Source organism: Mus caroli, unplaced genomic scaffold (assembly GCF_978045245.1).
Source record: "Mus caroli unplaced genomic scaffold, Mus_caroli_1 scaffold_6, whole genome shotgun sequence".
Lineage (NCBI taxonomy): Eukaryota > Metazoa > Chordata > Mammalia > Rodentia > Muridae > Mus > Mus caroli.
Window position 1 is genome coordinate 94,371,542 of NW_028227261.1, and position 72,089 is coordinate 94,443,630.

The 72,089-nt window shown below is 44.0% G+C and overlaps 1 pseudogene; it reads left to right on the forward strand.

The window, feature by feature from the left end:
* The first annotated feature begins 29,804 nt into the window (after nt 1-29,804).
* Nucleotides 29,805-39,490, forward strand: LOC110293326 (uncharacterized; annotated as a pseudogene).
* Nucleotides 39,491-72,089: the final 32,599 nt, after the last annotated feature.

Sequence of the window (72,089 nt, forward strand, 5' to 3'; positions counted from 1 at the left end):
AGCGCAGTTGGGGCTTTGATAGCAGCAGTGGCGCTGAGGTTCTGGCTTCTGCGGGCACGGCAGCAGCAGAGGCTGTCTGTGCCCCGCAAGCGAGTTGTGAGATGCTGGTGGTGAGTGCGGCGGCCTGCCGGCCCCGCCTGCCAGTCCCGAAGTGGCCGTGAAGCCTGCCACAGCTGGGGAGGGGCCGACTACAGCCGCCGTCCCTCCTTTGGTCCCCCCCCCCAGAGTCTACCCGCACTCCCTTGTGCCTGCCTGGCTGCGTGCTCCCTCCCCAAAGACAGTGCAGAGAGCACCGGGTGTCTATCAGGTAGTTAAATAGTTAAATTGCTGCCTCTGCCTGCCTGTGTTTGTTTGCCACTCCCAAGAGTTTACGCCGCATTCCGGCGCACTGCTGGGCTCTTCACATCAAAGGATCTGTTTTCAGCCTTTGCCTGCCTCCTGGGTGGGAGAAAGGCTCATTCTCCTGCCCCCTGTATCCTGTCTCTTGTTAACAGAGAAAAAAATTGTGTTCATTTTAAAATATCAGTGGTCTGGTGCAGCCAGATGTGAGAGCTGCACTCCCTTCTCTGCCCCGTGTGTTTTCTCTTCTCAGGCATCGCCCTGAGCTGCTAGCAGTGAATCTGTTCTAAGCTCCGGTGAGGGAGACCACTCACTTGGGGCTTCGTCTGTCCAAGGTAAGGAACACCTGCGAGTCTAACTGCCAGGCTCTGATAAAGGTCTCGTCTCTGTGGGACTAGAAAGTGCCCCAACAATCTGACCTAGGTAAAAGGATAGAGGTCTGAAAAAAAAAAAAAAAAAAAAAAAGCTAAGAGCAAAGCTTCAGCAGACTCAGAAGGGATAGGTTAACAGTGAAAAGAGGTAAACTATAAAAAAGTTAAGTGACAGAATATAGATGTAATAATTAGATAACATTCAAAGTAAGCAAAGACAAGGAAGAGACACAAAAAGATATATATATATATAGATAGATAGAGAGAGAGACATTATATGAGATCTCCATTGCAGTTAAGAAACAGGAGCAAAGAGAGATAAATGACAAAGACTAGAACCTAGCAAAGTGACACTTGCTAATAATACTAGCACTTAGAGATGATCTGTAAGAAATAAGGAGCCAGAAAATTTTCAAAAAAAGATAAGAGAAATGAAATGCTGGTCACAAAAGTCAGGGAGACTAGAAAACTTAGTACCTGGCAACAAAAGAAAGCCTTTGGCTAAAGATCAAAGTGTTTACTGTCCTAATAAAAAGAAGAGGAGCCCCCCCTCAAGACCAAACCCTTCACCTGTTCGTGGCTAAAAGTAAAGAGATAGCATAAGGGGTGCTAACACAGAAGCTGAGTCCTTAAAAGAGACCGGTAGCCTACCTGTTGATGCAGCTAAAAAGAGACTGTGTTTTCATATTCCTCCACTGACCAATGCAAAGCAAGTTTAAAAGGTCCCTGGACACTACAGGTCTTTGCAAACTGTGGATTCCAGGTTTTGCTGAATTAAAAAGATAAACAGCCCTTCGTATAAGAAATAAAGAACAACCTTGGATGGCCTTAGATGCTATTGAGACTGCCCTAATGTTGTCCCCAACTTTGGGACTCCTAAATGTGACTGAGAACAAAGGTATTGCCAAAGAGGTTCTTACTCAGAAATTGGGACCCTAAAAGACCAGTGGCACTTGAAAAATTAGACCTGGTGACTGAGGGATGGCCTGCTTGTCTGCACATAATGGCTTTTGGTCAAGGACACATGATCCAATTGTTTCCCTGACTGATGGACACATTATCAGAGTTTTTTGTTGACAGAACAAGTGACCTTCACTTCCCCTGCTAACCTGCTGAGTCTTCACCTACTCATCACTGCTCTGACATTCTGGCAGAAGGAACTTCGGCTCAGAAGGCTGAACTCTTGGCGCTAACCCAAGCCCTGCGGTTGGCTGGGGGCAGAGAAAAAATTCTGGCCCTCCTAGAAGCTCCTGAATGAACTGGGTGAGTTGGGGTACCGGATATCGGCTAAGAAAGCTCAGCTCTGAGACGAAAAGCGGTGGCTCACTGAGGCCAGAAAAAAGACTGTGATGCTGATCCCAACCCCCACCACCCCGCGCCAAGTACGTGAGTTTCTGGGGACGGCGGGCTTTTGCAGAAAAAAAAAAAAAGTTCCATTCACCTGGACTGAGGAACACCAAAAAGCCTTTGACAGCATAAAGGCAGCCTTGCTTGCAGCCCCCGCTCTGGCTTTGCCAGATCTGACTAAGCCTTTTACCCTATATGCTGATGAGCGGGCAGGAGTAGCCCGTGGGGTTTTGAAAGTTTAAACTGGTACACGGATGGCAGTAGCCTCATGGTTAAAGGTAAGCGGAAGGCGGGGACAGCAGTGCAGTGGTGGACAAAAAGCAAGTGATCTAGGCCAGAAGCCTCCCTAAAGGGACTTCAGCCCAGAAAGTTGACAACAAGAAAAGTCTACACTGACAGCAGGTATGCTTTTGCCACTATATGGAACAATATACAGACAATGAAAGCTGTTGACATTTGCAGAAAAAGACCTAAGATGCTGTGAACAGAAGAAATCAGATGGCAGATCTAACCGCCAAACAGGCATCCCAAAGAACAATAATCCTGTTGCCCAGGTAAGTCAGGGTGTGGCCAAGTATTCAGAGGTCAAAAATTACATTGTGTATAGACCTCAGAGCTCAAGACAGATAAAAAAATTAGTCTAAAACTCTAAGACAGACCTTGACAAAATTAATCGTGGAGACTGGCATGGACTTGGTGTTCCTTCCCTATGCCCTATTTCTTGATTCAGTTTTACTCTTTTTAAGATCCTTTATAAAACTCCTATGCCCTCATAGTCTTAAATGATGTATTTAAACCTATGTTGTGATAATAATGATCTGTATGTTAAGTTAAAAGGCTTGCAGGTGGTCTGGTCACAACTGAAAAGGATCGGACTAAGTACGCGGACGACATCGCGCCAGAGATCCCAACAGCCGAGACAGTGAACGAGCTGGGTACCCCAAGGACATCTCACCAGTTCCAGCCAGAGATCTGATCTACATGCACCTGCATCATGCCCAGACCCTCAAGCCTCGCTAAAAGGGCCTCTGCCTAGTTCTGTTTACTAATGCTTCTTATTCTGTTTTTGTTCCCATGTTAAAAATAGAGTAAATGCAGTATCTGAAATTCTAAGATTAGAATTATTTACTAGAAGAAGGGGGGAATGAAAGAGGAAAAACTGAACTTTTCCTGAACTCTCTTACCCCTCCCATCCAGAGACTGTTCCCGGAGCACTCCTGAACTTTTTACCCCAAGGTACCCCCTCCCAATTGGAAACTGCTCCAGGAACATTTTTTAGATAAGGGTCTCCTGGAACAAACCTAGTCCTACCCCTCCTAACTGAGGACTGTTCCAAGAACATTTTTGAGATAGGGGCCTCCTGGTACTACCCCAGAATGTTCCAATAGATCGAGTACATTGCCAAAATATAGGACACGACCCCTTGGTTATGTAAAGCCCCTTGGCAAAGCCCCTTGGTGACGTAAAACTTGTACTTTTCCCCTGGCTATTTCCTATAAAAGCCTGTGAAAATTTGGGCTAGTCGCCGAATCTCCTCTGCACCTTGCTGGCTGCATGAGTTTCGACCCCAGATATCTGGTATATGTGCTTTTTTATGTGCTTTCTTGTCGTTGCTGTATTAAATCTTGCTCTCTATACATCTTAAGTTCGGTCTCAGTGTCTTCTTGGGTGCGCGGCTGTCCCGAGGCTTGAGTGAGTGCCTCCCTTTGGGAGTCTTAGAGTCTTTTAGAGTCTTTCAATCTGATCCTTCAGATCATTTCAAGTATCAGTTTCTTCTGCCAGAATGTCAGCACAGTGATGAGTAGGTGAAGTCTCAGGCAGAGGCAGTAAAGTAGTGAAGGTCACTCATTCAGTCAACAAAAAAGCTCTAATAATGTTCATTGGTCAGGGGAACAGTTGGAAAATGTTTTCAAGAGCGTTAGTCAGCCATCAGTCAGGGGGGCTGAACCACACTTTCTAGGGCATGTGCCAAGTTTTGTCTCAGAGTCAATTTATCTGCGTCCTTGACCAGAAGCCACTATGTGCAGACAAGCAGGCCATCCTACAGCCACCAGATCTAATTTCTTACAAGTATGCCACAGGTCTTTTCCAGGGTCCCAATCTCTGAGTAAGAACCTCTTTGGCAATACCTTTGTTCTCAGTCACATCTAGGAGTCCCAAAGCTGGGGACGACATTAGGGCAGTCTTAATAGCATGAAAGGCCTGTCATTCTTTATTTCTCTATATGAAGGGCTGTTTATCCCTTTAATTCAGCAAAACCTGAAATCCACAATCTGCAAAAGCCCGCAGTGGCCAGAAACTTTTCTAACTTGTTTTGCACTGGTTGGTGGGGAAATATGAAACACAGTTTCTTTTCTAGCTTCTTCCACAGGTAGGCCACTGGCCTCTTCTAAGGACTCAGCTTCTGTGTTAGCACCCCTTTTGCTATCTCTTTACTTTTAGCCACGAACAGGTGAAGGGTTTGGTCATGAGGGGGGGGGCTCCTCTTCTTTTTCTCTGGGGCAGTCTCTCACCCAGAACCCTTTTTCTTTACAGTAAACTCATTGATCTTTAGCCAAAAGCTTTCTTTTGTTGCCAGGTACTATCAAAGTTTTCTAGTTTTCCTGACTTTTGTGGCCAGCATTTTATTTCTTTTATCTCTTTTTGATTTTCTGACTTCCTATTTCTTACAGATCATTTCTAAGTGCTAGCATTATTAACATGTGCCACTTTGCTAGGTTCTAGTCTTTGTCATTTACCTCTCTTTCCTCCTGTTTCCTAACTGTAATGAAGATCTCATATAATGTCCTCTCTATATACATATATATCTTTTGTTCCTCCTCCTTGTCTTTGCTTCCTTTGGATGTTATCTAATTATCACATCTATATTCTGTCACTTATCTTCTCTCATAGTTTGCCTCCACCCTGGTTTATCTTTCTTTCTCACTGCACATCTCTGATTCTGACTCTGGTCTCTGTCTTTGTCAGCCTCATTTTACTTGTTCCTCTTCTAAATATTTCTCATTCAGAGGATCTCTCTCATCTCAGACCTCTCTAATCTCCTTCATCTCTATTTTTACTTCTCCTCACTGTTAACCTCTCTATTTGCCACTGTCATCTAGCTCTCCTGAGTCTGCTGAAGCTTTGCAGACCTCTATCCTTCCTTTGTTTCTCCTCCTCTGCACTTTCTTACCAACTTACCCTGTCCTTCTCTTAACTTCTGTAGCTTTCTGTTACTTCGGTCAGATTGTTGGGGCACTTTCTAGTCCCACAGAGATGAGACCCCCATCAGAGCCTGGCAGAGACTCACAGGTGCTCCTTACCTTGGACAGAAGCCCCAAGTGGGCAGATGCCTCCCTCACTTGAGCTTGGAACAGACTCACTGCCAGCAGCTCAGGGTGGGGTCACCTGAGAAGAGAAAACTCATGGGGCAGAGAAGAAAGTGCAGCTCTCACAGCTGGCTGCACCGGGCCACTGATTATCTCAAAGTGAAAGCACTTTTTCTGTTAACAAGAGACGGGATGCAGGGAACAGGGGAATGAGAAGCAACCAGGGAACCCGCGGTGCAGGCTCCTGGGAACAGGAGGAACTAGCAGCCCCCCCCCCGAGGGGGGGCAGACACTGGCAGAGAGTGGAGAAGGCTGCGGAGGCAGCGACTCAACCACTTGACAGACGCCCAGTGCTCGCTGCACTGTCTGCCTGCCGGATCGTGCCCCAGGCGGCGGCGGTGAGGGAGTGAGCAACCAGGCAGGCACAGGGGATTCGTGGGTGTGCACCCGTGCATGGACCCTCGTCGGTCCCTCCCCAGCTGTGGCAGGCATTGTGGCCACCCTAGGGAGCCAGGCGTGGATGGCACAGGGCCCCAGCGGGCCTCTGCTGCTGCAGTGCCTGCAGAACCCAGAAGTGAACAGCAGGCTTCCAGAAGATTTGTGTGCTGTTCTGCACCCAGCTCTAGTCATGCTCTGAAGCTGGAAATCCCCAGTCCAGCCTTGCAGCTGTGTCTAAGAGCTCCTTGGAGCAGTCAGGGACACACGCAGGGAAGCAGCACCAAGTTGTTTTATGTTTCTTTTAACTGTTCCAAAACCTCCCTTCTTACTGTTTCAAGAGCCTTGAGCTGGGCTGAGAGGTGAGAAGAGGGGATGAAGGATACATCTGGGCAAGTTTTACTCTCTACTGTCACATAAATGGGTGGAAGTGCCCCATACATTAGTTCAAAAGGTGTTAGACCAAAAGTTCTGGGAGTGTTCCGGGCCCTAAATAAAGCATAAGGGAGGAGGGCTGTCCAATTATTCCCACCGGTCTCTGAGGCTATTTTTGTTAAGGCTTCCTTGGCCCTTGCCGTTTTTCATCTCTCAGGTCCCCTGGTTGCCTAGCCTTACCCCTTCCTTTTTCTACTGTGGCAGCCAGTATCTGAGTCAAAACTTTCTCTTGCCTCTTTTCTCTCCTATCCTCCTCTTCTCTTCTCTCTTTCCTCTCCCTTTCCTGCTTTTCATCTTCCATCTCCCTCTTGTGATACACTTTCTCAGCCACTCTAACCACATCCCTTAAAGTATAATCCTGCAACCCTTCAATCCGCTGTAACTTTTTCTTAGTGTCAGGAGCTGATTGACCAATGAAAGCCATAAGTACTGAGGCCTGCTGCCCCTCAGACGTAGGGTCAAATGGGGTGTACCACCTATAAGCTTCCATGAGTCTTTCTAAAAAGACTGAAGTAGGCTCAGTTACCCTCTGCATAACTGACCTTACCTTAGTCAAATTGGTGGGCCTGCGAGCGGCACCTCTGAGCCCCAGCACTAGGGCCTGACGATAATTGGACAGCCGTTCCCTACCCTTTGCTGTGTTATAATCCAACTGGGGCCGGGACAGGGGAAATCCTTCATCTATCTCAACCGGAGTCTGGACCGGCTGTCTGGTCTCATCTCAGACATTCTTCCGTGCCTCGAGGAGAATTCTCTCCCTCTCCTCGGTGGTAAACAGGGTCTGCAGAAGCTGCTGGCAATCGTCCCAGGTAGGCTGGTGGGACATCAGAGACTCTATCAGCCCTGTGAGCCCTGCAGGATTTTCTGAGAAAGGGGGGTGATTGACCTTCCAGTTATAGAGATCAGAAGAGAAAAAAGGCCAATACTGCAGAAGTTGTAGACCATTCTGGTCAGACGGGGGAGCCCCCACAGCCCTGAGAGGAAATGTTATGGTTGAGTCAGCTGGTCCCTCTGAAGTGACTCCCCACAGACCTCTCGTTCTGGTCCCCTCAGGCTGTAGTTTTGATTTCTCCTTCTCAGCACTCTCTCGGACTGCTAGGATCTTAGTACATGGGTGTAAGGGGGGGGGGAAGAAATGGGCGAACCCATGCGGGTGGATACCTCGCCAAATCCTCCCACACTGTGATGTATGGTTGCTGGTCCAGGTGAGATCCTGGTCCTTCCTGAAAAACAATGGCCTTTACAACCCTAATGGTGGGAAGGTCAAATATCCCTCAGCTGGCAGGCCTACTCCAAAGGTGGGCCACTCCCAGGAACAGAAAGTTAGCCAAGGCTTTTTCTTAACCATTACTAACAGATTCCTTCCTCTTGCCCTAACGTCCGTCCAATGGTCCTTAGTCAAAAACAAAGGGGTAGACACAGTCTGTTCCATAATGAAAACCACAAACCAAAACAAGATAGCAACAGAGAAAAAGATACCAGCATATCTAAGCACACTCGTCTGAGCCTGGACTTATACAACCAGCCAAATGCTACTTCCTGACCGGTCGGAGTCCACATAGACCTCTTTCCTGACGGGGGTCGGAATCCACATCAACTCCCTTCCTGACGGGGTGGGATTCCACATCCACTCCTGCTCTGGCAGAGAGAGGACCTGATTTCCCTCACACTGCCAGAGGACAGCCAGTCCTTTCTGACTGTCCCTCACCCTGGGCACTTCCTCCAGGGTCACCCTTGGAATGTCTGCCAAGGTCGCAGCCTATGGGGCCATAGACTGTCGTCCTCCCACAGCCACTAGGGTCCTTATGGTCCACAGTATCAGCTGCCAGAATACAGAATACCAGCACTGGGAACCCAGACACAAGGTGGGACTCAAACACACAATCTCAGAACTGAAAAACCATGACACAAATTCAGTGGTGCCACATTTAGACACTTAGACAACAGACAACATACAAGACTCACACAAAGAAATGTACCTCCAAGGGGTCCTTCGGGGTTCCTGGGTGTCACGCAGATTTCGGTGGGACCTCCAAATGTTAGACCTAGACTCAATTCCCGATTTGGCGTGCACCCAAAATATCATGAAGGACAATCTTGATGTAATTACATGAGGACGTCTAATTACAGAGCTCTGAACCAACATGCATCCCACACAGGAGATAATGGATGTCGGCCACGAGGCTTGAAAGCTAGGGGTTTTTATGGGGTAAGGGGCTCAGGGGTGTGGAATTCAGCATAGCAACACACTATTGGCTTATTCAAACATCAGCAGAAAAATTACATGTACGTGCAGGGTGTCAGAGTTCTGTGAGTTGTTGACTCAGTTTAGATAGCCCTGTTATGTCTTCACATTCCCCTTTATCTTGTGGTCAAGATGTTCCCAGGAATATTTTAACTACGGGACATGACCAGGTTTGTTCTTCTTTTTTCTCAGCCCCAGGCAGCCTCTAGGCTCACAAACAACCAGCAGTTTCTGAGTACTTTACATGATTTACAGGTCTTGAGATTTCATCTTTCTTTCAATAAATGCCCGGATGACCCACTACCAGAGTCTGTTGCTGACTGAATGGGTCATTTTTGCTCCTCCTTCTATCCTCAATCCTGCTACCTTCCTGCCTGAAACGGATGACTCCTCACCCGTTTACTGCTGTGGGGACATCCTTGCAGAAGAAACTGGGATCCATAGTGATCCACGCGACCAGCCATGGCCAGATGTTCCAAACTGGTACACAGACGGAAGCAGCTTCCTAGTAAAAGGCCCTTTGGATGATTGGGGGCAGCCCATCAACATCTACACCGATAGCAGTTTATATAGATACCTTTTCAAGATAGGTAGAGGCCTTCCCAATGAAAAAAGAAACTGCCAATGTTGTGGTTAAGAAGATCCTAGAAGAAATTTTTCCACGGAATACCTAAGGTAATAGGGTCTGACAACAGACCCACCTTTTTTGCCCAGGTAAGACAGGGACTGGCCATCCAACTGGGGATTAATTGAATTTTACATTGTGTTTATAGACCCCAGAGTTCAGGATAGGTAGAAAGGATAAATAGAACTCTAAAAGAAACCTTGACTAAATTGACCTTAGAGACCAGCAGCAATGACTGGACAACCCTCCTTCCCTTTGCCTTCTTCCGCATCAGGAACAGACCGGGAAAATTTAAGCTCACTCCTTATGAAGTCCTGTAATGGGGGGGGTCTCCCCCGCTCATTGAAGTGGGGAGAATGTTAGATCCTCTAGAATTTAACCCTGGTCCTTCATTGTTTACACACATTAAAACCCTAAAAATGGTCAGAAACACCACCTGGGAGCAGCTCAAGGAGGCCTACGAACCAGGAGATTTAATGGTACCATACCAGTTCCGGGTGAGAGAGGCAGTCCTTGTCCAATGACACCGAGTTGGGAATCTAGAACCTCGTTATAAAGGCCTTTACTTTGTGCTGCTGACCATCCCCACTGCTGTCAAAGTAGAAGACATCTCTGCTTAGATTCATGCCTCTCACAAAAAGCAAACTCCTGAAAAATAAATCCCCTTGGTTGACCACCCTCATTTCTACTCTGATGGGCCCTCTAATAATTTTTGCTCTTACTGCTAATTCTTAATAAATTGGTGACCTTTATTAGAGAAAGGATTGGTGCCATCCAGCTGTTAGTACTAAGACAATAGCAGTCTCTGCAGAACCTTGAAAACAAGATTGCAGTTTAGTTCTAAGATTAGAACTAGTAACTAGAAGAAGTGGGGAATGAAAGATCCTGACAGAATGTAAAAGGTCACAGAAGCCCTGAAATTGGTAAAATAGATTTCACTGTTAGCAGAACTAGCTTCACTGATTTAGAAAAATAGAGGTGTACGATGCTCTGGCCGCTCCTAGAACCCTTGTGTCTGCCAATGTTCTGACAGTTCCTTGAACCCAGGTGTGTGTTCACTGCTGCACCTCACTACCAGGTATTTGTGACATTGGTTGCTAGGATAGAGTTGGAAAATCTCCTCAGCAACCACAGCTGGGGCCAATCTGGAGTTGTTGCACCTGCAACAGACTGTTTCCTTATACCCCTCCCATACCCATTTCTTGAGAATAGACATTGTTTAGATCTGGAAATTCCCCTATTCTCCCCTTCTCCTTTCCCCCCTGAGGGCCTATAAAAACTGAGACCCCTTTCCCCTTGGGTTCAACTCCTCTACCCCTGCATGGGATATGAGTCGTCCCCAGAGCTCTGGCTTTCCCCGAATAAAGCCTCATGTGGTTTGCATTATGTTGAGTTCTTGGGGGTCCGCTATTATCCTGAGGCTTGAACGAGGGGCTCCTCTTGAGGTCTTTCAGGATGATCAAGACACTGAAACAAGAAGCTGTAACATTGTAGTTGTCTTGGAGACTCAAAGTTGTTAAAGATGCCAGCACCATGAGATACATGCTGAGGAAAGCTGCTAACAGGGAGTGAAACTAGCCCAGGAGAAAGCAGTTTCTTGCAGTCAATGAAGATGAAAAAGGAATGGAGATCTAAAGACTGCTTTGACATCAGCCATGGAGATGCAGAGTTTGGAGTTTGCTCAGCTGGTTTCCTGCCTTGCTTTGGAGATTATAGTTAATTAGTTGGATGAATCTCAGAAGAGCCCTTGACCTTTGGAGTTTTAACATTGTTGAGACTGCTATGGACTCTGAGGACTTTGAAAGTTGGGCTAAATACATTTGCATTATGCTATGTTTAAGTATGGCCCCCCTAGACTCATGTTTTTGAACAAGTCTATGAGGGCCAGTGAGTGGAATGGGATGGTTTGTATATTCTTGGACCAGGGAGTGGCACCATTTGGAGGTATGGCCTTTTTGGAATAGGTGTGACCTGGTTGGAGTAAGTGTGTCACTGTGGATCTGGGATTAAGACTTTCACCCCAGTTGCCTGGAAGTCAGTCTTCCACTAAAAGCTTTTGGATGAAGATGTAGAAATCTCAGATCTGCCTGTTCCATGACAGCCTGGATGCTGCCATGCTCCCACCATGATGATAATGGACTGAACCTCTGAACCTATAAGCCATCCCCAATTAAATGTTGTTTTTTTTTTTTTTTTTTAAGACTTGCCTTGGTCACGGTCTCTTTTCACAGCAGTAAAACCCTAACTAAGACAACACCTTTTTACCATTCAGACCAAAGCCATAATATGCGCTCAATGCATCTCTTCATAGCAATGAATAACTGTCATTTCTAAGGTGAGACTATGGAAATAACCAACCTGCTTAAAATACAAAGTCAAAAGTTAAAAGGAACAGGATTAAAATTATATGTAGGGATGTCCCAGGCACTCAATTCAGTTGTAAATTAGCAAAGATCAGTCACAGGGTCTGGCCTCCTAGTGTGGGGGAGGTGGCTTTGAGAATCAAAAGAAAAAAATGTTACTTCTCAGGTAAATAGTGGTAAGAGTCAGGTAAGCTGAATGATAAAGTTTTTTTGTTTGTTTGTTTGTTTGTTTGTTTGTTTTTAGCTATTTTTATATTTTTCTAGACCAGTCAGTCCTTCATTGCATCAGAATAACTGGTCACATTAAAGGAAAGAGAAAAATCATTATAACTCCTCATTTTGATTAATTTTTCTAAGTCAGTTTCGACAGTCTCTATGTTCTTTGTCCCACAAGGTATAAAAGCTTGAAGCAAAGCACCTTGTGTATTCTGGAACATACGTAAGCAAAGGTTGGTCAAGAACATACACCCATTACAGCTTTCCTGTTACATTGTCACGGCACTCAGCAAGCTCAAAGGTCAGCATTATCCTTTTGTGTCCTCATGTCACACCAATCACTCTTGCAGTAAGCATGATCCTAAAGCATTCTGCAGAATAAACACAAACATGCCCTCTTGCTCATATTAAATATCTGATCAGGATCATGCCATATACCAATAAGGTGATCTTTCCATCTCACTGAGGCATGAGTATGCCTAGCTGTAGGATGCTGTAGACACTCAGCAAAGAGTTCCTTGGCATCCAAATTTTAAATTTTTAAAAATAAAATGCAGGATTTAAATAATGTTCATGGGGATATAATTCCCCCCTTTCTTTTTTGTTTGATTGTTTGTTTGTTTGTTTGTTTGCTTGCTTGTTTTCTGAGACAGTGTTTCTCTGTTTAGCCCTGGCTGTCCTGGAACTCACTTTGTACACCAGGCTGAACTCAAACAAAGAAATCTGCCTGCCTCTGCCTCCCAAGTGCTGGGATTAAGGGTGTGTGCCACCAAACCAGGCCACAACTATCCCCCCATTTTTTTCTTTTAAGAAGATATTGTTTGAATGCTCAACAATGCCTTGTCCTTGAGAATTATATAAAATCCCAGTAACAAGGCTAACATTAAATTGTTAACAAAACATCTCAAATGTTTGACTGTAATAGCCAGTTCCATTTTCTGTTTTAATATGATTTGGAACACCAAGCATTAAAAAACTAATGTAGGCAATGACTAATTACATTAATATTTGCTTCTCTTACAATATTTTATTAACACCACGAGAGCTTCATAACAGGATGTTAAAACATTACTTAGAAATAAAGAAAGATGATTTCACATTAATACTTCCTTTACCAAAGAATTGCTGTGGGCTCTTTGAGTAACAATAACTAAAATAAGCAGTTACCATTTGACTACCATTGATTACAGTTGATAACAATTGATTACAGAAGCTTCCTCTATTTTCTGAATAGCTTTTTTTCTCACCAGTTAATTTGCATCTCCCTTGGTAACATCCAACAAAAGCTTAAGTCCTCCTGTGCTAAGCCTAAGGTGATGTCTTCACCAATTAACATCTCCTGGAACATTTTGAAAATAATTTGAAGGAAGCAAATAATCTTTTCTTTCTTGAATTTTCTGTACTATATTTTTCTAGGATATAACTGAGGGCCCAAATATTGGAAAAGATATTGCCTTTTGAATCTTTTCTGGAGTGACAACTACTCCAAAATTTTTCAAGTTCCTTGTATAAGAGCAAAGGTTTATGGTAAATTTCCCTTAACAGGGAATAGTTAATAAAATGCTCTCCATATAATAAACAATATACACTGAAAGATTTAAAGTCCTAGCTTCTTGTATTGAAGCAGAGAGAAAAAAATTTATTATTTTTAGTTTACATAATGTAAGACTATTAGACATACCTAGAGGCAAAGATTTCCAATGATCACAAGCTCACTAGAAGCAAACCCTTTACAAAGGAAAATGCAAACTTCCAAATCCATACTTGTATATGGAGTAGGCAATGAAGATTGTAACGCCCTTAGGAGTTCCACAGCCTCACCTTTCATAAATGTTAAGTTTAAACTTTATTTTGAACAACACCTGCATAGGCCTGTAATAATGCCGTTTAGGCTTAAAAATCATTCCCTAAAGGCAAGGAGAGGTGAGGCTTCAACAACTTCCCTGGGCAGGGTTTGAAAAAAAAATAAAAAAAGAATAGAAAAGAAAAAAAAATGCCACACACACCTTGCTACGGCTGCTCTGAGCTTTTCATTAACTCAAATAAAAATATTTCTTAATCTGGGCCTTTTTTCTAAGGTCTGGTGAAAGAGTTAAAATTACTGGACACCTGAACTCTCCATGAACTCTTCAGCTCAGAGTTCTCTTACCCCTCCCATCCAGAGATAGTTCCCGGAGCACTCCTGAACTTTTTACCCCAAGGTACCCCCTCCCAATTGGAAACTGCTCCAGGAACATTTTTTAGATAAGGGGTCTCCTGGAAAAAACCTAGTCCTACCCCTCCCAACTGAAGACTATGCCAAGAACATTTTTGAGATAGGGGCCTCCTGGTACTGTCCCAGAATGTTCCAATAGATCGAGTACATTGCCAAAATATAGGACACGACCCCTTGGTTATGTAAAGCCCCTTGGCAGAACACCTTGGTGACGTAAAACTTGTACTTTTTACCTGGCTATTTCCTATAAAAGCTTGTGAAAAGTTTGGGCTAATCGCCGAATCCCCTCTGCACCTTGCAGGCTGCATGAGATTCGACCCCAGATATCTGGTATATGTGCTTTTATGTGCTTTCTTGTCGTTGCTATATTAAATCTTACTCTCTATACATCTTAAGTACCGGTCTCAGTGTCTTCTTGGGTGCGCGGCTGACCCGAGGCTTGAGTAAGTGCCTCCCTTTGGGAGTTTTGGAGTTTTGGAGTCTTTCATTTGGTGCGTTGGCCGGGAATCAGCGCGTCTACCCAGAAGTCCTGGACCCACTCAGAAGTAAGATTTACTGTTCTGCTTTGGTCTGGTGTCTGTGTTCTGTTAATTTCTGAGAGGCCAGGAAGGCCATTCTGTATGAGCGATCGCTGTTCTGGTTTTGCGTGACGCTCTGTGCTCAGTAGGAGCACCAGAGATCGCACTCCGGGAGGGAATGCGAAGTGGGTAAGGAGCAGACGTGCCCCAGGTGCCCACCGTCCGATCTGCCCCTGGGAGACGTCCCAGGTGAGATAGGGGAGGACCAAGGACGCTTGGTGGACCCCACTGGAGACCGGGAAGGTCTCAATCTGTCGGCCTTGGAGAGGCCATCTGATTCTGTAAGTTGCCTGTAGTGTCTCAAGTCTTGTGTCTGCTTTTGTCGTGTCTGCTATTATTCTAGAAATGGGACAATCTGCTGGGTGTGTAGGTGTGGAACTGCTGCATTTGTGTATTCTGAGATTGTGGGTTTATTCTGGCAGTGGCTGTGAGAGGACTGTCTATGGCCTCACGGTCCGCACCCCAAAAGAGATGTTCCAAGGGAGACCCTGGAAGGAGTGCCCAGGGTACAGAACAGTCAAAAAGACCTGGCTGTTGCCTGGCAGAGTGAAGGAGAGAGAGAGTGTTCTCTCTGCCAGAGCGGGAGTGGATGTGGAATCCCACCCCTATCAGGAAAAAGAGTCAATGTGAAATCCGACCCCGTCAAAAAGTGGCGTTTGGCTGGTTGTGTTTGTGTCACGTGACAAGACTGTGTGTGTGTGTGTGTGTGTGTTAACCCTTTGTCGACTGTAGACTTGGACTGACGTCAGGACAAAATTTGTCAGCAATAGTTTTAAAAAAGAAAAAAAAAAAGGGAAAAAAACTCAGTGCTGGTGAGTCCCAGACTGCTCAAAAGAGCTCTGAGATCCAGAGCTGCCGCAGTGGTGCTGAGGTTCTGAGTTCTGCGGACACAGCAGCAACGGAGGCTGTCTGTGCCCTGCGAATGAGTTGTAAAATGCTGATAGTGAGTGCAGCGGCCTGCCGGCCCCCGCCTGCCAGTCCCGGAGTGGCCGTGAAGCCTGCCACAGCTGGGGAGGGGCCGACTACAGCGTCCCTCTTTTGGTCCCCCCCCCCAGAGTCTACCCGCACTCCCTTGTGCCGGCCCGGCTGCGTGCTCCCTCCCCGAAGACAGTGCAGAGAGCACCAGGCGTCTATCAGGTAGTTAAATAGTTAAATTGCTGCCTCTGCCTGCCAGCGTTTGTTTGCCACTCCCAGGAGTTTACGCCGCATTCATTCCAGCACACAGCGGAGACTCGGCGCTGGGCTCTTCACATCAAAGGATCTGTTTTCAGCCTTTGCCTGCCTCTTGGGTGGGAGAAAGGCTCATTCTCCTGCCCCCTGTATCCTGTCTCTTGTTAACTGTTAACAGAAAAAAATTGTGTTCATTTTGAAATATCAGTGGTTTGGTATAGCCAGATGTGAAAACTGCACTCCCTTCTCTGCCCCATGTGTTTTCTCTTCTCAGGCACTGCCCTGAGTTGTTGGCAGTGAGTCTGTTCTGGGCTCCGGTGAGGGAGACATACAAGGTAAGGAGCACCTACGGGTCTAGTTGCCAGGCTCTGATGAGGTCTCGTCTCTGTGGGACTAGTGCCCCGACAATCTGACCTAACAGTAAAAAGAGGTAAACTATGAAAAAAGTTAAGTGACAGAATATAGATGTAATAATTAGATAACATTCAAAGTAAGCAAAGACAAGAAAGAGATATATATAGATAGAAAGAGAGATATTATATGAGATCTCCATTGCAGTTAAGAAATAGGAGTAAAGAGAGATAACTGACAAAGACTAGAACCTAGCAAAGTGACACTTGCTAATAATACTAGCACTTAGAGATGATCTGTAAGAAATAGGGAGCCAGAAAATTTTCAAAAAAGATAAGAGAAATGAAATGCTGGTCACAAACGTCAGGGAGACTAGAAAACTTAGTACCCGGCAACAAAAGCAAGCTTTTGGCTGAAGATCAAAGTGTTTACTGTTATCTGTTAAAAAAAAAGAGCACTGAGTGAGAGGCTGCCCTAACAAAAAGAAGAGGAGCCCCCCCTCATGACCAAACCCTTCACCTGTTCGTGGCTAAAAATAAAGAGATAGAAGAAGGGGTGCTAACACAGAAGCTGAGTCCTTAAAAGAGACCGGTGGTCTACCTGTTAAAAGCAGCTAAAAAGAGACTGTGTTTTCATATTCCTCCACTAACCAATGCAAAGCAAGTTTAAAAGGTTCCTGGACACTGCAGGCCTTTGCAGACTGTGGATTCCAGGTTTTGCTGAATTAAAAAGATGAACAGCCCTTCGTATAAGAAATAAAGAACAACCTTGGATGGCCTTGGATGCTATTGAGACTGCCCTAATGTTGTCCCCAACTTTGGGACTCCTAAATGTGACTGAGAACAAAAGTATTGCCAAAGAGGTTCTTACTCAGAAATTGGGACCCTAAAAGACCAGTGGCACTTGAAAAATTAGACCTGGTGACTGAGGGATGGCCTGCTTGTCTGCACATAGTGGCTTCTGGTCAGAGACACATGATTCAATTGTTTCCCTGGCTGATGGACACATTATTAGAGCTTTTTGTTGACAGAATAAGACCTACTCATCACTCTGACATTCTGGCAGAAGGAACTTTGGCTCAGAAGGCTGAACTCCTGGCGCTAACCCAAGCCCTGCGGTTGGCTGAAGGCAGAGACATCAAAGACAAAGAAAAATTCTGGCCCTCCTAGAAGTTCCTGAATGAACTGGGTGAGTTGGGATATCGGGTATCGGCTAAGAAAGCTCAGCTATGTCGTACCGAGGTGCCGACGACGGAAAGCGGTGGCTCACCGAAGCCAAGGAAAAGGCTGTGATGCTGATCCCAACCCCCACCACCCCGCGCCACGTGAGTTTCTGGGAATGGTGGGCTTTTGCAGATTCTGGACTAAAGAAAAAGTCCCATTCACCTGGACTGAGGAACACCAAAAAGCCTTTGACAGCATAAAGGCAGCCTTGCTTGCAGCCCCCGCTCTGGCTTTGCCAGATCTGACTAAGCCTTTTACCCTACACGGATGGCAGTAGCCTCATGGTTAAAGGTAAGCGGAAGGCGGGGACAGCAGTGCAGCAGTGGACAAAAAGCAGGTGATCTAGGCCAGCAGCTTCCCTAAAGAGACTTCAGCCCAAAAAGCTGAACTTGTGGTTTTGATACAAGCTTTATAAATGACACTGATGCTTTTGCCACTGTATGGAACAATATGCAGACAAAGAAAGCTGTTGACATCTGCAGAAAAAGACGTTCTCAATATGGATAAATGATACTGCTCACATAGTCATCAAGAAGACTAATATTAAAGAAAATTTTTTTCCAAGGTTCAGAGTGCCAAAAGCAATAGTTGCCCAGGTAAGTCAGGGTGTGGCCAAGCATTTAGAGGTCAAATAAAAATTACATTGTGTGTATAGACCTCAGAGCTCAGGATAGATAAAAATTAGTTTAAAACTCTAAGACAGACCTTGACAAAATTAATCGTGGAGACTGGCATGGACTTGGTGTTCCTTCCCTATGTCCTATCTCTTGATTCAGTTTTACTCTGTTTAAGATCCTTTATGAAACTCCTATGCCCATCATAGTCTCAAATGATGTGTTTAAACCTATGTTGTTAATAATGCTCTGTATGCTAAGTTAAAAGGGCTTGCAGGTGATACAGAAAAAAGTCTGGTCACAACTGGTTACAGTGAACGAGCTGGATATCCCAAGGACATCTCACCAGTTCCAGCCAGAGATCTGATCTACGTGCACCTGCGTCATGCCCAGACCCTAACTAAATTAGTTATTGAGACTGGCGGTAAAGACTGGGTGACCCTCCTTCCCTTTGTGCTTCTCAGAGTCCGAAACACACCTGGACGTTTTACTTCTTTGACTGAGTCTAGCAGGATATTGGATCCCTGTGTTGACTCTTTCTCACCCCCTGCTCTGTTTACCCATTTAAAGGCCTTGGAGGTTGTCAGAACACAGATCTGGGACCAGATCAAAGAAGCTCATGCACCTGAGACTACAGCAGTTCGGTCCTTGTCAGATGACATTGCACCGGCACTCTTGAGCCTCGGTGGAAAGGACCATATCTGATACTGTTAACAACTCCACGCCTCCCACGTCAAGAAGGCTCCTAGCCAGGGTAGAGGCAACCATGAAGACAACTGGACGGTGGCAACTACTGACAATCCTCTTAAACTTCGCTTGTGTCGTGGGGGCCACCCTAAGCCTAGGGAACGACAACCCTCTTGCCCCGATTCAACAGTCATGGGAAGTGCTTAATGGGGAGGGAAACATTGTATGGGCAATCACTGCAGCACATCCCCCTTGGACTTGGTGGCCTGATCTCACACCTGACATTTGTAAGTTAGTAGCAGGATCTCCCAATTGGGACCTCCCTGACCATACTGATCTTAGTAACCCACCCCCTGAACAGCGGTGTGTTTCAGGTGGAATAGGGAACATGTATGGGTGTTCAGGGCAGTTCTACCGGGCTAATCTTAGAGCTGCACAGTTTTATGTTTGCCCTGGTCAGGGTCAAAACAAAGAACTTCAACAAAAATGTGGGGGGGCATCAGATTACTTCTGTGGCAAATGGACATGTGAAACGACAGGGGATGCCTACTGGAAGCCTTCCTCTGACTGGGATCTAATCACGGTAAAACGAGGTAGTGGTTATGATAAGCCATATCAAGGAGAAAGAGATCCCCATAAATATCCAAACTATGGCGACCTCCATCCAGATGAGGCCGCCATAGGAGCTTATGGGTGTGCTACTGAAAACAGCCCCCCAGGACCATGCAAAGGTAAATACTGCAACCCCCTACTTATAAAATTCACTGAAAAAGGAAAACAAAATCGTTTAAGTTGGCTTAAAGGAAATAAGTGGGGTTGGCGTGTATCCAGTCCACCGAGAGACCCTGGGTTCATTTTTACAATCAGGCTGACTGTGACAGAACAGGGTCCCCCAATAGTACCAGCTCCCCCACAAGTCCCGGCTGTACCAGCTCCACCAACTCCACAGCCCAGAACAGTGAGACCTTCCCTATCGACCTTAGTTTCCCCACCGCCCCTAGATACAAAAAGCCGTCTGGTCAGTCTAGTTCAAGGAGCTTTTTTGGCGTTGAATAGGACTAATCCTAATATGACTCAATCATGTTGGTTATGCTATGACTCTAGGCCCCCTTATTATGAAGGAATTGCTCAGATCAGGACTTATAATACTACTTCAGATCATTCTCAATGCCTTTGGGGAGAAAACAGAAAGCTGACTCTGGAAGCAGTTTCAGGAAGTGGACTCTGTTTAGGCCAGGCACCTCAGGATAAACGGCACCTTTGTAATCAGACCCAGAACATCCAGCCTGGCAAAAGTGGTCAGTATCTGGTGCCTCCCATAGACACAGTATGGGCTTGCAATACCGGTCTCACTCCTTGTGTATCTCTATCTGTTTTTAATAGTTCCAAAGACTTCTGCATTTTAGTTCAGCTTATTCCTAGACTCCTGTATCATGATGATAACTCCTTTTTAAATAAGTTTGATCATCGGGTCCGTTGGAGAAGAGAGCCCATTACCTTAACCCTGGCAGTACTTTTGGGATTGGGAGTAGCAGCAGGAGTAGGTACAGGGACCGCTGCCTTAATTCAGACCCCCCAATACTATGAAGAATTACGTACAGCTATGGACATTGATATTAGAACTATAGAACAGTCTATAACTAAATTAGAAGAATCTTTAACTTCCCTGTCTGAAGTAGTGCTGCAAAATAGGAGGGGATTAGACTTATTGTTCCTTAAAGAAGGAGGACTTTGTGCTGCCCTAAAAGAAGAATGTTGTTTTTATGTTGATCATTCAGGAGTAATCAAAGACTCTATGGCCAGACTTAGAGAACGCCTAGATATGCGTAAAAGAGAGAGAGAAAGCCAACAAGGATGGTTCGAAAGCTGGTTTAATAAGTCCCCTTGGCTTACCACTCTCCTCTCCTCCATAGCAGGACCCTTAATTATACTTATGCTTTTGCTCACTCTCGGCCCCTGCATTCTTAATAAGTTAGTGGCTTTTGTCAGAGAAAGAATAAATACAGTGCAAGTTATGGTATTAAGGCAACAATATCGGGTCCTTCAGGAAGCCGGTACCCAGCTCTAAGATTAGAGCTTGTCCCTAAAAGAAGGGGGGAATGAAAGAGTTAAAATTACTGGACACCTGAACTCTCCATGAACTCTTCAGCTCAGAGTTCTCTTACCCCTCCCATCCAGAGATAGTTCCCGGAGCACTCCTGAACTTTTTACCCCAAGGTACCCCCTCCCAATTGGAAACTGCTCCAGGAACATTTTTTAGATAAGGGGTCTCCTGGAAAAAACCTAGTCCTACCCCTCCCAACTGAAGACTATGCCAAGAACATTTTTGAGATAGGGGCCTCCTGGTACTGTCCCAGAATGTTCCAATAGATCGAGTACATTGCCAAAATATAGGACACGACCCCTTGGTTATGTAAAGCCCCTTGGCAGAACACCTTGGTGACGTAAAACTTGTACTTTTTACCTGGCTATTTCCTATAAAAGCTTGTGAAAAGTTTGGGCTAATCGCCGAATCCCCCCTGCACCTTGCAGGCTGCATGAGATTCGACCCCAGATATCTGGTATATGTGCTTTTATGTGCTTTCTTGTCGTTGCTATATTAAATTTTACTCTCTATACATCTTAAGTACCGGTCTCAGTGTCTTCTTGGGTGCGCGGCTGACCCGAGGCTTGAGTAAGTGCCTCCCTTTGGGAGTTTTGGAGTTTTGGAGTCTTTCACTGGCACAATGACTACCCCTTCTGCAGCAAAAAGATTCCAGAGGATCAATTCTACTGTCTCTCTACGCCTCTACTTTTTGGACGGTCTTTCCTAAGATGATTTATACTTAAAATATTCCTTATAACCTTAGTGCTATGAAAACATTGCTTGTAAGTACTATAATCTCTTGCAAGGCAGCAATAATAAGCAAACACTGGTTATATGAGGGTCCAATTTTCTGCATAAGGACAAATATATCCAGATAAGTCTGTCTTTGTTTCATATGGCTGGATATCCACAGAGCTGCATTAGCATTCTAATAAGACAATTGTGAGAAAAAAAAAAAAAAGAAACCCCTGCTTGAGTTGAGACTCTCCAAAAATTCTGCTAGCTGTTCTTAGTAACATATCCACAAAATCCTGAAAATGTTAATCAGGAGTCTGTTTGATACCAAATAAATTCTCACTGAGATCTCCTTTCCAATATTGGGGACTTAAATTTTGCTTCTACCACTATATCCAATAAAGCTTGTGTAAAAGGGGCAGCAGGTTCATACTGGCCATGGCTATTTTTAACTTTTATTACTCTTGTGATCATCCTATTACAAAATATGGGTGAGTTAAGAATACTGAGCTTGCAATCAAACTGCAAAGTGCAGCCAATAGAAAACTGGAAATTATAACTATAATTTTTACGTTTCTTTTCAATATTAGAGCATAACCATAAATTTCAGAAAGCAAAACCCAATTAGAAGCAATCCATTCTCTTTAAAATCAATTCCAAAAGGATTACTTTCATGTTATGAATTTTGGCTAACAATTCTTATATATGAATGCATGACAGTTCAACTTTTAAAACTTCTTTGAAGAGACATTGTTTTAAATCTTATCTCTTGTAAGTCTAGTTTCTTGGATAAGAATTACATAAAATACTATCTCAATTTATAAGTGTAAGAACCTAGTGGGGAAACCCCCACTCTGTTCCCGATTTGGCATGCACCCAAAAATCACGAACAGACCGTCTTGATGTAAATACATGAGGACTTTTAATGGTGGAGCTCCATATCTCATACAGGAGACAGTGGGTTCGACCACCAGTTTTGAAAGCTAGGTGTTTTTATAGAAAAGAGTCTGGGGCTGGGGGAGGAATTGGTGCAGTTTCACATGATTGGTTCATTTAAACATCAGCAAACTGTACGTGCAGATAACATTTAACTTAGGTCAGAAGGGCAGGAGATTGGGAGGCCCCAGGCCAGTCCGGACATGTCATTCTCTTTATCTTTATGGCCATGCAGCCTCAGGAATGTCTTAACGATGGGCCTGCCCAGGCATGTCCTGGCTTGTTCTGCTATGTTCTCAGCCCTAGGTTTCAAAGCTCACAAACAACTCTTTGGGATATTTGACATAAATTACATGAATCACAGGTCTCAAGTTTTATTTTCTTTCAGAAGTATCTTGACAGGCCTGATTTCCTGGGCTGGTTCATGCTGCATGTTGTTTAAAATGACTACAACCCTGAGTTACCAGTTTCAAGCTAACTTTCTTCTTACCAGTGTTACACTTTTTAAATCATACCCAATAACTTATAAACCAATACTCTATGACAAAGACATGCAGAGTATATTTATACCATTAATACCAATCAGAAGTCAAATGAAGCAGCTTCTTGAATCTTATACATTTGTACCAATCAACGAATTTTTACTTTTCTAGGTATAATTTCAATAGAAAAAGCAGTTTGTCATTTGCTGAACCAAATAATCATAATTGCAGAGATTTTTCTAAGAAAAAAAAAACCTATCAGCTTATTTGCCTTAGAACTAAGAAGCAGCTGGCCCCTCTAAAAAAAAAAAAAAAAAAAAAGCTTTTTAGCAGGACCTCTCCTCCTGCACTTGACTCCTGGCTAAGGGTGCAGAGCAACTTTAATCAGCCACTACTATGCAAACTGAAACTGAATCAAGAGATGGAGAGCCAACAGATAAAGTTTAAAACATTTTTTCTCTTCAACATGAAACATAGAACAACAGTCATGCACTTAGGAGGCAGAGGCAGGCAGATTTCTAAGTTCAAGGCCAGCCTGGTCTACAAAGTGAGTTCCAGAACAGCCAGGGCTTTACAGAAAAACTCTGTCTCAAAAAACCAAAAAAAAAAAAAAAAAAAAAAAAAAAAGAACAGTCATTCAGACAACAAAACAAAAGCAGTCATGAGTTGACACGTGGACAGATAGTTGCAAGAAACACAGAAAATACAGAGAGGACAGAAAACTTGGTGTAACCAGAACTAAGAATATCTCCTGTAGGACATCTCCTGATGTCCTTCTTTCCCTGGGAGAGTTCTAAAATCCATTTTCCTTCTCTCTCTCTCTCTCTCTCTCTCTCTCTCTCTCTCTCTCTCTCTCTCTCTCTCTCTCTCTCTCTCTCATGTCATTTGTATATTTAGCATATCCCTCTTTTGTCTGTATATTTTTTTTTATTAATTTTTGCCCTACTCCTCTTCTCTGATGCAGTTCTTGACTGTGGTGAAAGGCCTTTTTAGAATTTTCCAGACCCATTTTCCACTGTCAACCCCTAACTGATAACTGATATCAGTGTTGGGTCCAATCTTACTCAGTCTAGCTTGTATCCTTTTTGTACCCTTGCAATCAACAGCCTTCAAAAGATAAAACTTATAGCACTAACATTAATGTTGTATGTTGCCTACCATGCAGGATACCATCTTCCATTTTTTTTTTATAGAGCCCCACCATGACAGTGTTCCTCAGTAGGTCTTTCTGTACTCAGGTCTCTGATTCCAGTGCCTCCTGTAGCCAACAGCAGCCACATGTTACTGGGTCCCTGAAAAAACTAGGGAAGGATGGGAAGGACAGCAAGAGAAATAACAAGCCAAGACAAAGTTCTCTGATTAAGGCTCAATCTTTAAGGTATGGCACTGGATATATATGGGAAAACCCAAAGTCTCATCCTTTTGTTTCACCTGAGTTCTGTTGCTTGTTTCATTTGGATTGAGTTGCAAAGCAGCTCTGAGGGTTGGCAGTTCTCAGTTGTCTGACAGGAAGTTGTAATTGTATTAAAGCAAGACATGAGACTCCAGCATTGCAGACTTGTTCAGTCAGCCTAAGGCTGGGGGATGGTGGGGATCACTCTGACACTGACACAGTAGGAGTTTTAGAAGTGATATTGAGCCAGGGTCAGCTGTATGTACTATCACTTTGGCTGCTAGAGAGACAACAGAATACTTCCTCTCTGGGACATGAATCAAATAAGCCTGTTTTTCTTCTTGGACCCAAATATACCCTGGCATCTTATAAGTGCCTTGAATGTGTCCACAGGATTTCTTAATGAGTTATTTGTTCAATTAGTTGAGGGTGAGACACAAGTCAAAGTGATTAAATCATTTTCCTATTTGTCAGTTTCAGAAATGCTAGCTAGTTACAACTGGGCTGTAAGTTGGTTACACGTAAAGTCCTTAAACACCTTACCACATACTTTGTGTAGTCATGTCTTGAATGCTTCAAGTTTTCAGTCATATGAACATTCTACACATGCTAAGGAGTGTTACCATGCTTAGTGAAAGGGAAGGTACATGAGCTAAAGTCTGTAGTGGAAGGAACTCATTGTTCCTTTCTGCTATAGAAGCAACTTCTAGATCATTACTAGAAAAGCAATAATCCATAGCAGGATGAGGTGCTACAACCCATAATCCCAGCGTACAGGAGGCTGTGGCAGGAGGATTGCCACAGATATAAGATCATTCAGAACCTCAGTGTAAGCTAAAGTACAGCTCAGAACTCACATTAAAAAGCAGGTTATGGCTACTATTAACCCCAGAACTGGGTAGATGGTGGAGAATGGAGGATTGCTGGGACTTGGTGGCCAGTCAGCCTATCTCAAACACACTAATTCCCAGATTCAGAGGGAGAACCTGTCCCAGGGGAATGAAGTAAAAAGAGATAAAGGGAGACAACTGGTGTCCTGTTGTGACTTCTGCATATACTATTAAAGGCACAAGCATGTGCAAATGTGTGAAGACACCATAATCAATCAAAAATGGAAGAAGGTGGAAGAGGAGGAGGAGGAGGAGGACAAGGACAAGGAGTAAAAGGAGGGAAGAATGTGATAACCTCTAGAAGAGAATCCACCAAACAGTTGTAGACCAAGAGAGAGTAGGTTGTCATGCCTCATTCAGTCTCAGGCCACACCAACTCCTCCATATTTTAAAGAAACCCATGTGCAGTTTTTATGCTATTACCTGCCAGTCCAACGTGTCTAGAGCTCTACAGAGCTCTTTATTTCTCTTTCTCCTATTTAACCATCCCTCCTTCATGTAAAAACATCCTGCCCTGTGTGGTGGAGTCAATAAGAACAAAGGCTCCTGAGTTAGAGAGTCTTGAGTTTATTTCTAAGTTCTCACATTGACTGAATATATGACCTTATACAGTTACTTAATCTTTCTGATTCTTAACTTATACTATAGTAAGAAGAATAAAATAGTACATACCATATAAAGCTGATACAAAGTTGAAATAAAACATATCGAGTACTTGCCTCCTTGAATTCTTTATGTCCTCACATCAAACACTAGTTTATGTTTCCAGTTCCAGGGTAAATGAAATGTCTACTGATACAAAATATGTTCCCATTACAACTGTATGTCTTTCGAAGCATGATTTTTGGCATGATTTCTACTTGGACCTCCATTAGCAAATATGATTTTTAACAATACTTGTATGTTTCATGAATGATGAGATTATGTCCAGTAAGTTGAAATCCAACGTTCTCTAAGGTAAACAGTTGATGAAACCTGGCTACTGACAACAGTTTGGATTCTGAGGTCAATGCTATCTGTACAAAGGTTGAAGCCTTTTGGGCGGCTATCAGCTTAGCCTTGGAAGACTTTTCTTGATAATTTTTTTAAGTTAAGATTTACTATTTTTATGTGTATGTGCTTGAATGAGTTTAAATGCACCACATGTGTACAGGAGAAACATGGATCAAAAGAAAGTATGTGATTTCCTGTTACTGAAGTTAGAGTCAGTTTTGGGATGCCACATGAGTGCTGGTAATTGAACCTGGGTGATCAGCAAAAAAAAATTTCAAAGAATCTGACTCCTTCTTCTGACCTCCACTGCCCCAGGCCTGTGCATGGTACTCAGGTACACGTGCAAAACAAATGCTCATATACATGAAATATAAATGAATCTTTTGCAAAAATTGAGTAACTCAACTTTTTCCATACTCACCTTAAAGCAAAGATTCTATGCATACTTGACCTTCCAGTTCAGTCCCCACATCCTGCAAAACTGACATTCTGATTCCAAGCCAGATCCAAAGTTGCATCTAGTTCCAAGTGTCAGCTCTCTTGAATACCCACTGTTTTCTTGGGAATATGTTTTGAGAAATGTAAGACTACTAAATCAATCCATAGATGATGAAATTACAAAGTTTGAAAAGGGCAGGAACAATCCTTGGCCTCTAATCAATAAATGAGAAAACATTCCACAAAGCCTGACAGAGGTAGAGTGTTGGGAACAAAATTTTAAAAAGGGGGGCGGGGTGTGGGTCCAGAGGCCTTGGGGAAGAATAGAGGGAAAAATATGCCCACGTCCCACCAGAGTTCCCCTGTTCTCTGGTCAGTCAGGCTTGGGAGGGCTGCTCTCTACCCAATCCACTTATCCCTGGGTGGGCATTCCTCTATCCCACTCTTCAGGGGGTGGTCAAGTGGCAGCCCTGCTGGGCGACCCCCCAGCTACTTTGCTGAAGCCAGCAGGGTTGTGGGAGGCAGGGAAGAGGGAAGAAGTTCCCAACACTGACCAGAGTGCACAGCGGAACTTGAAGGAGCAGAGCAGAGACTGTATGGTTTTAGAGATTTGTTGTAGAAATGCAGGGGAAAGAGAGAAGGGAGAAAGGAGGAAGAGAAAGGGGGGTGGGAAAGAAGAAGACAAAGAGAAAGGGAAGAGGAGAGAGAACTGAGAGAAGAGAGAGGTGAGAGGACAAAGGAATAAAGAGAGAGAGGTACAGGCTGAGCACCCCTTTTTATGGTCTTCACTGTTGCTAGGTAACTGGGGAGGAGTTTAGCCTAAAGGTCAGAAGCTTGGGACATTGCTTCTGTGACTACTGACCATGCTTCTCTTGTGGGGGCTGTGGGAGGTGGTACCTTAGGTAGGGGCTGGAGTTACAGGAGCATAAGGGAATGCCTACCATGTCATGTAGGTGAATTATGACAATTGGGGTACAGACCTCAGCTCAACTGGAGACCAGCCTACAATTCCCCAGAGTAGAGCAGCCCCATACTGGAAGAAGAAGAAAAAGAAAAAAGAAAAAAGAAAAATCACTGAACCCAGGGATCAGGGAGTATATAAGGACAAGCAAAGGAGCTGGGGAGTGGAGTGTAGGGAACAACACCAAAAAGACGTGGTCCTGACAGAGAGACAATTCTTTTTTTTTTTTAAGTATTTTCTTATTTTACATTTCAAATGCTATCCCAAATGTCCTCCATACACCGCTCCCACTTCCATAACCCCCACTCCCACTTCTTGGCCTAGTGTTCCCCTGTACAGAGGCATATAAAGTTTGCAAGACCAAGGGGTCTCTCTTCCCAGTGATGGCCAACTAGGCCATCTTCTTCTACATGCAGCTAGAGACACAAGCTCTGGGGCTACTGTTTAGTTCATATTGTTGTTCCACCAATAGGGTTGCAGACCCCTTTAGCTCCTTGGGTACTTTCTCTACCTCCTCCATTGGGGACCCTGTGTTCCATCCAATAGCTGACTATGAGCATCCACTTCTGTATTAGCCAGGCACTGACATCGCCTCACAAGAGACAGCTATATCAGGGTCCTTTCAGCAGAATCTTGCTGGTGTATGCAATGGTGTCAGTGTTTGGAGGCTGATTATGGGATGGATCCCTGGGTGCAGCAGTCTCTAGATGGTCCATCCTTTCATCTCAGCTCCACACTTTGTATCTCTAACTCCATCCATGGTTGTTATGTTCCCAATTCTAAGAAGGGGCAAAGTGAACACACATTGGTCTTCTTTCTCTTGAGTTTCATGTGTTTTTGCAACTTATATCTTGGGTATACAAAGTTTTGGGGCTAATTTCCACTTATCAGTCAATAGATATCATGTGAGTCCTTTTCTGATTGGGTTACCTCACTCAGGATGATACCCTCCAGGTCCATCCATTTGCCTAGGAATTTTATAAATTCATTCTTTTTAATAGCTGAGTAGTACTCCATTGTGTAAATGTACCACATTTTCTGTATCCATTCCTCTGTTGAGGGGCATCTGGGTTCTTTCCAGCTTCTGGCGATTATATATAAGGTTCTCTGAACATAGTGGAGCATGTGTCCTTCTTACCAGTTGGAACATCTTCTGGATATATGCCCAGGAGAGATATTGCTGGATCCTCCAGTAGTACTACAGAGGGACAATTATATTCCCTAACAAAATGAAGCTGTTGTTGCTGCTGTGTTTGGGACTGACCCTAGTATGTGTCCATGCAGAAGAAGCTAGTTCTATGGGAAGGAACTTTAATGTAGAAAAGGTATGATTAGTGAATTGCAACTTCTGACTCAGAATGTGCTTTGGGGAACTCTTGAAGCCAAGTAGGTCCTCTGAGAGGATGGGTATGGTGCTCCAATCTCTTAGACAAATGAATGGATCCAGACCATGAATTAAGACCAGCTATTCAGACCTAAAAATGTTTGAGGTCCTCTGTTCTCACAGAGAGGTAGGGACAGTATGTTAAGTATTGTGAAAACTGGCATGAGATCTACCCCTGTGTATGCTCAGGCCCTAATGCATAGGCTGGAGTTCAAGTGGAAACATGTGCATGTGGTATCCCTGCTCCTTCTCCCTTAAGCATTTGCTTATCTATTACAGATGAATGGGGAATGGTATACTATTATGCTGGCCTCTGACAAAAGAAAAAAGATAGAAGAACATGGCAGCATGAGACTTTTTGTGGAGCACATTCATGTCTTGGAGAATTTTTTAGCTTTTAAATTCCATACTGTGTAAGTGAGATGCTCCTAGCTGAGAAAGAGGAAATGAAAACCTGGTATGGTCTCACACCTACAAACACAAGGGACTGGGGAGGGAGATGCCTCTCAGTATGGACATGTGTACACACATACTGTGTCTGTATCCAAAACTAGAAAGTTACATGTGACACTGAATCAAGTTCTCATAACCAGGGTTTTTTCAAAAGTCAGAGACAAGAGTTGGTGACAGGAATTAATTCAGTAGGAGTTCGATAAGGAAAGATCAGAGATGTGGAGAGCCATGCCGTGAGCAATCGCCATTATAAGATGGCGCTGGCTTCTGCTGTGCCTAACTAGTAAACAAGCCTTGTGCGCAAGTGCGAGAGTGAACTCACGCCTAGTCACTGCCTATTTTGGGGCATTTTAATGAGGTGATGGGCGAGCAACAAATCAGGTGCTGACACGCCAAATCAGGTGCTGACATGCCACGCTGAGGGCTATATAAGCAGCACCATTTTCCGGGTTCCGGGTCTTCCCTCCTGAACAAACAATAAAGCTTGCTGCAAAAGAATCCGGTTGTCCGAGTGTGTTCTTGCCTGCGAGAATGATAGCTCGGGGCAAGTCGTGCCGAAACCCGGGAACTTCATACCATCACTGGCGCAAGGGAGATCCCCCGTTCGTGGGGCTGGTTCAGAACTGCAGGACACATAAGGCTCTGTAAGGTATGTTTGGTATTGAAATTTTTCCAGTGTTAGAGGCCTTTTTGTATGTTTTCACGGGGCTTGTTCTTTCTCTTTTGATCACGTACTGCTTCCACTGCTGGAACTGCTGACTGGTTCTCAGTCGCGGTCAGTCACGGTTAGATAACAGGGCAGCGAGCAGTATGGGAACCTCCCACTCTGTAGTGACCACCTTACGGTCAGTCTTGAGGCAGTGTGGCCTAAAAATCGCCACTAAGACTATAGAGGGTTTTGTTAAAGAGATAGATCATGTAGCACCATGGTATGCGTGCTCAGGGTCATTAACTATCACCTCTTGGGAGAAACTGAAAGGAGATCTAGTTAGGGAACAGCAGAATGGCAAACTTAAAGCAGGGACCATGCCGTTGTGGAAACTGGTAAGATGGTGCTTAACAGACGAGGATTGTCAGCAAATGGTTGAGGCGGGGCAGAGGGTACTGGAGGAGGTTCAAGACAGTCTATCAGAGACAGAGCGAGGAGAGAGGTTAAGAGTTGAAAGGAAACAAGATGCACTGAAGAATAAAGGCCTTGAGCCCAAGGAAAAGAAAAATAAGGGATAGAATGCCCTGGGAGAGCTTAGGAAAAGGGATGGAAAGGGAGAGAAGAAGAGAGATTGAGCTGGGGAGGCACATAAGGGAAGGAGCCTCTATCCACCATTAGACAAGTTCAAGGCACTAGCTGTCAGTAGCTCATAATCGGATGAGGAACTTAGCCCCTCTGAGGAAATAGATTTAGAGGAAGAGGCAGCTCGGTATGAGGAAGAAAGATACCAGCCAGATGAAGGACGAGCTAATCAGTCACAGAATAAGACAAAAGCAGTTAGAGACACTGTCAGTTCGCTGCGCAGTCTCTGGGCCCTCGACCTCTGTGTCCTAGTGCACCTCCGCCCTATGTGCAGAGGTATCATTCACCTCTGCCCTATGTGCAGAGGTATCATTCAGACTCATTCATTCCAAAAGAGGAACAGAGAAAATTGCAGCAAGCATTTCAAGTCTTTGAAGGCGCCAATGGCAGATGCATTTATGCTCCGGTGGAGTATATACAGATTAAAGAGCTTGCTGGATCAGCCTGTAACTATGGAGTCAACGCCCATTTTACTATAGCGCAAATCGAAAGGCTTGCTACTCTGACAATGACCCCCGGCGATTCGATGATTGTAGTGAAAGCTGAAGCTCCTAACATGGGAATGTATCTAGAATGTAAAGCTTTTTGGCAAGACTCCTGCCAAGCACAGGTAAGGGCTAATGCATTTGTTGAAGGGGACCAAAGAACATGGACTTTTGAGTTGCTTACAGGTGAGGGACAACATGCTACTAACCAGACAAATTACCATTGGGGAGCGTACGCCCAGATCTCAGCTGCCGCCATTAAGGCATGGAAGGCACTCTCTAGGAAGGGAGAGGCAAGTGGACATTTGACAAAGATTATTCAGGGCGCCCAGGAGTCATTCTCAGACTTTGTGGCTAGAATGACAGAAGCGGCAGGGAGAATTCTTGGAGACCCAGAGGCAGCTATGCCTTTAATTGAACAGTTGGTCTATGAACAGGCTACGCAGGAATGCAGGGCGGCTATTACACCTAGAAAGAGCAAGGGATTGCAGGACTAGTTGAAGGTTTGCCGTGAGCTTGTAGGGCCACTCACTAACGCCGGTTTAGCAGCTGCCATTCTACAAGGGCAAAAACTCCCTGACACGGCTGAGCTCAAGCTCTGCTATAATTGTGGCAAACCAGGACACTTAAAAAAGGACTGTAGAGCCCTTGTCAAAAGGAGAGCACCAGGACTGTGTACTAAGTGTGGGAAAGGATATCACTGGGCCAGAAATTGTCACTCAGTCAAGGACATTCGAGGCAGGCCCCTGCAGCCAGGATTTCCTCAAGCAGTAGATAATGAGGCCATTCCAAAAAACCAGTACAGGGCCCCCAGGTCTCAGGGCCCGAGAACATATGGGACCCCAACAGGCAACAGGTGGACCCCACAATCCGCAGGGCAACAGAAGGATCAGCTGGATTGGACTTCCGTGCCACCACCCAATTCATCCTGATGCCCCAAATGGAGGTACAGCCCTTTCATACTGACTACAAAGGGCCTCTGACATCCGGAAGTGTTGGCCTAATACTGGGACGGGCCTCCCTTACCTTACAAGGCCTTATTGTTCACCCTGGAGTCATAAATCAAGATTATGAAGGGGAACTTCAAGTTCTCTGTTCCTGTCCTCAGGGTGTCTTTTCTATTTCACAAGGGGATAGAATAGCTCAGTTAATAATTTTGCCAAGCCTACATGGCTGTTTTCCTTCCTCTGGTGTCCCTCGAGCTGACAGAGGGATTGGTTCTACTGGAAATGATTCTGCTTACTTAATAATGCCTCTTCACTCCAGGCCATCCTTAGAATTAGTTATAGAAGGGAAACAATTTAAAGGGGTTTTAGACACAGGAACAGATAAAAGTATCATCTCTTCCCACTGGTGGCCAAAAGCCTGGCCTGTCACTCAGTCATCACATTTTTTGCAAGGGCTAGGTTATCAGTCCTGCCCCACTATTAGCTCCCGTTCTTTGAGCTGGCAAGCACCTGAAGGTCAAATGGGATGAATCACTTCCTATGTTTTACCACTCCCAGTAAATCTCTTGGGGAGAGACATTTTACAGGCACTGGGAATGACATTGACTAATGAATACTCGCCACAAGCTGTTCAAATGATGAAGAAAATGGGCTATAAAGAAGGAAGGGGATTAGGAAAAGGAGAGCAGGGTAGACTTGAACCTATCCCTCAAGAAGGTAATAATGGGAGACAAAGTTTGGGTTTTTCCTAGGGGCCGTTGAGGGCTCCATGCCCGTACCATGGCTTACAGAGGAAGCTGTATGGGTTCCTCAATGGCCTCTCTCCTCTAAAAAATTAGAAGCAGCCACAAAACTGATTTCTGAACAGCTATGCTTGGGTCATTTAGAGCCCTCTACCTCACCCTGGAATACACCTATTTTCGTAATTAAGAAAAAATCTGGCAAATGGTACTTATTACATGATCTTAGAGCAATTAATGCACAAATGTGCCTGTTTGGGCCAGTTCAGTGAGGGCTACAATTGCTTTCTGCCTTACCCAAAAATTGGGAAATTATAATTATAGATATTAAAGATTGTTTTTTCTCTATATCTTTATGCCCTCAAGATAGGCAAAAATTTGCATTTACCATCCCAGCCATTAATCATTTAGAACCTGATCAAAGGTACCAATGGAAGGTCCTACCTCAGGGGATGGCGAATAGCCCCACCATGTGTCAACTGTATGTACAATTGGCACTTAAGTCAGTTAGAGAGCATTTTCTATCATTACTTTTGATAATTTATATGGATGACATTTTGATTTTCCATAAAAATTCACAGTTATTGCAAGATGCATACCCTATATTAATAAAAACATTAGGGCAATGGAGATTGCAGGTGGCCACCGAAAAGGTGCAAGTTGCTCGAATGGGAGCCTTCCGAGGGTCACTCATTTATCCTGACAAAATTGTTCCTCAAAAATTAGAGATTTGCAAAGATCAACTACATACCTTGAATGATTTCCAAAAATAGCTGGGAGATATTAATTGGCTAAGACCATTTTTGAAAATTTCATCCACGGAATTAAATCCCTTATTTGATATATTAGAGGGAGACACCCACATCTCCTCCCACAGAGCACTTACCCCAGCTGCATGTCAAGCTTTACAAACTGTAGAAAAGGCCTTACAAGATGCTCAATTACAACGCATTGACGAGTCAAAGTCATTTGAATTGTGCGTATTAAAAACTGCACAGTTACCAACAGCAGTCTTGTGGAAAAATGAACCATTATTGTGGGTTCACCCTAATGCTTCCCCTGCAAAAATCATTGAGTTGTATCCTGAAGCAGTTGCTCAACTTGCACTTCGGGGGATAAAAGCAGCCATTACTCATTTTGGGAAAGAACCTCATATGCTAATTGTGCCTTATACCTCGGCTCAAGTTCAAACCCTGGCAGCAACAACTAATGATTGGGCAGTCTTAGTTGCCTCCTATTCGGGACCAATTGATAATCATTATCCAAAACATCCAATTTTACAGTTTGCCTTAAGCCAAGCCATAGTCTTTCCAGTAATGACAGCCAAACACCCACTTGCGGATGGGGTGGTGGTATATACAGATGGATACAGATCTGGCATAGGTGCATATGTAGTAAATGGCCAAGTAACATCTAAACAATATAATGAGACATCACCCCAGGTTGTAGAGTGTTTGGTGGTTCTGGAGGTCCTTAAAACTTTCCCGGGCCCGCTCAATATTGTATCTGATTCCTTACATGTGGTTAATGCAGTTAATACGCTTGAAGTTGCTGGTTTGATTAGATCCTCTAGCAAGCTTGTTCACATTTTTCAGCAAATTCAGTCAGTCCTGTTACATAGAAGACATCTTGTGTATATTACTCAAGTCAGGGCTCATTCTGGCCTTCCTGGCCCTATGTCTCATGGAAATGACTTAACAGACAAAGCCACTAGAATCATGGCTACTGCTCTGTCCTCGCAGGCAGAGGATACAAGGGAGTTTCATAAACACTTCCACGTGACGGCTGAAACTTTATGACGCCGTTTCACTTTAACCAAGAAAGAAGCTCATGACATTGTCACCCAATGTCAAAATTGTTGTCAATTTTTGCCTACTTCTCATGTAGGGGTAAACCGCCAAGGCATCAGGCCATTACAGGTCTGACAAACAGATGTCACTCATATTTCCTCCTTTGGAAGAAATGAATATTTACATGTTTCCATTGACACCAGCTCTGGTGTTATGTTTGCTACACCTTTAACAGGTGAGAAAGCCTCTCATGTTATACAGCACTGTTTAGAAGCATGGAGTGCTTGGGGCAAGCCCACAATCCTTAAAACTGATAATGGGCCAACATATACCTCTGCTAAATTTCAGCAATTTTGTCATCAAATGGATGTCACTCACCTGACTGGCTTTCCTTATAATCCTCAAGGACAAGGCATTGTGGAACGTGCCCACCGTACATTCAAGTCTTATTTTATAAAACAAAAAGGGGGAGTTGATGAGACTCTGCCCTCAGTGCCAAGAGTAGCTGTATCCATGGCACTCTTCACACTTAATTTTCTAAATCTTGACGAGCAAGGTCACTCTGCAACTGATCGACATAGCTCAGACCCTGATAGACCAAAAGAAATGGTGAAATGGAAGGATGTCTTAGCTGGTCTGTGGAAAGGCCCAGATCCTATTTTAATAAGATCCAGGGGAGCTGTCTGTGTTTTTCCACAGAGTGAAGACAACCCATTTTGGCTGCCGGAACGACTCACCTGCAAGATATTAATCAAGGATGGTGTGGAAGATGCTGACCTCCCGAGGACTGCTCCTGCTCCTGACAATGCTGAACTTGTTTCAGGTTCCTAGTATGATGGGTGAACAGAGATGGGCCATTCTCTCAGCCTTCCCTAAAGCAATGCCAGTTCGCCATGATGCTATAGTTTTTCCAAAATTCGTTACTACTAATAAAAAACTAGACTTACCATATTTGCCATTTGACCCTTTACGGGTCCCGATAGGAGAAAATCACTCCCTCCAAGAACAGGGTTCCCTATGTTTTCAATTATTGCAAAAGGGGGACTGTATTCAGCTCAGTATCCATATGTTAGGATCATTTTTGGATAATGGGACTGTAAATATCACCCAAACCCGAGAAAAAGAAAACAATGATATTATTCATGTTACATGGTTTTGGTGGCAATCGACAGTCTGGCTAAATGGTACATTCCTGTCTCCCAATTGGAATGAGACAGAGCGTCCTCGTCAACCCAGGATTGCTCCTCATTGTGGTGGAGAGGATGTAGGGGAGTTGCCACCATGGTCAGACTGCCTGTCGTCTGTAGCCAGATGGATTGATGAGCACAAATATTTTACCTTCTCCCCCAATATGTTGTTTGGGCCTGAAGAAGAGTTTGTAATGAGAACGGGCCTCTTCTTGCAGGACCGCAGAATGAGCCCTTATTGCAAATGGCAACTTTGTGGGATTAATGGAAGCTGTACAGATCTTAATCCCCTTGTTTTCTTAAAAGGAGGTGCTGTAGGAAAGGCCATTTACACTGGTCTCTCCAATTATACCCTGATTGGGGCATATGGACCAACAAAAAATATATAATTCATACTGAAGAAATCTCTGGTTTAAGTAAGACACAGATTAATCCAACCAGCTATATATCGCTCCAGTATGTGTCTATCCTCCCTTTTTGTTTATTTTGTCTAATGATTCATTTGAAAGCTATGTAATGATTCCTGTTGGATTTCTCAATGTTGGGATGCAACAAAGGACACCAGCGCCATGGTGGCCCAGATCCCACGTTGGATCCCTAACACCCTCCACCTTATCCCTGTTTCGACAAAAAAAAAGAGATTTTGGCATCACTGCTGCCGTGATCATAGCAATTTCAGCCAGTGCAGCTACTGCAACAGCTACAGGGTACTCTATGGCTAGGACGGTTCAAGCAGGCACAAAACTAAATCAGCTTTCAGCTGATCAGACTGATGCCATCAATGTCCAAACTTCTGCTAGTGCCCAGTTGAAGGGAGGGCTGATGATTTTAAATCAGCACCTTGATCTGTTTGAGAAACAGATAGGAGTCCTATACCAGTTGGCCCAGTTGGGTTGTGAAAGAAAATTGGGCGCTCTGTGTATTACCAGTGTCCAATATGAAAATGTTACTCGTGCATCTAATCTGTCTAGACAGCTCTCCTTGTATCTTGCAGGAAATTGGTCCGAGGGGTTCGATGAGACTCTTGAGGCCCTGAGGGCGTTTTAAGGATCAACTCAACGTGAGTGGACCTGTCATTGACAGAGGGCCTCTCCTCCTGGATTTCATCTGCATTTTCTTATTTTAAGGAATGGGTGGGGGTAGGTTTATTTGGTACTGCCATCTGCTGTGGACTTGTGTTCATGCTCTGGTTGGTTTGCAAGCTCAGAACCCAACAAACACATGACAAGGTCGTGATAGCTCAAGCACTTGCTGCCATAGAGCAAGGGGCCTCCCCTGAAATTTGGCTATCTATGCTCAAGAATTAGTCAGCATTTGAGTTCTTCATTTTTTGGCTGGTCTCTTTGGTAGAGTTCGCCCTAGGTCATTTAGTAGTTACTGTCACATAGCACTGTGGTATCCAGGGACGGGCAACTTTCCTCATGCACAGATCAACCTAAGACATGGGGCCCGGTGGTGATAGGGTTACCCTATGACAGGAAAGGCTGTGACATTAGAGGAACGACCTAAGACGGGAGCCACAGCGGATGGACATAATTACACAGACCTAGTCCAGCCTCATTTTAATAAAACAAAAAGGGGGAGATGTGTAGAGCCATGCCGCAAGCAATCGCCATTATAAGATGGTGCTGGCTTCCACTATGCCTAACTAGTAAACAAGCCTTGTGTGCAAGTGCGAGAGTGAACTCACGCCTAGTCACTGTCCATCTCAGGGCATAGTAATGAGGTGATGGGTGAGCAACAAATCAGGTGCTGACATGACACACTGAGGGCTATATAAGCAGCAACATTTTCCGGGTTCTGGGTCTTCCCTCCTGAACAAACAATAAAGCTTGCTGCAAAAGAATCCGGTTGACCGAGTGTGTTCTTGCCGGTGAGAACGATAGCTCGGGACACAGAGACACTTCTAAAACCACATTAATGAGACAGCATATCACAAGTTAAGATTATGGGATCATGAGTTAAAATTTTCTTACTAGTTGTTAGCCAAAGAAATCCACCCCTTTCTACATCTGTTTCCCTGCAGGAAAGACGATAATAATAATTCTCCTCTTTGGTACTGGGGAGCCACATCAGGCAATATTACAGAGTGCTAATTTGAGGCAGATGGTGGAAATCTTGCTGATAATCTACACCACTGGCTGAAGCATGGCACTGGTGAAACTTGGAAGTAGTTGCAGTTGTAATAAGGATGAGAAGTGATTGTCGTTTTCTTTTATTAAAATTATAGGCAAATTTCTGATATCTAAAGCATCAGATATAAAGGAAATAATGTAAATAAAAGTCTTTTGCTAATTTAAAAAGAAACAGTCAAAAGTTAACTGGAATTATAAACTTGAGATATGTATAGTGTACTGGGTCAATAAGACGTCCAGTGAAGTCAGCTTCCAGTGGCCAAGGCGGGGGCCCAGAGCACACTCTATATCTTGCTTCAGCCACCCTAAATACAAGACCAGGGACCTGGTGTTTGCCAAGTTAAAGGGCTATGCACACTGGCCACTGAGGATCAAACATGTCGCTGAACCCAACTGCTATCAGGTGTTCTTCGGGACACATGAGACAGCCCTGCTGGGTCCCAAGCACCTGTATCCTTATGAGGAGTTCAAGGAGAAGTTCGGCAAGCCCAACAAGAGGCAATGCTTCAGCGAGGGGCTGTGGGAGATCGAGCACGACCCTATGGTTGAGGCCTCACCTAGCCTGTGCTCAGAAGAGGAGCAGAGCTACGCCAAGGAGCCCAGGCCAGTGAGGATCCAGAACTGGTGCAGGAGCTGGAGCCAGAATCCGTGCCTGAGCTGGAGGCAGAACCTGAAATGCCTGAGACTGAGTGTGAGCAGGAGCCGGAGCCCCATCCTGTCTATGACCTGTTGGACACAGTGAGGAGCTGGAGCTCACTGAGGCCGAGCCAGGAGATCAGCAAGCCAAGCAGGTGCTGAAAAGAAATAAAACTTGAGACCTGTGATTCATGTAATGTATGTCAAATAGCCCAGGCAAGCTAGGTCACCCAGTCATAAAGATAAGGGAAGGAATGCAGGAACTGGTTCTGACTATCTTGGCTGACTCATTGACCATCTGGCAGCCCGGTGCCTCCTGCTCACCCCCCTTTCTATAGTGACCATAGTTAAAAGCTGAAACATTAAACAGATGCATTGTCAACTCAGATAAGCCCCTGGCTTTAGAATCCTTATACGCCCCAGCCTGCACATACTACTCTGCTGACTCATAATCATGTACAACCATGCCAATACTTCCCTGCTGAAGTTTGAATGAACCAATCATGTACAACCGCACTAATTCCTCCCCCAGCCCCAGCAACTTTTCTATAGAAACCCCTAGCTTCCAAGTCTCATGGTCGATTCCTCTGTCTCCTGCATGAGATACATATCAACACCGAGTTCCGCCATTAAAGCTACCTCGTGCTTTTGCATCAAGGAGGTCTCTGGTGTTTACTTTGGGTAAATCCGAGTACCGAGACTTGAGTGGGGGGCTTCTTCTTGGGGTCCTACAGTGCAAGAGCAATACCCTGAGGCTGAGACCAAGGTTGAGGCAGAGGCCTAGGCCAAGGCTGAAGTGGAGGAGCCAGGAAGTCTGAAGAGGGGTGTGGAGGATGAACAGACTCATTGTCCTCTTCCAATGAGGACCAGGGAGGCAGCTCCTGGCACACTGGAGATGGAGCCAGCTGAAGAGCAAGAGACTGAGGCCTGCCCCTTCATGGAGGAGCCTGACCAACCCAGGAACAGCTGCTTACAGATGCACAGAAGGGACAAGCTCCAGTCATAGAAAGAAGGCCATTTAACACCAGAGGTAACCAGATGGCAAAAGGCAAGGCCAAGAACCTTACAAACAGCAACCGAAGCTACTTGGCATCATCAGAACCCAGTTATTCCACCACAGCAAGTCCTGGATACCCCCCAAAACTGGAAAAGCAAGGTTTAGATTTAAAAAAAAAATCTCATGATGCTGATAGAGGATTTTAAGAAGGATATTAATAACTCCCTTGAAGAAATAGAGGAGAACACATTAAAAGGGGAGAAGGCTTTAAAGAGGAAACACAAAAATCCCTTAAAGAATTAGAGGAAAATAAAATCAAGCAGGTCAAGGAATTGAACAAAACCATTACGATATAAAAATGGAAGGAGAAAAAATTAAAGAAATCACAAAGGGAGAAAACTTGAGAAATAGAAATCCTAAGAAAGAGATCAGGAGTCAAAGATTCAAGCATCACAAAAAGAATACAAGCAATTGAAGAGAGAATCTCAGGTACAGAAGATACCATAGAAAACTTTGACACAACAGACAAAGAAAATACAAAATGCAAAAAAAAAAAAAAAAAAAAAAAACATCCTAACTCAAAAAATCCAGTCAATCCAGGACACAATGAGAAGACCAAACCTAAGTATAATGGGTATAGAAGAGAGCAAAAATTCCCAACTTAAAGGGCCAGTAAATATTTTCCATAAAACTATAAAAGAAAAGTTCCCTGACCTAAAAAAAAAAAAAGATGCCTATGAACACACAGGAAGTAGACAGAACACCAAATAGATTAGACCAGAAAAGAAATTCCTCCTGTCACATAATAATCAAAATGCCAAATGCACAAAACAAACAAAGAATATTAAAACAGTAAGGGAAAAAGGTCAAGTACCAGATAAAGGCAGACCTATCAGAATTATACCAGACTATCGGAATTACACCAGATTTCTCACCAGAGACTATAAAAGCCAGAAGATCTTGAGAAGACATCATACAGACCCTAAGAGAGCACAAATACCAGCCCAGGCAACTATGCCCAGCAAAACTCTCAATTACCATACGTAGAGAGACCAAGATAATCCATGATAAAAACAAATTTACACAATATCTTTCAACATATCCAGCTCTTCAAAGGATAATAAATGGAAAACTCCAACGAAAGGAGGGAAACTAAACCCTAGAAAATTCAAGAAAGTAATCTTTTAACAAACCAGAAAGAAGATAGCCATCTTAACATAATTCCACCTCTAACAACAAAAATAACAGGAAGCACCAATCACTATTCCTTAATACCTCTTAATATCAATGGACTCAATTCCCCAATAAAAAGACATAGACTAACAGACTGGATACTTAAAAAGGACCCAACATTTTGCTGCATACAAAAAATCCACATCAGTGACAAAAGCAGACACTACCTCAGAGTAAATGGCTGGAAAACAATTGTCCAAGTAAATGGTCCTTTAAAAAACAAGTGGGAGTAGCCATTCTAATATCAAATAAAATTGACTTTCATCCTAAGGTTATCAAAAAAGGAAGAATACTTCATATTCATCAAAGGAAAAAAAATCTGCCAAGAAAAGTATCAATTCTGAACATCTATGCTCCTAATTCAAGGTCACCCACATTCATAAGAGAAACTTTACTGAAGCTCAAATCACACATTGCAACTCACACAATAATAGCGGGAGACTTTAACACCCTACTCTCATCAAGGGAAAGATCCTGGACATAGAAACTAAAAAGAGGCACAGTGAAACTAACAGAAGTTATAATCCCAATTGATTTGACATATATCTGTTGATTATTTTATCCTAAAGTTAAAGTACATACCTTCTTCTCAGCAACTCACAGTACCTTCTTCAAAATTGACCATATAGTGGGTCAAATAACAGGCCTCAACATCTACAAGAAGATTGAAATAATCCCATCCATCCTGTCATATCACCACGGACTAAGACTGGTCTTAAATACCAAAAAAAAAAAAAGGAAAGCATACATACACATGGAAGCTGAACAACACTCTACTCAATGATAACTTGGTCATGGAAGAAATAAAGAAAGAAATGAGACAGTTTTTAGAGGTTAATGAAAATGAAGCCACAACATAACCAAACTATAGCACACAATGAAAGCAGTGCTAATAGGAAAACTCATAGCTCTGAATGCCTCCAAAAAGAAACTGGAGAGAGCATACACTTCCAGCTTGATAATACATCTGAACGATCTACAACAAAAAAAAAGCAAATACACCCAAGAGAGTAGACAGCAGGAAATAATCAAACTCAGGGCTAAAATCAACCAAGTAGAAACAAAAATAACTATTCAAAAAGTCAACCAAACCTGGAGCTGTTTCCTTGAGAATATCAACATGATAGATAAACCCTTAGCCAGACTAACTAGAGGGCACAGAGACAGTATCCTAATTAACAAAATCAGAAAAGAAAATGGAGAGATAACAACTGAAACTGAAGAAATACCAAAAAAACAAAAACAAAAAACCTTTAGGTCCTACTTAAAAAACAAACAAACAAACAAACAAAAAACCTATACTCAACAAAACTGGCAAATCTGGATGAAATGAACAATTTTCTAGACAGATAATAGGAACCAAAGTTAAATCAGGACCAGATAAATGATCTAAACAGTCCCATATGCCCTAAAAACATAGAAGCAGTAATTAGTAGTCTCCTAACAACAACAACAACAAAAAAACAAAACAAAACAAACAAACAAACAAACAAAACCCAGAACTTTATGGATTTGTTGCAGAGTTCTATCAGATCTTCAAAGAACTAAATCCAATATTCCTTAAAGTACTCCAAAAAAAAAAAAAAAAGAAAAGAAACAGAAGGAACAATCCCCAACTTGTTCCATGGAGCCACAATTATCTTGATATTTAAACCACACAAAGATCAAAAAATAAAGAGAAATTTAGGCCAATGTTCATTATGAATGTCGATGTAAAAAATACTCAATAAAATTCTCGAAAGACTAATCCAAGAACACATGAAGATCAAAAATCATCAACAATCAGGATCAACTAGGCTTCATTCCAGGAATGCAGGGATGGTTCATTATATGAAAATCCATCAATGTAATCCACTATATAAACGAACTCAAAGGAACAAAATACACATGATCATTTCATTAGATGCTCAGAAAGCATCTGACAAAGTCCAACACCACTTCATGATAAAAGTCTTGGAAAGATCTGGAATTCAAGGCCCATAACTAAACAGAGCAAAAGCAATATACAGCAAACCAGTAGCCAACATTAAACTAAATGGAGAAAGACTTGAAGCAATCCCACTAAAATTAGAAACTAGACAAGGCTCTCCCCTCTCTCTCTCCCTACCTATTCAATATATACTCAAAGTCCTAGCCAGGGCAATTAGACAACAAAAGGAGGTCAAAGGAATGCAAACTGAAAAGTAAGAAGTAAAAATATCACTATTTGCAAATGATATGAGAGTGTACTTAATTGACTTGAAAAATTACACCAGAGAACACAACTTCAGCAAAGTAGCTGAATGTAAAATTAACTCAAACAAATCAGTGGCCTTTCTCTATTCAAAGGATAAACAGGCTGAGAAAGAAAGTAGGAAATCAACATCATTCACAATAGTCACAAAAAATGAAATAACTTGCTGTGACTCTAACTAAAGAAGTGAAAGATCTGTATGAGAAGAACTTCAAGACTCTTAAGAAATAAATCAAAGATCTCAGAAGATAGAAAGTTCTCCCATGATCATGAATTGGCATGATTATTATAGTAAAAATTGACATCTTGCCAAAAGCAATCTACAAATTCAATGTAATCCCCACCAAAATTTCAACTCAATTCTTCATCACTTAGAAAGAGCAAGTTGCAAATTCATCTATAATAACAAAAACCTAGGATGGCAAAAACTACTCTCAACAATAAGAGAACTTATGGGGGAATCAACATCTCTGACCTCAAGCTGTACTACAGAGCAATTGTAAAAAAAAAAAAAAAAAAAAAAAAAAAAAAAAAAAAACCACTTCAAGGTTCAAGGTATTGGTACAGTGACAGGAAGATAGATCAAAGGAATAATAGAATTGAAGACCCAGAAATGAACCCACACCCATATGGTCACATGATTTTTGAAAAAGGAGCTAAACCATCCAGTGGAAAAGACAGCATTTTCAACAAATGGTGCTGGCTCAACTGGCAGTTAGTGTGTAGAAGAGAGCAAATCAATGCATTCTTATCTACTTCTACAAAACTCAAGTCCAAGTGGATCAAGGACCTCCACATAAAACTAGATACACTGAAACTGATAGAAAAGAAGTAGGAAAGAGCCTCAAGCACATGGGTACATGGGAAAATTTCCTGAACAGAACACCCATAGCTTATGCTTTAAGATCAAAAATTGACAAATGGGACCTCATACGATTACAAAGCTTTTGTAAGGCAAATGATACTGTCAATAGGACAAAACAGCAACCAATAGATTGGGAAAAGATCTTTACCAACTCTACATATGATAGAGGGCTTCAATATATAGACAGAACTCAAAAGGTTATAAGCCAGAGAACCAAATAACCCTATTAAAATGGGGTACAGAGCTAAACAAAGAATTCCCAACTGAGGAATACCAAATGGCTGAATAGCACCTAGAGAAAAGCTCAACATCCTTAGTCATCATGGAAATGCAAAACAAAACAACCCTGAGATTCTCACACCACTTAGAATAGCTAAGATCAAAAATTCAGGTGACAGCAGATGCTGGTGAGGATGTAGAGGAAGAGGAACATTCCTCCACTGCTGGTGAGAATGCAAGATGATACAACCACTCTGGAACTCACTCTGGAAGTGTCTCAGAAAACTAGACATAGTATTACCTGAGGACCCATCTATACCACTAATGGGCATATACCCAAAGGATGCCCCAACATATAACTAGGACACATGTTCCACTATGTTCATAACAGCCTTATTTATAAAAGCCAGAAGCTGGAAAGAACCCAGATGTCCCTCAACAAAGGAATAGATGCAGAAAAAGTGGAACATTTCCACAGTGGAGTACTACTCAGCTATTAAAAACAATGAATGTATGGAATCCTTAGGAAAATGGTTGGAACTAGAAAATATCATCCTAAGTGAGATAATTCAATCATAAAAGAACACACATACTATGCATTCACTGATAAGAGGATATTAGCCCAGAAGGTCAAAATAACCAAGATACAATTCACAGACCACATGAAGCTCAAGAAGGAGTGAGATGAAAGTGTGGATACTTTGGTTCTTCATAGAATGGGGAACAAAATACCCATAGGAAGAGTTAGAGAGACAAAGTGTAGAACAGAATTGAAAGAAAGGCAATTCAGAGACTACACCTCCTGTTATCCACCCCAAATACAGTCACCAAAACAGACACTACTTGGAGGCCAACAAGTGCTTGCTGACAGAGGCTCTAACAGTACCTAGCAAATACAAAAGTACGTGCTCTAAGGTAACCATGGACTGAGCACAGTGTCCCCAATGGAAGAGTTAGAGAAAGGACAGAAGGAGATGAAGGGGTTTGCAACCTCACAGGAGACAACAACAATATGAATCAACCTGTACCCACAGGGCTTCTAGGGACTAAACCACCAACCAAAGAGTACACATGGAGGGACCCGTGGCTCAAGCCACATAAGTAACAGAGGATGGTCTTGTCAGTCACCAATGGGAGGAGAGGCCATTGTTTCTGTAAAGGCTCTGTGCCCCAGTGTTGGGGAATGCCAAGAACAAGAAACAGGAAGGTGTGTTAATGAGCAGAGGAGAGGGGAGGGGATAGGGATTTTCAGGGGGTAAACCAGGAAATGGGATGGGATACCATTTGAAATGTAAATAAAGAAAATATCTAATAAAAAAGAAAATACATATAAAATAAAGTACAAAAATAGGATTGTCTTGTGTTTGTGTTTGTACATGCATGTGTACACCAGTGTATGTACACGAGTGACCCGTCCAGCAGGTCCAGTTATTCGAAGGTCTCGAGGGGACCTTCTCCTAAGAACAAAATGGGGGAGAGAAAGACAGACACCAAGTGCAGGAACTACACGGGAAGCAGTCTGAGTAGCATCAAGGTGTCACTGTATTCAGTAAGACTCAAGGCTTAAATGCACAAGCAAAAGGGGAAGTACTTCTCAGCAGGAGGAATGGGGCAATGGAAATGCACAAGCAAAGGAGGAAGTACTTCTCAGCAGGAGGGATGGGGCAGCAGAAAAAGAGGAAGTACTTCTCAGCAGGAGGGATAAGGCAGCAGAAAAAGAGGAAGTACTTCTCAGCAGGAGGGATGGGGCAGCAGAAATTTTTCTTTTGGCAACTACACAGGGAAGCAGGAACTTGGTGGTATCAGAGTACATCTTGTGGTCAGGACATCCGGCGCTGACTTAGGACTGGAACATTCTGTGGTTGTTCTCGGAGCGGAGCACTGGTGGCCCGCTTCTGACCCCCTTTTTTTCTCGGGGGGAGAGGCCCAATTCAGAGATCAGGACAATTGTGTTGTCTTAATAGCTCCCAACATCTCCCCCATTTTAATAATTTTATAAAGGCATATTGTATAATAAATTTGTCACATTTTTAATGACCGCCTAACGGTCTGTTTGCTCATCGGGTGATTCTCTAAAACCATGAAGGACACAAGGACAAGTCATCTATGAGGCTTGAATTAACGGTTACAGTCTGTTGGGTATAACCTGGTCTAGCCAAGGGATTTAGGAATGAAGCAAGCTCCGTGGGTAGAGATAGAGGTCTGATCCCCAGTGTGCAATGTTAGGGGTCATGTACAGGATTGACTCTCAGGCCCACAGATTTTTACCCAGAGTAACCCTGACCTGCTCCCGTGCCATTTTTCCTGGGGGAAGGACCCTAGGGCACTCAACCTTCATGCAATCACACATGCCTCTCAGAGACTATCTAACAGCTTCCAGACGAATCTCTGTGCAGTGTTTTAGCCTTACAACTCTCACGGGCAATGGCTTCAAGTTTCAATTTTTCGATGTGTCTAGCCTGGGATAACTGTTTAGTTTCCAATGTGGCGAGAATGTATATTACCATGTCGGAAGCACAGACTACAGCAATCTATGAATGATTTGTGGCGTGAGACTAATGGCTGAATTTAGGGGGAGGGGAATGATCTTACTTAAGCATTTTATGGAAATTGAGTCTCTCTCCCCGAGACGAGGGTGATGAAGTGGGATCCACTTCTGACTCTTCTCCAGTAACCTGCTTGTTATTGCCAACGTCCAGCCGATGGTAATGAACTGAAATAGATGCGCTTGAAAGAGATGAATCAATTTGAGATTTAACAAATCGGGTCAATTTCTGAAATGCCCAAGGACAGATGGAAATCAATAATAGGAGTCCCAATAGGGGCCCCAAAAGGGAGGGCAACAAGGTTGAAAGCCAGGGGGAGGTTGAAAACCAATTTTGGTACCATGACTCTTGTTGTTCTCTCTCTCTTTTTCTTTTTTCTAAACTGGCAGTAACCTTGGCAATGCTATCTTTAACTAATCCAGTTTTATCAACATATACACAGCATTCTTCCTCAAGTGCAGCACATAAGCCTCCTTGTTGTAGAAAGAGCAAATCTAATCTCCTTCTATTTTGAAGGGCAACTTCTGAAAGGGAGACCAAGGAATCAGTAAGATCATCTAGGCCCCTTTTTATATTCTCTCTATCTTGGCTAATAGCCTCATTGAGCAGATGGTAATTGCTCGCATTCTGTTGAGACTACACAAGAGCTGCAATTCCCGATCCCAGCAGCACCCAAGCCAAGAAAGACTGCAAGGGTCACCGCTGAGATAGGCTCTCTTTTGTGGCGGGATGGCAAGGAGACACCTCAATCCCAAAACTTCATTGAGTCATCTGAATACTAAAATTTGGAAAAAGCTGAACCAAGACACAATAATCTCTATTATTGATAAAATCTTGTATAATAATGTACCTTGTAAGGCCCGTGGAACATGCCAAAAATGTATCATTTGGGGCAAGAAGATAAGAAAACCCATTTTTATTTACTCTAAACATGTTATTGCAAATCTCTAGCAAGGGCCGCAGCGGAAGCATGCCTGGGCCTAACACATAACTTCCTACCCCAGAGAGTTCTGTCAACGTAAGCTGAACTGACTCGAAGGGAAGCTGCCTAGCATCTGAAAGCAGGGTAAATTTTCCAAATAAGGCTATGCCCTCATAAAAGGGCAGGGAAGCAGAAAAGCACATCCAACAATCTTCAAATTCTGACACATTATCTCTTTGTGTCTTATCCAACAAGGCTAAAACAGAAGCATTCAATATAGACCACAGTAAATCAGTGGAAGAGGTGGGCCCCCGAAGAGAGAGTGGGCTGAAATAGGGTCGTAGCACGCCCTGGGGCAGGAACAGGGAGCAGGTACCTGGAAGTCGGGGATTGTTTGGGGGTTTAGGGTGATGTAATTGGGGATTAGGTCCTATGGATGCTTTATGATTATTAGTGATGGTTTTAAGAAGATGAACCTTAAAGGTCAGTCCATTATCATAGTTATCTTGATACAATCTTAGGCCCCTCGAGAGAGAGCGAGAACTTTTCCAAGCCTCTAAATTCCTCCTCTTAGCAGTAAATTTTAGGATCAGTGGACTACACCATCCCTTAGTGGGCCCTTCACTCTTGCAAGGATCATCATTGGTGGAATATATTCCATTATTTTTGAGGGTGATAAGGTCCCATGAAAATGTGGGGCTCCAATAGGCATCGCCAGTGGTCTCACACCCCCAGGAGGCACAAAAAAACGAATCATCATAGCCGCACTTATGACCAAGATTATGAGCACGATGTGAGGGACTGGGCATATGTAAAATCCCTCAGAACAACCGTTTTTGGAAAAGAATTGATCTTTGAGGGATGCACACTTGGCGGCATTTGCACAAGCCCCTGCACCATTATTCGCCACTCTAGACCATTCAGGTGCCATTTCTAGTGGCCACAAGAGGTCAGGAACCCCCCAATATGAGGCGGCTCCCAGGGCTAGGTGGCATAGATCTATAATTATGGGATCAAATGTGGGGGCTGAGCCAACTGTCAAGCGAGCAAAGATGGCATCCCCTGCCTTATTTTGGATGATCCAAGTATAATTAAAAACCTGATAGGTCTGGGCTTGCCTGGCTGTCGCCGTCACGACCAGTATTATCAATATGGTGAGAGATCTATCCATGGCGATCCTACAAGAGAAAACATGAAACATCTTCTCAAGTGCACCCTGGGTGGTATTAAATGGCTTAATTAGTCTTTCAGAGAGCCATCTGGCTCCCACTTCCTTGGAATTATAGGTGCAGGCTGAGCCTTTTGCTCAGATGATAATGGGGTCTGGCCCATTCCAAATTCCTGTAAGGGGATCTTTCCATAGTGCTTGAGCATGTTTTAGAGTGGTTTTAGGATGCTAAAGTCGGTCAGCTGCTGAGCAACCACTTATGTCTAGAGTTAAAAAGTTAAGCACAAAAAGTGAATGAGACAGTAGCTGTTTTGAATTTTGCCAGAGAACTCCGGGAAGTAGGCTTGTGAAGCAGTAATGCCAAAAAGCTGCTCATGAGAAATGAATTCCTAGGACTCTTCTCCTGGAGGTCTGACAAAAGTCTACCCTCCAGTTTGGATCAGTTTGGCAGGCATAAAGCCTGGAAGCTGTTCTTGAGGATCAGAGTTCCATGGTAATTCCCCTCCCGGAGATTTGGCATTTTCTCCTGAACCCATAATAATCAAATTCCCACTGCATTAGTCTAATGTATAGACTCACGCGCACTCTATTAAGCATTACCTTATAGTAAATGCCTTTTAAGATTGTATTCTAACATTAGCTAAAGCCTTTTCCCAGTGTTCTTAGATCCCAGATAGTAACAAGGAGTTTAACATATTCAATAACCAATTAAGTACTAGTCATTAAATCAGCTATCTACAGAAAGAGACTGGAATTCTCACTGAGATAGAAATCCTTATTACAGACTATATTCCGTGCCAACAGCAAATTAAGTTACTATACTGATAAATGGGAATTCTCCAGACATAGATTAGTATTAACAAGGCCTAAGTCCTTGACACTACTTTATTCCTGGGGCCAGGCAAGAGTTAATACCCCTCTAGCCCAATTAACTCTAAAGTACAAAACTCAGAGCGGACCCCGAGCAGGTGCTAATCTCTAAGATAAACATAGTCCTTTTGAAGTCACTCCTCTTACATCTGGAGGGATGCTGATCCCTAGCGTAAACTTTGCAGTCACTCCCTTTGCACCTGGGAAACTTCAATGTGCCGTATCTGTTATGTTTTACAATTTATGATATTCGCTGTAATATAATTAGTCTAAGCTCAACCAGAAAATTACATTCAGATTCAACACCTCTCTTGTGTGCTTGTCTGTTTGTCAAAACCATCTGACTCTTTGCCTAATCGCTCGAGAGACTTGTTCTTATGCAGGCACAGGAAAAAGAAGGTCTGTGGCAGAATTTCCCTTAAGGGTGTAGATAGTCTCTTGGGCCCCGAGCTTAGTCAGGGTATTCTTTAAGGTCTGATGGGCCCTTTCAACAATTCCCTGCCCCTGAGGGTTATGGGGAATTCCAGTAATGTGCTTGATCTGTAATTGTGCACAAAACTGTTTAAAATTAAGACTGCTATATCCAGGGCCGTTGTCTGTTTTGATAATTTTGGCTGTCCCATGACAGAAAAGGCATACAATGAATGATTTATAACATCTTTGGTAGCTTCTCCAGTGTGGGTGGAGGCACACAAAAACCCACTGAAGGTATCAATGGACACATGCACAAAACTTAAGCTTCCCAAAAGATGGGATGTGAGTTACATCCATTTGCCAGAGTTCTCTACGGGCAAGGCCCCATGGGTTAACTCCTAAATGTGGTTTGGGCAACAGGGTAAGACAATTTTTACACTGTTTAACAATTTGTCTGGCTTGTTCCCTGGTTATGTTGAATCATAATGTGTCTGTGCATTGAGATGATGTAAAATATGGGCTGTCTGAGCCTGTGACAGTGGGTCAGGCTCGATAGTAAGGCATGTAAGCTGAGTGGCCTGGTCAGCAAGATCATTTACCCGGGACAAGGGTCCAGGAAGTCCTGTGTGGGCTCGAATATGCCCCACAAAAAATGGGTAGGCTTGAAGCCTTATGAGCATTTGTATTTTAAGAAACATCTGAAAAGTGGCAGTGGTGGGTTGAATACTAGGGACCACTTCTAAAGCTCTTAAAGCCCTTACCACATAATGGCTATCTGAATACAAGTTAAAGGGAGATGAGAACGATTCAAACGCTTTTCCAAAATGACGGGTAGCCATCTTGATTCCTAGGATAATCACCTGACATATAAGAGAAGGATAAACAGGGAGAACTTTTGAAGGTGTGGCTGGCAAATGGATCCAGAAAAGGGGATTATCATCTTGCCATAATAGGCCAGTGGGTGCAAAGGGTGTGGAAAAAACTATCAAAGACAGGGGTTGAAGGGGGTTATAATATCCCATGGTTTGTTGATTAATGGCTGGCTCTACCCTATGGAGAGCCTCTAAGGCAGCAGGAGATAAATTTCACAGGGAGGTTGGGTCAGAATCTCCATGGAGTGTATCAAAAAGGGGCTTTAGATCTCCAGTAGTTAATTTAAATAGGAACTTAACCAATTTATATCTCCTAGCAACTTTTGGAAATCATTTAAGGTCCTCAGCTGTGAGGTGCGGATAGTTAATTTCTGGGAATGTACTCTAATGGGTTCTAATTGAAAACCTAAAAACATAAAAGGGTACTGAAGTTATCAGGAGCTATGACAAATCCCCACCTTTGGAGGGCCCTAACCACGGCCTGGGCAACCACATGGGTGGAGGATAATTCTTTTGTGGCAATGAGCAGGTCATCCATATAGTGTATTATATAGGCATCAGGGAATTCTTGTCTCAAAGGGTTAATAATCTGTGCCACATATTTCTGGCATAAGGTAGGGCTACTAGCCATTTCCTGGAGTAAAACCCAACCATTGAAAATGGGGATTTGGTCCTACGTGATTTACAATGGGAATGGAAAAGGCAAAACAGACACAATATTGGGGATGAAGTGGGATAGAAAAGAAACAATCTTTAATATCTATGACAATTTTAGAATAACCTCTGGGAATTGCAATAGGAGATGGTAAGACTGGTTGTAGTGCCCCCATCGGCATCATGGTCTTATTTACAGCTCGAAGGTCCTGTAACAGCCTCCAAGCTCCACTTTTCTTTTTTATGACAAATATTGGTGTGTTCCATGGGAAGGTAGAAGGCTCAAGATGTGACAGTCTCAATTGTTCCTGCACCAACTGTAAGGCTGCCTGAACTTTCTCTTGAGGCATAGACCACTGATTGATCCAGACAGGATCATTGGACTTCCAAGATATTTTGTCTGCCTGAAATGCAGGAGGAGCAGTGGTCTCTAAGAAAAAAGATCTGCCCCTAAACCCTTTTTATCATTTTTGGGTGTGGGCATAATGGGAGAAATCCTTCCTTGTTCATCTTTCCCTAGACCCTTCCCTGGGAGGTACCCTGCTTTTAGCATCAAATTGGTGACAGTCTCGTTGGGGCTAAACATTATCATTCCCATTTGGGAGAGTATGTCTCTTTCCCATAGATTCACAGGAAGACCTTTAACCACAAAGGGTTGAACAGTTCCAGTACTGTTTTCTTTGTCTGACCATGTTAGCAGTTTGGAGCTTTGTAAAGTGTCCTGTGTTTGACCTATGCCTTTTAAATGAGTGGCAGTAGGCTCTAAGGGCCAGGCTGCAGGCCAATGTGTTGAGGAAATTACTGTCGAATCTGCCCCGGTATCCAGGAGCCCTTGAAACTGTTTGCCCTCTAGAAACAAAGTCAGCATGGACAGTGATTCAGTTATTTTCTGTGCCCAGTAGACTTCTGAGGATCCCGGGTAGGATGGTCCTTGTTCCTCTTTCATATAAGGGAAATGGCCGATAGTGGGAGTGATAGGGCTTGGGCTATGCACTCTCCAGCCCTAAGGGTAAGTGGTCCCTGCATGGCGGTGACTAAGATTTTTATCTCCCCATGGTAGTTGGTGTCAACCACTGTAGGAGTCACCGTTAGGCCTTGTAAGTCTGGACACAAGGCCGATGACGAGAAAAAATGTCTTTTGGGGAGGAGGCCCAAACTCACCTGTTTCGATGACCACTGTTCCCTCCTCAGGAGTTATAATCCTGGTGGGGGAGGAACACAGGTCCAATCCTGCACTCCCGGCCATGGCCCTGCACAATCTCCCGTACAGAATAAGGGGTTGTCTGCAGTTGTCATCAGGGGAGATGGGCCCCACAGGGGGGCCCTCTGGCCTTTTCCCTGGACCACAGGGAATGGGTGGCTGTTGATGTCAGTCTTAGGTCAGCAATCTCGTGCCCAATGGTGGCCTCTCTTGCACTTAGGGCAAAGATGGGGGGAGGGAATTTTTGTTGGGTAAAAGGCATGGTTGAGACTAGGGTGCTCTGTCTTTGTGTAGGGCATCCTCTAGCAAAATGTCCAGGTTAGTTGCATCTATAGCAAGTTTTTTCTCCTTTATTTAGTTGTAAGGCACCCTCAATAGCCAGGTTGATAGACTTAGAAACTTGTTGGGAGCTCTTCCGGCCGGACCAGCACCGGGGTAGCTAGAGCGCAGGGTCGGCTGACACCCGCCAGCTACCCACTACCCCCGCCACAGGATTTTGAGACTGCTGGTGAGTGGAACACAGCTTCTGCTCCAGTCCAATCACGCGGGACCTGAGACTGCTTTGATTGGGGAGGCAGAAATCCGGCCTGAGTAGGGCCACAAGCCTCTTCCGGTCAGAAAAGCACCGGGGTAGCTAGGGCGCAGGGTCGGCTGACACTCGCCAGCTACCCACAACACCCGCCACAGGATCTTAAGATTTCTGGTGAGTGGAAGACAGCTTCTGCTCCAATCCAATTGCACGCGGGACCTGAGACTGCATTAGTTAGGGAAGCAGAAATCCGGCCTGAGTAGGGCCACAAGCCTCTTCCGGTCAGAAAAGCACCGTGGTAGCTAGAGTGCAGGGTCGGCTGACACCCGCCAGCTACCCATGACACCCGCCACAGGATTTTGAGACTGCTGGTGAGTGAAACACAGCTTCTGCTCCAATCTTTAAACAGTGACAACGACAACAACTAACCCCAGAGATTACCAGATGGCGAAAGGTAAACGTAATAATCTTACTAACAGAAACCAAGACCACTCACCATCATCAGAACCCAGCACTCCCACTTCGCCCAGTCCAGGGCACCCCAACACACCGGAGAAGCTAGACACGGATCTAAAAGCATATCTCATGATGATGGTAGAGGACTTCAAGAAGGACTTTAATAACACACTTAAAGAAATACAAAGGAACACTGGTAAACAGGTAGAAGACAGTAAAGAGGAAGCACAAAAATCCCTTAAAGAATTGCAGGAGAACACTGCTAAAGAGTTACAAATCCTTAAAGAAAAACAGGATAACATAATCAAACAGGTAGAAGTCCTTAAAGAAAAACAGGAAAACACATCCAAACAGATGATGGAAATGAACAAAACCATACTAGACCTAAAAAGGGAAGTAGACACAATAAAGGAAACCCAAATTGAGGCAACACTGGAGATTGAAACCTTAGGAAAGAAATCTGGAACCATAGATACGAGCATCAGCAACAGAATACAAGAGATGGAAGAGAGAATCTCAGGTACAGAAGATTCCATAGAGAACATCGGCACAACAATCAAGGAAAATGTAAAATGCAAAAAGATCCTAACTCAAAACATCCAGGAAATACAGGACACAATGAGAAGACCAAACCTACAAATAATAGGAGTGGATGGGAATGAAGATTTTCAACTCAAAGGACCAGCAAACATCTTCAACAAAATTATAGAAGAAAACTTCCCAAATCTAAAGAAAGAGAAGCCCATGAACATACAAAAAGTCTACAGAACTCCAAATAGACTGGACCAGAAAAGAAATATACATATTTCTTTTTTATTATGTGTTCTCCCGACACATAATAATCAGAACAACAAATGCTCTAAATAAAGATAGAATACTAAAAGCAGTAAGAGAAAAAGGCCAAGTAACATATAAAGGCTAGCCTATCAGAATTACACCAGATTTTTCACCAGAGACTATGAAAGCCAGAATATCCTGGACAGATGTTATACAGACACAAAAAGAACACAAATTCCAGCCCAGGCTACTATACCCAGCCAAACTCTCAATTAACATAGATGGAGAAACCAAAGTATTCCACGACAAAACCAAATTCACACATTATCTTTCCACGAATCCAGCCCTTCAAAGGATAATAACAGAAAAAAACCCAATACAAGGACAGGAACCACGCCCTAGAAACAACAAGAAGGTAATCCCTCAACAAACCTAAAAGAAGACAGCCACAAGAACAGAATGCCAACTTTAACAACAAAAATAACAGGAAACAACAATTACTTTTCCTTAATATCTCTTAATATCAATGGACTCAACTCCCTGATAAAAAGACATAGACTAACAAACTGGCTACACAAACAAGACCCAACATTTTGCTGCTTAAAGGAAACTCATCTCAGAGAAAAAGATAGACACTACCAAAGAATGAAAGGCTGGAAAACAATTTTCCAAGCAAATGGTAGGAAGAAACAAGCTGGAGTAGCCATTCTAATATCTGATAAGATTGACTTCCAACCCAAAGTCATTAAAAAAGACAGGGAGGGACACTTCATACTCACCAAAGGTAAAATACTCCAAGAGGAACTATCAATCCTGAATATCTATGCTCCAAAGACAAAGGCAGCCACATTCATTAAAGAAACTTTAGTAAATCTCAAAGCACACATTGCACCTCATACAATAATAGTGGGAGACTTCAACACACCACTTTCACCAATGGACAGATCATGGAAACAGAAACTAAACAAGGACACAGTGAAACTAACAGAAATTATGAATCAAATGGATCTGGCAGATATCTACAGAACATTCTATCCTAAAACAAAAGGAAATACCTTCTTCTCAGCACCTCATGGTACCTTCTCCAAAACTGACCACATAATTGGTCACAAAACAGGCCTCAACAGATACAAAAATATTGAAATTGTCCCATGCATCCTATCAGATCACCATGGACTAAGGCTGATCTTCAATAACAAAATAAATAATAGAAAGCCAACCTTCACGTGGAAACTGAACAACACTCTTCTCAATGATACCTTGGTCAAGGAAGGAATAAAGAAAGAAATTAAGGACATTTTAGAGTTCAATGAAAATGAAGACACAACATACCCAAACTTATGGGACGCAATGAAAGCATTTCTAAGAGGAAAACTCATAGCTCTGAGTGCCTCCAAAAGGAAACTTGAGAGAGCACACATTAGCAGCTTGACAACATACATAAAAACACTAGAACAAAAGGAAGCAAATTCACCCAAGAGGAGTAGACGGCAGGAAATAATCAAACTCAGAGGCGAAATCAACCAAGTGGAAACAAGAAGAACTATTCAAAGAATCAACCAATCAAGGAGCTGGTTCTTTGAGAAAATCAACAAGATAGATAAACCCTTAGCCAGACTCACTAGAGGGCACAGGGAAAGCATTCTAATTAACAAAATCAGAAATGAAAAAGTAGACATAACAACAGATCCTGAAGACATCCAAAACACCATCAGATCTTTTTACCAAAGGCTATACTCAACAAAACTGGAGAACCTGGATGAAATGGAGAAGTTCCTAGACAGATACCAGGTACCAAAGTTGAATCAAGATCAGGTTAATGATCTAAACAGCCCTATATCCCCCAAAGAAATAGAAGCAGTCATTAATAGTCTCCCAACCAAAAAAAAGCCCAGGACCAGATGGGTTTAGTGCAGAGTTCTATCAGACCTTCAAAGAAGATCTAATCCCAGATCTTCACAAACTATTCCACAAAATAGAAACAGAAGGTACTCTACCCAACTCATTCTATGAAGCCACAATTACTCTGATACCTAAACCACAAAAAGACCCAACAAAGATAGAAAACTTCAGACCAATATCCCTTATGAATATTGATGCAAAAATTCTCAATGAAGTTCTTGCTAACCGAATCCAAGAATACATCAAAACAATCATCCATCCTGACCAAGTAGGTTTCAACGGAGGGATGCAGGGATGGTTCAAATACGGAAATCCATCAACGTAATCCAGTATATAAACAAACTCAAAGACAAAAACCACATGGTCATCTCGTTAGATGCGGAAAAAGCATTTGACAAGATCCAATACCCATTCATGATAAAAGTCTTAGAAAGATCAGGAATTCAAGGCCCATACCTAAACTTGATAAAAGTAATCTACAGCAAACCAGTAGCCAATATCAAAGTAAATGGTGAGAAGCTTGAAGCAATCCCTCTAAAATCAGGGACTAGACAAGGCTGCCCACTTTCTCCATACCTATTCAACATTGTACTTGAAGTCCTAGCCAGAGCAATTCGACAACAAAAGGAGATCAAAGGATACAAATTGGAAAAGATGAAGTCAAAATATCACTTTTTGCAGATGATATGATAGTATATATAAGTGACCCTAAAAATTCCACCAGAGAACTCCTAAGCCTGATAAACAGCTTCGGTGAAGTAGCTGGATATAAAATTAACTCAAACAAATCAATGGCCTTTCTCTACACAAAGAATAAACAGGCTGAGAAAGAAATTAGGGAAACAACACCCTTCTCAATAGTCACAAATAAGATAAAATATCTTGGCGTGACTTTAACTAAGGAAGTGAAAGATCTGTATAATAAAAACTTCAAGTCTCTGAAGAAAGAAATTATAGAAGATCTCAGAAGATGGAAAGACCTCCCATGCTCATGGATTGGCAGGATCAACATTGTAAAAATGGCTATCTTGCCAAAAGCAATCTACAGATTCAATGCAATCCCCATCAAAATTCCAAATCAATTCTTCAACGAATTAGAAAGTGCAATCTGCAAATTCATCTGGAATAACAAAAAAACCTAGGATATCAAAAACTCTTCTCAAGGATAAAAGAACCTCTGGTGGAATCACCATGCCGGACCTAAAGCTCTACTACAGAGCAATTGTGATAGAAACTGCATGGTACTGGTATAGTGATAGACAAATAGACCAATGGAACAGAATTGAAGACCCAGAAATGAACCCACACACCTACGGTCACTTGATCTTCGACAAGGGAGCTAAAAACATCCAGTGGAAGAAAGACAGCATTTTCAACAAATGGTGCTGGCACAACTGGTTGTTATCATGTAGAAGAATGCGAATTGATCCACTCCTATCTCCTTGTACTAAGGTCAAGTCTAAGTGGATCAAGGAACTTCACATAAAACCAGAGACACTGAAACTTATAGAGGAGAAAGTGGGGAAATGCCTTGAAGATATGGGCACAGGGGAAAAATTCTTGAATAGAACAGCAATGGCTTGTGCTGTAAGATCGAGAATTGACAAGTGGGACCTCATGAAACTGCAAAGCTTCTGCAAGGCTAAAGACACCATCAATAAGACAAAAAAACCACCAACAGATTGGGAAAGGATCTTCACCTATCCTAAATCAGATAAGGGACTAATATCCAATATATATAAAGAACTCAAGAAGGTGGACTCCAGAAAGTCAAATAACCCCATTAAAAAATGGGGCTCAGAACTGAACAAAGAATTCTCACCTGAGGAATACCGAATGGCAGAGAAGCACCTGAAAAAATGTTCAACATCCTTAATCATCAGGGAAATGCAAATCAAAACAACCCTGAGATTCCACCTCACACCAGTCAGAATGGCTAAGATCAAAAATTCAGGTGACAGCAGATGCTGGCGAGGATGTGGAGAAAGAGGAACACTCCTCCATTGTTGGTGGGATTGCAAGCTTGTACAACCACTCTGGAAATCAGTCTGGGGGTTCCTCAGAAAATTGGACATAGTACTACCGGAGGATCCAGCAATACCTCTCCTGGACATATATCCAGAAGATGTCCCAACCGGTAAAAAGGACACATGCTCCACTATGTTCATAGCAGCCCTATTTATAATAGCCAGAAGCTGGAAAGAACCCAGATGTCCCTCAACAGAGGAATGGATACAGAAATTATGGTACATTTACACAATGGAGTACTACTCAGCTATTAAAAAGAATGAATTTATGAAATTCCTAGCCAAATGGATGGACCTGGAGGGCATCATCTTGAGTGAAGTAACACAATCACAAAAGAACTCACACAATATGTATTCACTGATAAGTGGATATTAGCCCAAAACTTAGGATACCCAAGATATAAGATACAATTTGCTAATGAAAGAGGAAAATTACTGAACTCTTCCTGAACTCTTCAACTCAAAGTCCTCTTACCCCTCCCATCTGGAGATTGTTCCCGGAACACTCCTGAACTTCTCATCCCAGAGTACATTCCTGAACTCTTCACCCCAGAGTCCGACCCCCTCCCAAATGAAAACTGTTCCAGGAACATTTTTTAGATAAGGGTCTCCTGGAACAAACCCAGTCCAACCCCTCCCAACTGAGGACTGTGCCAGGAACATTTTTGAGATAAGGGTTTGAACAAACCCCAGAATGTTCCAATAAATCAAGTACATTGCCAAAATATAGGACACAACCCCTTGGTTACGTAAAGCCCCTTGGAAAGTCCCTTGGAAAAACCCTTGGCAGAACCCCTTAGTGACGCAAATTTGTACTTTCCCTGCCCTGCTCCCCCCTTGCCTTTCTCCTATAAAAACCTGTGAAAAATTTGGGCCGGTCGTCGATTCTCCTCTGCACCATGCTTGGTGTATGAGTTTCGACCCCAGAGCTCTGGTTCATGTGCTTGCTTGTTGTTGCTGTATTAAATCTTCCTTCCTATATTCAGAGTTCGGTCTCAGTGTCTTCTTGGGTTCGCGGCTGTCCCGAGACTTGAGTGAGGGTCTCCCTCCGGGGGGTCTTTCATTTGGGGGCTCGTCCGGGATTTGCGCGACCACCCAGAGGTCCTAGACCCACTTGAAGGTAAGATTTTCTGTCCTGTTTTGGTCTGGTGTCTGTGTTCTGTTTCTGGAGGCCAGGAAGGTCTCGATCTGTGGGCCTTGGAGAGGCCATCTGAATCTGTATCTGGTGCGATCGCAGTTTCGGTTTTGCGTGACGCTCTGTGCTCAGTACGAGTACCTGAGACCGTGCTCCGGGAGAGAGCGCGGGGTGGATAGGGATAGACGTGTCTGGTGTCCACCGTCCGCTCGCCCTGGGGGACGCCCCAGGAGGAACAGGGGAGGACCGGGGACGCCTGGTGGACCCCTCTGAAGGCCAAGAGACCATCACTTTGGTGGAAGGTCTAAATCGGCCGGCTTTGGAGAGGCCATCTGACTCTGTAAGTTGCCTGTGGTCGACGCGAAGTCGCCGCCGTTTTTGGTTTCTTTTTTGTCTCAGTCTCGTGTCTGCTCTTGTTGTGTCTGCTATTATTCTAGAAATGGGACAATCTCAATCTGCCTCCTCTCCCTTGTCTCTAACTCTGTAGCATTGGGGAGAGGTGAGAGTCAGGGCTCACAACCAGTCGGTGGAGGTTAGAAAAGGTCCTTGGCGGACCTTCTGCACCTCCGAGTGGCCGACATTTGGAGTGGGCTGGCCACAGGAGGGTGCTTTTGACTTGTCTCTAATCACCGCCATCAGGCAAATTGTTTTCCAGGAAGAAGGAGGTTACCCTGATCAGATCCCCTACATTGTGACTTGGCAGAATCTTGTTCAGTTCCCACCTCCGTGGGTCAAGCCTTGGATTCCAAATTCTTCGAAACTGACGGTCGCGGTTGTCCAGTCCGATGCAGCCGAAAAATCCAGTCCTTCAGCACCCCCCAAGATTTATCCAGAGGTTGACGACCTCCTCTGGATGGACTCCCAACCTCCTCCTTACCCCCTGCCCCAGCAGCCGCCAGCGGCCACCCCGCCACAGGGACCAATAGCGAGAGGGGCTCAGGGACTGGCGGGGGGGACTAGGAGCCGCCGAGGCCGAAGCCCTGGGGAGGAAGGGAGGCCGGATTCAACAGTCGCCTTGCCACTTAGAGCACATGTGGGAGGGCCAGCGCCAGGACCTAATGATCTCATTCCTTTGCAGTAGTGGCCTTTTTCCTCTTCTGATCTATATAATTGGAAAACTAACCACTCTCCTTTCTCAGAAAACCCCTCTGGGCTTATAGGGCTCCTTGAATCACTTATGTTCTCTCATCAACCCACTTGGGATGATTGTCAGCAGCTTTTGCAGGTCCTCTTCACCACGGAGGAGAGAGAAAGGATCCTGCTGGAAGCCAGGAAAAATGTCCTGGGACAAGATGGGACCCCCACTAATCTCCCCAATCTTATAAATGAAACCTTCCCCTTGACTCGTCCTAATTGGGACTACAACACTGCGGAAGGTAGGGAGCGTCTCACGGTCTACCGCCGGACTCTAGTGGCGGGGCTCAAAGGGGCCGCACGGCGACCTACTAATTTGGCCAAGGTAAGAGAGGTCCTTCAGGGTCCAGTGGAGCCGCCCTCTGTTTTCTTAGAACGACTAATGGAGGCTTACAGGAGATATACACCGTTTGATCCCTCTTCAGAGGGTCAAAAAGCAGCCGTGGCTATGGCTTTCATTGGTCAGTCTGCCTCTGATATCAAGAAAAGGTTACAGAGACTAGAGGGGCTCCAAGATTATACCTTACAGGATTTAGTGAGAGAAGCTGAGAGAGTGTATCACAAGAGGGAGACAGAGGAAGAAAAACAAGAGAGAGAAAAGAGAGAGCTCGAAGCGAGAGAAAATCGGCGTGATCGCCGCCAAGAGAGAAACTTAACTAAGATTTTGGCCATAGTAGTAGGTGCAAAAAAGGCAGAAAAAGAACAGTCAGGGTACCTGGGCAACAGGGCGAGAAGACCTCCAGGAGAACAGAAACCTCCACTTGAAAGAGACCAATGTGCATACTGTAAAGAGAAAGGACATTGGGCCAGAAATTGCCCCCAAAAAAAGCCAAGAGAACCCAAGGTGTTGGCTATGAAGGAAGACTAGGGAAGTCGGGGCTCGGACCCCCTCCCTGAGCCTAGGGTAACACTTTCTGTGGAGGGGACTCCTGTTAATTTTTTAATAGACACAGGAGCAGAACATTCAGTCTTGACTAAACCATTAGGACAATTAGGAAGTAAGAAGACTATGGTAATAGGAGCTACTGGCAGTAAATTTTACCCCTGGACTACTAAGAGAGTTTTGGAAATAGGAAAAAATCAAGTAACTCACTCTTTTCTTGTGATTCCTGGGTGCCCTGCGCCCCTTCTGGGACGAGACTTGTTGACCAAGCTTAAAGCTCAAGTTCAGTTCACCTCAAAGGGACCAGAAATTACCTGGGGAGAGACCCCTATAGCGTGTTTGGTTTTAAATTTAGAAGAAGAGTATCGCCTCCATGAGCAGGGTCCCAAACAATTGCCAGACCCTGAATGGCTATCCGCTTTTTCTGGAGTCTGGGCTGAACAGGCAGGGATGGGATTAGCTAAACAAGTACCACCGGTCATGGTAGAGTTAAAAGCCGATGCCTCCCCAGTCTCGGTCAGACAGTACCCTATGAGTAAGGAAGCTAAAGAAGGCATCCGGCCACATATTCAGAGACTGATAGAGCAAGGAATTCTAGTGCCTTGCCAATCCCCTTGGAACACACCTCTCCTGCCAGTACGGAAGCCTGGGACTAATGATTATCGACCAGTGCAAGATTTAAGAGAAGTTAACAAGAGGGTGCAGGACATTCACCCTACTGTTCCAAATCCTTACAACCTACTAAGTTCTCTCCCGCCAGAGCGGACTTGGTACACTGTTCTAGACTTAAAAGATGCTTTTTTCTGCCTTCGATTGCACCCTAATAGCCAGCCACTGTTTGCTTTTGAGTGGAGGGACCCAGAAGGAGGACACACGGGCCAGCTAACCTGGACAAGGTTGCCCCAAGGATTCAAGAACTCTCCTACTCTTTTTGATGAAGCCCTCCACCGTGACCTTGGGCCTTTTAGAGCGCAGAACCCTCAGATTTCTCTCTTACAGTATGTAGATGACTTACTGGTGGCAGCCTCAACCCAGGAACTGTGCCTTGAAGGAACCAAGAAGCTCCTGAATGAACTGGGTGAGTTGGGGTACCGGGTATCGGCCAAGAAAGCTCAGTTATGTCGTACCGAGGTGACCTACCTAGGATACACCCTCCGAGACGGAAAGCGGTGGCTCACCGAGGCCAGAAAAAAGACTGTGATAATGATCCCAACCCCTACCACCCCGCGCCAAGTACGTGAGTTTCTGGGGACGGCGGGCTTTTGCAGACTCTGGATACCAGGGTTCGCAACACTGGCGGCCCGTCTATATCCACTTACTAAAGAAAAAGTCCCATTCACCTGGACTGAGGAACACCAAAAAGCCTTTGACAGCATAAAGGCAGCCCTGCTTGCAGCCCCCGCTCTGGCCTTGCCAGATTTGACTAAGCCTTTTACCCTATATGTTGATGAGCGGGCTGGAGTAGCCCGCGGGGTTTTGACTCAGACTCTGGGACCCTGGAAGCGGCCAGTGGCCTACCTATCTAAAAAGCTTGACCCAGTCGCCAGCGGTTGGCCCTCCTGCCTGAAAGCCATTGCTGCAGTAGCCCTGCTTGTTAAAGACGCTGACAAGCTTACTCTGGGTCAGCATGTGACTATAATCGCCCCCCATGCTCTGGAGAGTATTGTACGACAGCCCCCTGACCAGTGGATGACTAATGCCCGGATGACCCACTACCAGAGTTTGTTGCTGAATGATCGAGTAACTTTTGCTCCACCTGCCATCCTCAATCCTGCCACCCTCCTCCCCTTGACGGATGACTCCACTCCTGTACATCAATGTGCTGATGTCCTGGCTGAAGAAACTGGAACAAGGAGGGATCTGACTGATCAGCCTAGGCCAGGTGTGCCTGCCTGGTACACAGATGGCAGCAGCTTTGTGGTAGAGGGAAAAAGAAGAGCAGGAGCGGCGGTGGTGGATGGAAAACAGGTAATTTGGGCGAGTGGTCTTCCAGAAGGAACTTCAGCTCAGAAGGCTGAACTCCTGGCACTAACCCAAGCCCTGCGGTTGGCTGAAGGTAAGGTGATCAACATTTACACTGACAGCCGCTATGCTTTCACTACAGCCCATATCCATGGGGCCATCTACCGACAGAGAGGGCTACTTACCTCAGCAGGTAGAGACATTAAAAACAAAGAAGAAATTTTGGCCCTCCTAGAGGCTATACATATGCCAAAGAAAGTGGCTATTATCCATTGTCCAGGCCACCAAAAAGGACAGGATCCTGTGGCCCGAGGAAACCAGATGGCTGATGTAGCAGCAAGGCAGGCAGCTCAAGGAGTAACAATAATGGTAAAAAAAAAAAAGGCAGGCCCCTGCCAGAGCCCTCACCAGCAACCAGTCCTAATTATACTTACTCTGAGGAAGATTTTAAACTATTAGATTCTATGGTTTGTCGCAAACAAGCGCAGGAATTCAATTTTAGAGGGCTAGCATGGACTGTAGATGGGCGTATTATTTTACCTACAAAAGAAGGAAGAGACTATGTCCAAAAATTACATCAACTGGCTCATCTGGGATCTGATAAACTCTTACAGCTGATCAAGGGTTCAGATTATTATATTTTGAAACTTAACTCGGTAGTGCAACAGGTGATTGACTCCTGTCAGGCTTGTGCTCTTACCAATGCTGCCCGACCTTACAAAGAACAAGGAAAGAGACAACGAGGAGATCGCCCTGGAGTTTACTGGGAAGTGGACTTCACTGAAATTAAACCAGGAATGTATGGCAACAAGTACCTGCTGGTGTTTATAGACACTTTCTCTGGATGGGTAGAGGCTTTTCCCACTAAGTCTGAAACTGCTCAGGTGGTGACCAAGAAGATCCTTGAAGAAATCCTACCCAGGTTTGGGATCCCCAAGGTAATTGGCTCAGACAACGGGCCCGCATTTGTTGCCCAGGTAAGTCAGGGATTGGCCTCACAATTGGGGACTGATTGGAAGTTACATTGTGCTTATAGACCCCAAAGCTCAGGACAGGTAGAAAGAATGAACAGGACTCTAAAAGAGACCCTAACTAAATTAGCTATTGAGACCAGCGGTAAAGACTGGGTGACCCTCCTTCCCTTTGCGCTTCTCAGAGTCCAAAACACACCTGGACGTTTCGGTCTTACACCTTATGAAATTCTATATGGGGGACCGCCCCCCTTGACTGAGTCTGGCGGGATATTGGATCCCTGTGTTGACTCTTCCTCACCCTCTGCTCTGTTTACCCATTTAAAGGCCTTAGAAGTTGTCAGAACACAGATCTGGGACCAGATCAAAGAAGCTTATGCACCGGGGACTACAGCAGTGCCCCACGGGTTCCAGGTTGGAGATTCGGTCCTTGTCAGACGACATCGCACTGGCACTCTTGAGCCTTGGTGGAAAGGACCATACCTGGTGCTGTTAACAACTACCACGGCAGTAAAGGTAGACGGAGTCGCCGCCTGGATCCACGCCTCCCACGTCAAGAAGGCTCCTAGCCAGGGAAGAGGCAACCATGAAGACAACTGGACGGTGGCAACTACTGACAATCCTCTTAAACTTCGCTTGTGTCGCGGGTGCCACCCTAAACCTAGGGAACCACAACCCTCATGCCCCAATTCAACAGTCTTGGGAAGTGCTTAATGAGGAGGGAAACATTGTATGGGCAATTACTGCAGTCCTTCCCCCTTGGACTTGGTGGCCTGATCTCACACCTGACATCTGTAGGTTGGCAGCAGGATCTCCCAATTGGGACCTCCCCGATCATACTGATCTTGTTAAACCACCCCCTGAACAGCGGTGTGTTCCGAATGGGATAGGGAACTCCATGGGATGTTCGGGGCAGTTCTACCGAGCTAATCTTAGAGCTGCACAATTTTATGTTTGCCCCGGTCAGGGTCGGAGCGGAAGGCTTCAACAGGAATGTGGAGGGGCATCAGATTACTTTTGTGGTAAATGGACATGTGAAACGACAGGGGAAGCCTACTGGAAGCCTTCCTCTGACTGGGACCTAATCACGGTAAAACGAGGTAGTGGCTATGACAAGACAAACCAAGGGGAAAGAAACCCCTATAAATATCCAGAGAATGGTGCGCTTTTAAAAACAGCCCCCCAGGACCATGCAAAGGTAAATACTGCAACCCCCTACTTATAAGATTCACCGAAAAAGGGAAACAACATCGTTTGAGTTGGCTAAAAGGGAATAAGTGGGGTTGGCGAGTATATATTACACCAAGAGACCCTGGGTTCATTTTTACAATCAGACTGACAGTAAAAGAACTGACAGTAACACCTATAGGGCCCAACAAAGTCCTTACAGAACAGGGCCCCCCAGTCGTACCGGCTCCCCCAAAAGTCCCGGCCGTACCAGCTCCACCAACTCCACAGCTCAACACAGTGGGACCCTACCTGGGGACTAATACTCCCCTCATAAAGCCTACCTTAGCTTCCCCACCGCCCCTAGACACAGAGAGCCGTCTGGTCAGTCTAATCCAAGGAGCTTTTTTAGTTTTAAATAGGACTAATCCTAATATGACTCAATCATGTTGGTTATGCTATGCCTCTAGGCCCCCTTATTATGAAGGAATTGCTCAGATCAGGACTTATAATACTACTTCAGATCATTCTCAATGCCTTTGGGGAGAAAGCAGAAAGCTGACTCTGGCAACAGTTTCAGGGAGTGGGCTTTGTTTAGGCCAGGCACCTCAGGATAAACGGCACCTCTGTAATCAGACCCAGAACATCCAGCCTAACAAAAGTGGTCAGTATCTAGTGCCCCCCATAGACACAGTATGGGCTTGCAATACCGGTCTCACTCCTTGTGTATCTGTGTCTGTTTTTAATAGTTCCAAAGATTTCTGCATTTTAGTTCAACTTATTCCTAGACTCCTGTATCATGATGATAGCTCCTTTTTAGACAAGTTTGATCACCGGGTCCGCTGGAAAAGAGAACCCGTTACCTTAACTCTGGCAGTACTTTTAGGATTGGGAGTAGCAGCGGGAGTAGGTACAGGGACCACTGCCTTAATTAAGGCCCCCCAATACTATGAAGAATTACGTACCGCTATGGATGCTGATCTCAGAACTATAGAACAGTCTATAACCAAACTAGAAGAATCTTTAACTTCCCTGTCTGAAGTAGTGCTGCAAAACAGGAGAGGATTAGACTTATTATTCCTTAAAGAAGGAGGACTTTGTGCTGCCCTAAAAGAAGAATGTTGCTTTTATGTTGACCATTCAGGAGTAATCAAAGATTCTATGGCCAAACTTAGAGAACGCCTAGACATATGTAAAAGAGAAAGAGAAAGCCAACAAGGATGGTTCGAAAGCTGGTTTAATAAGTCCCCTTGGCTCACCACTCTCCTCTCCACCATAGCAGGACCCTTAATTACACTTATGCTTTTGCTCACTTTTGGCCCCTGCATTCTCAATAAGTTAGTAGCTTTTATTAGAGAAAGAATAAATGCAGTACAGGTTATGGTATTAAGGCAACAATATCGGGTCCTCCAAGAGGCCGAAAACTCGCTCTAAGATTAGAGCTATTCACTAGAAGAAGGGGGGAATGAAAGAGGAAAATTACTGAACTCTTCCTGAACTCTTCAACTCAAAGTCCTCTTACCCCTCCCATCTGGAGATTGTTCCCAGAACACTCCTGAACTTCTCACCCCAGAGTACATTCCTGAACTCTTCACCCAAGAGTCCGACCCCCTCCCAAATGAAAACTGTTCCAGGAACATTTTTTAGATAAGGGTCTCCTGGAACAAACCCAGTCCAACCCCTCCCAACTGAGGACTGTGCCAGGAACATTTTTGAGATAAGGGTTTGAACAAACCCCAGAATGTTCCAATAAATCAAGTACATTGCCAAAATATAGGACACAACCCCTTGGTTACGTAAAGCCCCTTGGAAAGTCCCTTGGAAAAACCCTTGGCAGAACCCCTTAGTGACGCAAATTTGTACTTTCCCTGCCCTGCTCCCCCCTTGCCTTTCTCCTATAAAAACCTGTGAAAAATTTGGGCCGGTAGTCGATTCTCCTCTGCACCATGCTTGGTGTATGAGTTTCGACCCCAGAGCTCTGGTTCATGTGCTTGCTTGTTGTTGCTGTATTAAATCTTCCTTCCTATATTCAGAGTTCGGTCTCAGTGTCTTCTTGGGTTCGCGGCTGTCCCGAGACTTGAGTGAGGGTCTCCCTCCGGGGGTCTTTCACTAAACGCATGAAACTCAAGAAGAATGAAGACCAAAGTGTGGACACTGTGCCCCTTCTTAGAATTGGAAACAAAACACCCAGGGAAGGAGTTACAGAGACAAAGTTTGTAGCTGTGATGAAAGGATGGACCATTTAGAGACTGCCATATCCAGGGATCCATCCCATAATCAGCTTCTAAACGCTGACACCATTGCATACACTAGCAAGATTTTGCTGAAAGGACCCAAATATAGCTGTCTCTTGTGAGACGATGCCGGGGCCTAGCAAACACAGGAGTGGATGTTCACAGTCAGCTATTGGATGTATCACAGGGCTCCCAATGGAGAAGCTAGAGAAAGTACCCAAGGAGCTAAAGGGATCTGCAACCCTATTGTTGGAACAACAGGATGTACTAACCAGAACCCCGGAGCTCTTGTCTCTAGCTGCATATGTATCAAAAGATGGCCTAGTCGGCCATCACTGGAAAGAGAGGCCCATTGGACTTGCAAACTTTATATGCCCCAATATAGGGGAATGCCAGGGCCAAAAGAATGGGAATGGGTGTGTAGGGAAGTGGGGTCGCTATGGGGGACTTTTGGGATAGCATTGGAAATGTAATTGAGGAAAATATGTAATAAAAATATTAAAAATTAAAAAAAACTGGTAACTCAGGGTTGGAGTCGTTTTAAACAACAACACGTGGCATGAACCAGTCCAGGAAACTAGTCCTCTAAGGACACTTCTAAATTGGGATAATATTTTATGTAATTCTTATCCTAGAAACTAGACTTATAAGAGATAAGATTTAAAACAATGTCTCTTTAATGAAGTGTAAAAAGTTGCACTCTCATGCATTTATATGTACGAATTGGCAGCCAAACTTCATAACGTGAATGTGATATTTCTGGCATTGATTTTTAAAGGGAATAAATTGTTTAAAATTGGAAAAAAAAAAGAAAAGAAAAGAAACTTGTTGGGAAAACACATCTACCTCATTACAAAGCTTGATCATACCATTTATATCTAAACTCTTGGTTTTACCTCTCAGGGCAGCCCTACATGCTGAATTGGCGTTTTCAAGAGCAAGTTGTCGGACCAACAGACCCTCGCTTTCCTCAGGTCCCAAAATTCTCTCAGCTGCTTCCTGCAATCTGGCAATGAACTGCACATAGGAGTCTTAGGGCCCTTGTATAATCTTGGTTAGGTGCATAGTCAGCGCCCCTGTAGCAGGGACAGCGTGCCAAGCTCCCAGGGCTGCCTGTGCCGTCTGGGCTAGGACACCAGGGGAGAACCCTAATTGTTTTTTGTCTGCAGCGAAATTGCCTTTACCACAGATTTTATCAGCAGTCCAGGAGGCTGTCTTACTAGTAGGATTCTTCCTATTATTTGCAGCCAAATTTTCTCCTCTGTCCACAAACTCTGACTTCCAAGTTAAATATTGGTCTCTACTGTGGACAGACTGAACAACTTTATTCCATTCATTGGGTATCAAGTAGCCTTCTCCTGCTAAACCTTCTAATATAGATACTGTGAACGGGGCATTAACCCCATAATTTTTGACTGCTGAATGAAGATCTTTTACATGTCTCAGTTTTAGCTTTTTGTAGACTGGTTGGCTGTTGGTGTCCAACCCTTCAACAGGAGACATGCCACCCTCATCAGAATCAGAGTTTGCTTGATCCTCCTCCTCCTCACTCTCTGGTCCCCCCCGATATTTATTGGAGGAGCCAGTGTGTGTGTGGGGGTGTCCTCATGACCTGGAGCAGCCTGATAGGCTTGAGATCAGGTGAGGACAGGGAAGGTCAATTTATCACTCCCTTGTTTCTGAGAGGGACCCTTGCGGGCAGTTTGAGGGGTTTTGGGGATGGGACCTTGAAGGTCCCCCATGAGGGCCCTTTGTAGACTCTGAGTCTCTAGACTGAAGTCTTGTAGCTCCTTTTGAAGCCCTAGAACATCTTTAAGATTGGTGATCTGAGTCTGAAGTTTTCTTTTAGTTTTAAGTAATCACTGAATGGACGAAGGGGACAGCGATACAGGCGGAGGATTAGGCTGAGGATTAGGGGGAAAGGGGGGGCAAATAAGGAGGAGGGTAGAAATTGAGGGCTCGATGGTAAGATAGGTACTGGGCCTAGGACCATAGTGGTCTTATTCATATTTAAAGGCTTCCTCATCCAATTCTGCCTTCAAGGCAGGATCGAGGGGTTCATCTGACAACTCCTTATACAAAATGGGATAAATCCTTTTTGGTCTAACAGGGGGTGGAGCAGTAGCATCTTTTCCAGAATCTAATGTAATTTGGGGAGAAAAAGGGGAAGGCAGGGAGTCCTTAGGGATGGGGCATCCATAATTGATGACGGCCAAGACTGACGATTCGCCGGTGGCTTAGTTTTGCTTTTGGAAGACAGCAATTGGGAGTTTTTAAAAAAAATCTTCAGTAAGGGCTAGGAGGGGAGTGCCCTCTCTGCCCTTTTCTGCCTGCTCAAGGAGGTCTCTGATGATTCCCCAATAACTAAAAAAAGACTCAGGAACACTTTCTCCTTGTTTTATTAACATTGATATCTTTACCTACTTTATTCCAAGTTAAAGGGTATATTTCAGGACCATTCAATATCAGCCATGGACATCTCTCGTACACAAAACAAAAAAAAAATTATTAAATCCTTTTTCTTAATTCTTATCCCTCTCTCATTAAGAGACCCCTTCATCTCTTGAATAAAAATTGTCTCTTTGAACAGAACCTTCCCCATGGTGAATGGGACAACAACTGAATGCCCAGGCTTGTCTCTCGATATCTGCAACACTCGATCGAAGTGGAGGGGAACTGTTTTACTGTATGCATGTTACCTCTTGAATCCATTGTCCGGAGGATGGTCATACCTCGTGCCCCACGTCTGGCACCACTTGACCCGTCCAGGAGGTCCAGTTATTCGAGGGTCTCGAGGAGACCTTCTCCTAAGAACCAAATGCAGGGAGAGAAAGACGGACACCAAGTGCAGAAATGACATGGGAAGCAGTCTGAGAAACATCAAGATGTCACTGTATTCAGCAAGGCTCAAGGCTTAAATGCACAAGCAAAAGGGGAAGTACTACTCAGCAGGAGAACTGGAGCAATGGAAATGCACAAGCAAAGGAGGAAGTACTTCTCAGCTGGAGGGATGGAGTAGCAGAAAAAGAGGAAGTACTTCTCAGCAGGAGGGATGAGGCAGCAGAAATTTTTCTTTTTTTTTAAATATTGAAATGTATTACAATACATTTATGCAAAAGTTATATTTCTTTTATTTTCATCTTTTATTAGGTATTTTCCTCATTTACATTTCCAATGCTATCCCAAAAGTCCCCCATACCCACCCCCCACTCCCCTACCCACCCACTTCCCCTTTTTAGCCCTGGCATTCCCCTGTACTGGAGCATATAAAGCTTGCAAGTCCAATGGGCCTCTCTTTCCAGTGATGGCCGACTAGGCCATCTTTTGATACATGTGCAGCTAGAGACAAGAGGTCCGGGGTATTGGTTAGTTCATATTGTTGTTCCACCTATAGGGTTGCAGTTCTCTTTAGTTCCTTGGGTGCTTTCTCTAGCTCCTCCATTGGGGGCCCTGTGATCCATTCAATAGCTGACTGTGAGCATCCACTTCTGTGTTTGATAGGCCCCGACATAGTCTCACACAAGACAGCTATATCTGGGTCGTTTCAGCAAAATCTTGCTAGTGTATACAATGGTGTCAGCATTTGGAAGCTGATCATGGGATGGATCCCTGGATATGGCAACCACTAGATGGCCCATCCTTTCGTCACAGCTCCAAATTTTGTCTCTGTACCTCCTTCCATGGGTGTTTTGTTCCCAATTCTAAGAAGGGGCAAAGCGTCCACACTTTGATCTTCGTTCTTCTTGAGTTTCATGCCTTTAGCAAATTGTATCTTATATCTTGGGTATCCTAACTTTCTGGGCTAATATCCACTTATCAGTGAGTACATGTTGTGTGAATTCCTTTGTGATTGGGTTACCTCACTCAGGATGATGCCCTCCAGGTCCATCCATTTGCCTAGGAATTTCATAAATTCATTCTTTTTAGTAGCTGAGTAGTACTCCATTGTGTAAATGTACCACATTTTCTGTATCCATACCTCTGTTGAGGGGCATCTGGGTTCTTTCCAGCTTCTGGCTATTATAAATAAGGGTGCTATGAACATAGTGGAGCATGTGTCCTTCTTACCGGTTGGGACATCTTCTGGATATATGCCCAGGAGAGGTGTTGCTGGATCCTCCGGTAGTACTATGTCCAATTTTCTGAGGAACCACCAGAATGATTTCCAGAGTGTATGTACAAGCTTGCAATCCCACCACCAATGGAGGAATGTTCCTCTTTCTCCACATCCTCG